The sequence below is a fragment of the Dioscorea cayenensis genome, chromosome 25 (assembly GCF_009730915.1).
Source record: "Dioscorea cayenensis subsp. rotundata cultivar TDr96_F1 chromosome 25, TDr96_F1_v2_PseudoChromosome.rev07_lg8_w22 25.fasta, whole genome shotgun sequence".
NCBI classification, from domain to species: Eukaryota; Viridiplantae; Streptophyta; class Magnoliopsida; order Dioscoreales; family Dioscoreaceae; genus Dioscorea; species Dioscorea cayenensis.
In genome coordinates, this window is record NC_052495.1 from 103,428 (window position 1) to 173,775 (window position 70,348).

A 70,348-nucleotide genomic window follows, 5' to 3' on the forward strand; every position below is an offset into this window, starting at 1 on the left:
CTGTAAACATTAAAAATATAATTAGTGACTATAAATAGTGAATATTAAATGTTATATATAAAAAAATTAAACTGAAATTATCTTATAAAAAAATTGTCTACGTGAGACTACACTTTGCCTTATAAGTTCTGACTTAAAGTTAGACTTCAAACTTTTTTATAGTAATATCTTACTGATAACTTGGCCCCCCCCCTTCGGAAGAAGATCTCTTTCGCTCTCCATCTAAGTTGCACGATATATTTTTTAAAAGTGAGATATATATAAATACAATGTCAATGTGTCGATTGAAAATATTTTAGATCAATGACTAAGAAGTTTCCCCAACCCTAAACCAAAAACTAAAGAGGAAAATAATAAATAAATAAATAAATAAATAAAAATGATAAGTTTGTAATTAAATTGGAGACAAGCTGTGATGCTCCCAATTCACTGAACCAAAAAGGAATTAGATCTAGAAATGCAATTAGGGTTTTGTTGAGATGCAGAGTGGCACACGTACGTACGTGCATGCATGCATGCATGCATACGTGGAGCATGCATGTCTCTTAAAACTCTTGTAATTACATGTTGTATGTTCTATTGGTCTTGGAATCTCATGACAAAATTTGTTTTTCTTTATTCTCAGTGTCTCCTCTTTGATCTTGAATTCCTTTTTATAAAACCTAAATATTTTTCAATTTAGTTAATTAAATTTTTAATTCTTTTAAATGAAAGATTCTTATATAATTATACCACATTACATTATGATAATTAATATATCGATAGTTTGAATCACTTTGTATTATTACATGGCAAGTATTTATAAGCTGTTGTAAAATGTAGAAATAACTCTAATTTATATTAAGTGAATTACAAAGTTATAAGATAAATATGATGGAATGATAAAATTATGTATAAAAATTCATATTTATTTCATTGGTATAAGCTATAATTTCCCCCCCTTACAAAATTTGTAATCAAATTTTCTATTTGATTTTTTAAAATAATTTTCTTCTTCTAAATTTCAACTCATGTTACTCTTATACTCATTTTACAATTATTAATTTTCTAATTAACCAACTGTTCACCTCTCACTCTCTTGGATGTATAAATTATTAGTTATTCTCTGAATAAAATACATTAATGTTTGAGTTTGGTGTTTGGATCTTGTTCCATAAATTAAGGAAGTTGTTGTTCCATAAATTAAGGAAGTTGTTGAACCGAGACTGATTTATTTATTTATTTTTCTTATTCTATTGTTGGTTTGTCCATTATACTTATACATCTTCTTTATATAATAATAAAAAAAGATTAATCAAGGAAATTAAAGTAGCTAATAAGTACTCCCACTTTTGTCATAATTACTAAATATTTTAGTAGAAAGACAACCAAGCTTGATAGAACTTTCTCAACTAGATTTAGCATGTTAACATAATATTAATTATCAAACTATATGCATTAATAATTAAGCTAGAATAAATGATAATTATAAATAATTAAGCGGACTTTAATTTTAGCATGTTAACATTACCTTTATTACTTTCTTTAGACTTATACTCTACTTCTAATTTATGTCAACTGTGATTTTATTTTAATAAGTGGTTTATGACAATCTACTTAACAAAAGTTAAGATTAAAAGAGATTAAACTTGTATATTGGTCATATGGATATATATTTTAATCAAAATCAGAGAGTTACATGCTACCCAACAAAACATGTTGTCATGAATTCGGTGGTCTATGTACCCCACATGTAGGGCATTAATCAACAGTTCCTAGCCCTTACTTTGGTCTCATCCATAGTTGCATGACATGCTTGGTCTAGGAATAATCAAATGGAGAAAAATTAATATAATTAATTCCAAAGATTAGAAGCCAGAAGATCAAAAGGCCTTTTGTTTCATGGTATACTCGCTCCACATTAGTTTAACTCATTAACAAACGGATATTTTTTTTTTCCAAAATAAATTTATTTACATATGTATTACATCCTCTGCAGACATTCTATGAATGTCCACAGAGGGTAGAAAGAGACAAGGAAAGGAATGAATTGAAGTACTGTAATTTTCACTTCTTATTGTATAGCACTATTTGTAAAAGTGATTGTATATCTAATTTTTCACTGTTCATTCAATGAAACTGTTGGATTGAAATCCAACGCTTATGAGATAATGTTCGTAGAATGTTCCTTGATAATCAACCCTTACATATATATATATATATATATATATATATATATATATATATTCCACTAAGCCCAATACATTACTAAGATAATGAGCTCTAAATTATTAATAAATGAAGCTAGAGAGTATAAATTAGATCTAATGTTATGAATATACATTAAAAAACTTTCTTTTTTTTTTAAAGTGAATAAATAACATAGATTAATCAAAAAAGAAACAAAAGAGGTACTCTATTATTGAAATTCAACAATATATAAGCATTCCACATGGTTTTGTTTTTAATTATTAATTGGAAAAAAGGGACATTTGATCCGTTTCTATCACTGTTGACTGTAGATAGTGAACCATTTCAATGTTAATAGCTACAGACGAAGTTTCACATCCATGTGCTTTATTTAAGAGCATGATAATGATATATATATATATATATATATATATATTTCATTTATTAGTATAATGACATGTATTTATCATCCAAACTTTGGCAACAACAATGTTTTGAACAACAAAATTTCTCACCAAATTCAAGAATTATAACAAATAATCAACTTTACAAGGCTCAATAATTATTCAGATTCTGAACAACATAATGTAATTCACACAAACATAAGCATTGCAGATAAGTAAGATGCACAATGAGAGATCGAAAGATCGGCATGACGTACTCGATCGAATGCTATTTTTATCGCTTCCTTCCATTGGCAAAAAAGTAGGAGGAGCTCAAAGTCTTGACGAGCCAACATATTCCAATCACATTTGAGAACTCGATCCGAAATTTCAGTAAGCTCTGAATAAGCTCCGTATACAAATAAAGCACAAGGTCTTCAGGATAGTTCGATGTTTTCTCCATCCTGAGAAATACTTTCCGATCACTACCTTGTAGCTATTTCTGTGCTTCACCAATTGATAATACTCCATTACCTTTGGCCGGCAATTGATGTACTCCTCTTCGAGGTTCAGTAGTGTTATCCTCACCAGCACTGGCACAAACATTGTATCAGCCAGAGTGAACTCGTCACCGGCAATGTATCTTGTCTCCTCCAGTTGCATCTCTGCATCATCGAGAAGCCTGATAAGTTTTTCCTCACTCTCTTGCACGGTGTCAAGGTCCCTCATTTTGTCCTCTGTCTCGTAGGCATCTCGGAGTTTCTCATGATAGTTACTGGCAAGTTCAGGAGATTCGGCCATTCGAGCAATAATCACCCGCCTAATGAATCTGGAGACAAAATTTCGATACTTGTCTGGAATGTGAGAGAGGGTAAACATTTTCGGATTCCAGCCATCAACTTTCTGCATCCATTCGATGACCTTTTCCACACCGGACACATTAACTTCACCGCTTAAAGAGACGGCGAGTCGGTCAATATACCTGCACAAAAGAAAATCTCCTTCTATGAATTTCACAAGTCAAGGAATGAAATTAAAAGATGATGGAGAAAGGGAGTAACTGAATGATGTCGATGGTTCGATAAATAATGTGAGACCCATTTTTGAAGACCGGAATTTTGGCAGATGGATTCATGCGAAAGAATGAAACTTCCATGTTCTTTCCGGTGAGAGGATTGACATGGTATGATGTGTAATCAATGCCCCTCTCTTCCAGTGCTAACCGGACTTTCTGACTGTCCATTGAGTATGGATGGTGGTAGAGCTGCATCTGATTTTAACTGTCACAAATATTGCAAGGAAAAACAAATCAGAAGTCTTGGGGAAAATTTGATGATACAAGCATGGAAGCAAAAATAATTTTGTAAAAATCAAGTGATACATTGAATTTACACCTAATTGCATAAGATGGCACAATCGATAAGCATGAAACTGTATGCGAAATATTTCGGGACTGCTCCACAAGCCCTTCAGCCAACTATTTCAGGACAATAAATCCTTCTGCCAAGAAAGAAACTCTAAATGCCGAAAAACAGAAAAGCAAAACAACTAATTCTAAATAAAAGATCTTACAGTGCATGAATGAATTCCCATATCATCCTTCACATGGATCATAATCACCAGTTGATAACAAAACCACCAAATAGAACTTCTTGTAGCAAAAGGCATACAAGTTAATTAAGTGTTCCATATGCTCAGACATAAGCATATAACTGACCATCACAGAACAAACCTTCTGCATATACCACAAACAAAAGTTACCTGGAAAAAGAAGTTAAAACGAAAGCATTTCAAGTCCAAATCAAACCAAAGTAATAATTCTTGGATCTTATTTCCTAGCCATTGTAAGCACTACGTAATCATCTTCTAATAATTCAATAGTATCATATGCCTTCAAGAAATCGCAACTTTAATCGAAGACACATATTTTATACCTACACATACAGCATCATAGTCCTACTGTTTGCTTGAGTTCAAACAAACACATAACAACTTCCAAACCGAATTTCACCGCATTACTTCCTTTTATTGATTGAGATACTATGTTTATCGATAAATGACACTGGAATTGCTAAAGTTTCCAGACTGTATTCCACCAACACTCTCTCACCATGACAATCCTACATAACACAACAAGAGGCCAAAAAAATTTCTTTTCCCATTCAAGCTAAAGGAGAACACGACAAGCCGAAATCAAACTCAACTACCAATTCCTAGATCTCATTTCCTTGTAAGCACAACACAAGCATCCTCTATTAATACAACACAATCATACACAATATAAAAATTACTACTTTTAGTCAAAGACATAATTTTTCCTAAATTTTCAACATCATAATCTACCACTTGCTTGAATTCAAGCAAACACATAACAGATCCCAATTCATTTCCTTTCACCAGCAAACACTGCACAAGCTTTCCTTTGAATCCAAAAACATCATACACCTTATATAAACCAAACAAGACAATTAAAAACTCAAATTCTCCTCAACTTTCAACACTATGATCCTGCTAGTTGCTCAAATTCAAACAAACACATAATGAAACTCAAAAGATCATATTGAAGGAGGATTACAGCCATAGCAAGAGGATATACACTGACAGAACCCTACAGCATAAATACTTCTATCTTCCTTTTTATTAGCTATACTGTCTTCAAAGATAGAAATGATCACTGGAGCTGTAATAATACTTCCAACACACAAATCTTCCACCAACTCTCTCACACCATAATCATTCAATAAATTAGCATCCTTCTCTAAATAAACAACAAAAGATAGAGGGAAAAAAACAACCTTTTTACCAATCATGAGGGAAACACCACAAACAATTCCTGGATCTCAATTCCTTTCCACTTTAAGCACTAGGCGAGTTCCTAACACCTTATGAAAATAAAAAATTTCAATCAAAGACATAATTTTTCCTAAATTTTCAACATCACAATCAAACCACTTGCTCGAAGTCAAACAAACACAAAACGGATCCGAACTCCACTGAACAATCTTTCCCATGAAAGATTCAACAACATCATACACCACATAAAAACCATAAAATGCAATCAAAAACTCAAATTTTCCTCAAATTTCAACATTACAATCAAACTCCTCGCTTGAATTCATACAGACACAAAATGAAACTCAAAATAAGATTAGACACATACCAGGAGCAGATGCGCACAATGAAACTCAAAAGAATGGATGATTATATTGGAAGACTTCGTACAAAGATTAGACTTTTGGATCTTTTGCTCTTTCTCTCTGGGCTTTGCGTTTCTGTAAAGGCGAGAGTGGAAAGCATGTGGAGCACTACGCATTCACAGCACAAAGGCGACGGTTTGGAGAATGATATGCTTTTTAGCGCTCGAGGCCTAATCCACCGTTGGATTGCCTCGAGATATGGTTTTGATTGATGGTATGGACAAGTTGGTGGATGATGGATGCTGATGTGGCATACACGATGAAGGCCAATTTTTAAAATTTTTTTAATTTAATTTTATTTTTGTCTATTAATTTAATAATTTTGCCTAATTTTGATTTTCAAGGCATTAATTAATTATTAATAAAAATCTTATTTTAGTTCATATTCAGTTTGATACATAATTAACAACAATACAAGTAGCATATGACACTACAAAGAGTTGTGGTACAGCACAACTGATAAATTTATAAATCAAATAAAAAAAAAAAATTGTGTTATATTATATCTCAAAATTTGCGTATCAAACCTATGCATAAAAATTTTGTTTATTATGTTTGGCTGTAACCTCTTCCATGATGCAAAAAAAACTTCCACCAATCTTTTTTATAAGGTTTATTTTTTAAAAAAACATGTTTTATATTTATTTAATAATAATAATTATTACCTCCCATCTGTCGAGGATTTAAATTTTATTGGCTTATATATATATATATATATATATATATATATATATAATAATAATAATAATAATAATAATAATAATAAATCAGAATTTAAATATGGAAATATTTAATTTTATCAGTACTAATTTGATATAATTTTCATTATATATTAATCAGGAAATTACAATATATATATATATATAATTAAATATAAGGATTTTTATTAATGAGAGTTTGAAACGGACTCGATAATATCAAAAGATCTCATAGGTGTGGAAGTTAGGTTGCAAGCAAATCTCTTATGAGAGCACATAAATTGAATGTGCACATGTAAATTGCCCATTTTATGAAGAAAAAATTATTTTAATTCATTAAAAATTGGAGAGATTTTTTGTTTGGCTGTATCATGTTCTATGACACTTAAAAAACAAAATATTTAATTTTATCAGTAATAATTAGATGCAATTATTAGTTATACATATATATATTAATATACAAAAATATTGAATGGGCTGGGGCCCATCTAGCTTTAGGATCCGGGATCAGTCATTAATGGGCTTTCAAGGACAGCACAATAAAACACATTAAAGAGAACGGGCAAGAAAGTCAAGCCCATTAAGGTCCCCTACTGTGAGTTTATGTCACGTCACTATCATGCCTTTTTGATGACACCAAATACTCATATTTTTTACAATTTTTTTCCATGAAAATATTTTATTAAATCATGTATTTCTTTCATAATCAACAATTTTAATGCTTGCTTTTATAAAATAAATCATTTTGCTACATATATATTTTAATCATTGTTTGTTTCTCAATTTTGAATATAGGTTATTACATAATATAAGTGTTTTTTTTTCCCTAGAAGCTCTCACGGCAGCACCGGCCACTTACATAAAGTTGATGTAGAAAATTTTTATTATTTTAAATTTAATTTTTTTTTTTATAATAATTGATGGTTTCGGGTCATTAGTGTGGGCTCAAACTTGTCACCTGAACGGCTGAACCTTACTTCTCTAAGTGAGAATATAGAGTTGGATGTTCATTTTTTGATTTTGTGTACGTCCATAATTACGTGGCTTGTCCACTTTGTAAAATAATAATAATAATAATAATAATAATAATAATAATATTATATACATACATGCAAATCTTCAAATCTTATGTAAATATGAGAATTAAATTTTTTTCTTAAATCTAACAAATTGAAGAAAAATATTCATATTATTATTATTATTATTATTTTATATAAAACGAGAATTTTGTATATATATATATATATATCAAAAAAAGTCTGAACCAAAGAAAACCAACGGTCAGCCGTGACTAATCTGAAAGGGAACAAAGAAAACGAATCTCAAAGCAAGCGTGACGTCGGTTGAAAAGGCGGTGTGATACGCGCGGGAGGAGAAACGGACAAGGCCGTGAGTGACGGTTGTGGCTGGGCGAGCAGCGGGCCCGCGCGCAATCAATGCTCGCTGCTCGATGGCGACTGCGAGGTGCTCTTGTAGGCATTTCGTCGAACGCCTCATCTGCACTCCTGCGTACCCTGAGATATTTCCTCCCCCCACTTCGCCAGATCTCGTCGTCTCTGGCCTTTCCTTCTCATGGAGCCGCCGGGAACCGCCGGCGATTCTGAGGCTTCCTCTCCCCACGTTGTTCTCATCTCAGCCGGCGCTAGCCACTCAGTTGCTCTCCTTTGTAATCTCGCTTAAACTTTTTAATTTGGGTGGTTCTTGTTTTTGTGTTCTTAGTCTGTGTTTAGTGAGGAGTTTGTGGACGCTGCTGATTGGTTTTGATTGACTTCGTTGTTGGACTTCTTGATTTTTGTATTAGAAGTGATGGCAAAAATTTCGGTTTTTTCGTTTAGTGTTTTTGGTTAGGGTTTAGTGTGGAGATTGTCAATGGTATTGATATGAAGTTAAATTTAGCTTATTGGTTTTGATTGATGTTGTCGTTCATAGTTCTTGATTTTGGCTTTAGATTGGGTGGTGGTGATTTTCTCGAAAAACATTTGCTCTACTCCTCGCACAGCCAAATTTCTGGTTTTCTTCATTAATCTATTTGTGTTCTTGGTCAGGGTTTTGTTCGAGGTTTTGACTGATGCTGATATTTGGGGTGAATTAAGCTCACTTCTTTTTATTTATTGTTTGGATTGATGTTGTTGTTAGTAGTTGTTAGAGTAGGTGTGCTTAGCTTTTGTTACTCGTTGGTTTTGATTGACATCACCATTGATAGGTCTTGATTTTCTCCTATATTGGATGATTTTTTCATATGTTAATCTGTAGATTATCTAAAGATCATCCTGTTCCTGTTTTACATGTATAATATTACTGTCAGTGTTGTTGGAGTCTTCTTTCATGAAGTGCTTCTTCACGAAGAAACCTTTTTATCCATATCAAGGATTCCACATAATTGGCTATTTTGAAATGGTTTTACTGGTGTTTGCCAGCTGGGCATATTGTTTGTTCATGGGGAAGGGGGGAAGATGGACAGCTTGGTCATGGGAATGCTGAAGATCGGCTTATTCCAACACTGCTTAGTGCCTTAGACAATGCAAGAATAGTGTCCATTGTTTGTGGTGCTGATCATACTACTGCATATTCTGAGTCTGAATTGCAAGTTTACAGCTGGGGATGGTAGGCTTCTTTTCTGTGGTTTTTCATTGTTTATTTACTGTGTTTTACTGAAATCAATCTGTATCTTTTGGAAAATATGAATCCTTTAGAAGTTTGATCTACACATACATTGCCTAGTTCTTGGATGCTGTGGAATGGGCTAATCAATGAAAATGAATTTGCAAAAGAATAGTTGAAGGGATGAATAAAGAAACTCTTATAAATTGGATGTACATATATGTATATGTTTAAAAGGAAGCTATTTTGTACAAAAAGAAGTTCACAAATCTTATGTTTATGGTTGTAGAAATGTATTATCTTTATGTTAATGGTTATCGAACTACTATGAGTCTATAGATTCTAAAGGGTAAAGAAATGTCAAAATGTTTTCCTTCAATTTTCTACCAGATCTTTTTGTTCACGGTTTATACTCCCGGAGATCTTCTTGTAACTTGTTAACTATTCCATGCTGCTTGTTTTTTTTAATGTGTGGTTTGTTTACCACATTGCTTTGTTGTACTTAGCAATTTGCAAGAAAATCAGTGTTTATGATTGTGTGATATATTTGGCCGTCATATATGGGAATATCTCCAGATAGCTTTTGGTAGTGTACTGATCTACATAGCTGTATGTGTGTATGTTTAATATGATACACATGAGCATTGACTCTCTATGATATTACAGGGGTGACTTTGGAAGGCTGGGACATGGTAATTCTAGTGATGTGTTTACTCCGCAGCCAATAAAAGCATTGCAAGGCATTATAATTAAACAAATTGCCTGTGGGGACAGCCATTGTTTGGCAGTTACCATGGATGGGGAAGTGCAAAGGTTTGGTGTTTGAGTATATCTTTGTCAATAATATTTTCTTATGTCTTTAGGATGTAATCATGTAGTCTATTCTAATAATTTATCCTTCTTGGGAGGAATTTTTCTTATGCTTTTCTTTCTCATTTTTATAAGTATGCCTTGTCCTCTAATCTTATTCTATCTTCTGTGAACTTAATACTCCAGTGAGAGTAATAGGCAAAGCATCTCAGCTCTTGTTCTATTTTCTGTTTCTAATAGTTTATACAGTTTTTTTTTCTTCTTATTATTGATGTTATACTCATTTATATGTCATCTTCTGATTGTTGATAAAGTTGGGGGCGAAATCAAAATGGCCAACTTGGTCTTGGTACCACTGAGGATTCTCTTGTACCACAAAAAATTCAGTCTTTCCAGGTTTGTTGAGTAGTTTCTACTTCACAAAAAGTCATCATTTTACTTTTTTTAATCTAATGTTGTTGCAGCTATCCGATTTTATCATGACTTTAAATATTAAACTTGTTTTGATCCAAGGTACCATATACTTCGTTCTTTAACATGATTTTGGTGTTTTGATACTTAATGCCTTATATTTATTATCTTCTATTCTGAAATTGAGATTGCTCATCTCACTGCAAGAACCACATAAATATTACGAGATTCGTCACTAGTTCTTCCTTAGAGCACAAAAATCAGTTCAAGGTTGAAAAAGTAGAATTTTGATGGTCATTAAATTTAACAGAATAATTATTATCTAAGAATGTATGTCTGAATATAAGATTTTGCTTGTCTAAATAGTCATTTTGCTTGGATTTCTATTAGGGAATTCCTGTCAAAATGATTGCTGCCGGTGCAGAACATACCGCTGCAGTCACAGAAGATGGTGAGCTCTATGGTTGGGGCTGGGGTCGGTATGGTAACTTGGGTTTAGGAGATCGGAATGACCGATTAATACCAGAGAAGGTTTCTTCTGTTGGCGTAAGTTTTTTTGTTTGAATATTGTGTTCTTCTGAGACAGATTGCTATGTTAAAGGGCTGCATATGTGTGTGTATTTATTTGAGTTGCACATGTGATGAATGCTTTACATTCAGTCATTTAAACTTTTCGTCTACTGATGTAGTTGCAGCTTAGTTATCTAGAATTTGTTATCAAATCTAGATAAAGTACAAAATGGAAAGGCCTCATAGTTTCTTTCTTGTTACTTCAAAACCCTTCAACACCTCTTACAATGATTTCTTTGCCCTCACGATTTTCTACTGCATCCTTTTGCTTTTAGGAGCAAAAAATGGTACTTGTCGCTTGTGGATGGAGGCACACAATAACAGTATCTTCCTCTGGTGGCTTATACACTTACGGATGGAGCAAATATGGTCAACTGGGACATGGGGACTTTGAGGATCACCTTGTTCCACACCAGGTGGAGGCTCTACAAAGTAGCCATGTATCACAGGTTCTCTATAATTCACTTTTTTTTTAATTAATTACTCTTTCTGAACAATTATCTGAGACATTTAAGTATCCGTTAGTGTTGTCCGACAGTGTAGGAAATAAATACCAATCATCTTTACATTTGTATATGTTTTTTCTCCAAGTTTTGAAGAGGAGAATAATATTTTATTGGCAACATCTTTATCTTTTTTTTTATTGATGTATTGATCCTTATGCTTGAAAATGGAAATCTAACTAACCTAACCCTTCCTTGGATGGGTTTTTGTGGCAAAAAATCTGTTTAGGCCCTGACGTGGAACTTTATCTGATGTGGTATAGGTGAATATTATAGAATTTGACAAATATTTTGTTGTAATTGCCTTGTAAGGTAATATATTTTGTTAGTCATGAAAAAATGGAATTATAGCCACGGCATTCTTGTTAGGCTGATCTTTCTTGCATGTATCAAATTGGACCCAACATTTCTGTTGTGTGTATGTAGGTGTTGTAACTCAAACTTAATTTTGCATTACTTCTTCCAGATATCTGGTGGTTGGAGACATACTATGGGGCTCACATCTGATGGAAAGCTTTATGGTTGGGGATGGAACAAGGTTTGTTTTATATCCTCATTTAAGCTAGTATGGCCCTTTATGTGCTATGTTCCATATCTGTAACTTGTTAAGTAATGATCATTGTGCAAGTCCTGTTCCCTTATAGCTACTATTTATGAAGCATGCTATTAAGTAGGTTTTAAAATATATTTACTAAAAATTGCTATGATGGACACACAAACCGATGCATGCTCTCACAAGAATGTTTATGTATGTGCTATCACTTGTCATGTACTTCTGTATGTTTCTATGCAAAACCATGTAGGTTTTCTATATTGTCTTACTATTTGTTCCCCAGACCAATTTCGATTTTGTTCTACCTCTAGGTATTGCTCCCAAGTATTTGATTTGATGCTGTTTGAGGGTAGTTTTATGCATTGTGAAAAAAATCTAAAGAGGAATAAAACTGAAAACAACCTCTGATCTTTCTCAGGTGGCAAATTTGCAATTTTCCTTGTTTTATTTTCTCTAGGGCTCTGATCTTTTCCCACATAGTTGTTGTCTCTTATGGTTCTTGTAGGGCTTCATGAATCTTGTTTGGGATTTTGATCCTATCATGGTTAGTTACTAAGTGCCCAAAATTTAATGGACAATCTTACATAGGAGAAAATTGGGGATTAAGTAATGGGTGCATGATCTTAAGCTCTTTAAGTTTACCCCGATGATGTTGATGGACGTGAACAAAAAGATATACTTGAATATTTTGAAGGAATGATGGAATGAATATGGTGTTTGGGGAAGAGTTAAGCAACACCTGACAAGAAGTTTCAAATGTTAGAACCCTAGAAGGCTTTCTATTGATTAAGTATGCAACGGTGAGATGGCTTCTCTCCATTAAATATTCACTATATATGAGGAAAAATAAGAGCTTAGGTAACTTCCATTCTGCTAGATTGTGTTTACACAGGAGTTTTAATGAATTATGCGTTGGTTCGGATAATAACCTAGATTGGATTTGAAATATTCTTCAATGTTATCTATTCTTAGGACCTTTATCTTTGTCTAAAACTGAGTGGAATCATCGTGTTAAATTTTTGGAAAATTTGCTCCACTTTGGATTTCTCTTTCATTAGGAAAACCCGAAGTAAGTCTAGTGTGATCATCTATGAAAGACAAATCAACGAGATAAAATAATAGCCTTTGCCCTAGATGGTCCCTTTACATCAATGTGTATTATTGAAAATGGATGAGATGGCTTGTATTAATGACTAGGATATACATTTTGTATATGTTAAGAGATCTTGAAAATTTGCAATTGAAATTCATTTGGCCTTTAATTGATAAATAAAGAAGAAAACAACTGCTCAAGGTACACGAAATTTGGGTGTCATATTCTATAATGCCATATTATAATATTATCACAGGAAGAAGAAACAAAATTAAAATAGTTATGGGACCTTCTCTAGACATGAAACAATGATCTTGGGTAACCTTATTCTTAATTTTGACCTTATTCTTAACTTTGAGGAGATAATGACCTGAAGACAACTTAGTATTACCAATCATCCCTGGTGAACCGAAGTCTTGAAATTCACAAGAACATTAGGAAAATTTGGTCACACAATTATAATCTTGTGTAAGTTTGCTAATTGACAATAGGTTACAATCAAGACTTGCAACCAGTAGAATAAAGTGAAGAGTCAGGTTTTCTAGAATTTTAGCAGGACCAAATTCATGTTATGTTTGAAAGAGATCCACCCACTATTGTTATTGTCAAATTCTTATAACATAGGCTTAAAGACAAATAATTTTTCATCATCTGTCAGCTGTTTGGGAATCCATAATTAATGAATTTCTCTATTCTTTTCTAACACTAAGAGCATGAAAGCCTTTACCTTTGGGCTAAGGATGTGATTGACACAGAGGGGATGGATGAAGAAAATTAAGGATGGTTGAATATTTTCTAGAGTATGTCCAACTTCCCCTTAGTGAAAGTTAAGGATTTGGTTGTTGTCTGGTTCTCTTTAGTTACTGCCACATTTTCACTACTTTTTTTGTTGCTTGAGTGTCAAGAAAGCTTCCAATCCATAGGTATCCTAAGGATCTTCCAACAATATTCTTAGGTATGGCCATTATGTCTATAATGGACATGCTGGGATGCCTTTTTTTATTGCTATTGAAAGAGTGGGTTACACATGTTGCAATGGCTAAACTTTCTTGTTGAATTATTGGAAGGATTTCGTACTTCCATTATCACTTTTTTTTGCTCTCTTCACGTGAACTTCTAAAAACACCTTTTATGTTTGATAAGGGTTTTTGACCATAATTCTTTGATCTGTATGGGAATAAAAATAACTTGACAATTTTTACACATAATGTAAAATGTAGAAGCTTGAGAATGGACTTTCTTTCTTTACTTTGTAAGTTAGAGGCAAATTTTATTTTATTTTCTCACTTTTCCCCTTCTGCCTTATGATGGCACATCTTTCCCTTATGCACAGGAGGCAAATAGGAATTGGAACATTAAATTTAGCAAAGTTAAATTGCTAATTTATATGACCTATTAACGACAGACGTTTCTTGAGCTATTTATTTTTCTTTGCTGATAACCCCCATCTGTTGAGGAGTCTGAGTTAAGATGGTTTCTCGTCAAGCCTTGGAACTTGAGATCTTACATTTCTCCAGTCAATGATGAGGTCATCTTTTTTCTTTCCATTCATAAAGAAGCTTTTTCCCCTTGTGACGCTTCGAGGCTTCTTTATTGTGAGAGTATAAAATCGTCCTGGATCATTCTTTCACATACTTCGTCCAATTTTTTGTTGGGCTCAATAAAAAACTTGTAATTTCGTATCTTTTTCCATGATCCTTTTATACTTAATTCCATCATCAGAGCAGCTCCATTCAATTTCCTTGTATAACCATTAGCTCCTAAGCGTCATCTCTTACCACTTTATGAGAATGAGATGTTGGCTTTCTTGTTTGCTATCAAGAAGCGAGAGGCTTAACTTAAAATGAGCATCAAAGCTTAAAGCACTTGTTGGAACAACAACTCACTACTCCATTTCAATAAGCTTGGGTTACTACGTCGGTGCAATTTGATTATAAGATACAGTTCAAACAATGGACATAAAATGTAGTAGCAGATGCTTTGTCTTGGATTCTTACAATTTCTTGCCAACCTATAGTTACCATAGTGCTTCCCTCCCCCCTATATGAGGCAATTAAACATACATGGGAGTAGGATGAGAACCTGAAGAAGATTTGTGAAATATTTGGTAAGGTTGTTGAAATATTCAATCACGGGCATACCTCCTTACCTTAAATCATGAAGGAAACTCTTCACTTCAAACAACACCAAATTATTTTCATTGTTCGAATTGGTTTCTCTAATGGTCTCCCTCATTTTTTTCGGTTGCTTTATAGAGAAGGAAATTCTTTCCATTCTCATTGTTCATGGAGTTTATAAGCCATGACATTGCGGTGCTAATGCAACGTCAAAGCTTGGATTAGGCGTGCAATGCATTGTCCTAACACTGGATTCAGTTCCTCCGTGCAAGTTATGTTGGCGTAACTCTGTGTTTTGGGGTTCTCTAACCTGAGGGAAGATGAATCCTTGCTTTAGCATGTTTAGCAAGGATACATGCTCAAGTATCGCCCAAGGAAAAATGAAATAAAGGTGAGAAAGATAAGAAGATGATGCACTAAGGTTTCACAAAAAAAAGGAGATGAGAAGCTGCAGGCTATGAATGCAAGAGAAAAGAAGTATAAACCCTAAAACACACATGAACATATTCACACACACAGATAAGATCATCCAACCGTCATAAATTGATTTGTTGGATGAAGATTAATGGTCAAAATATAGCCATTGCATGGAATAGAGACGAGAAAAGAAAAGATGGCCGGAGGCTGGCTGGCGACCACAACGCTGGCCGGGCACATACATGTGGTGGAAAACCAGTCCATTAATAACCCAAAACACTAATTCAATGGAGCAAGTGTGAAAACATATATAAGTTGATGTGGGACTAAACCATGTACTAGGAGCTCAAAAGCTTAGGTTTGGACGTATAAATGAATGTTGGATTTGGGGCAAGTCTTTGCACTGGGTTTGGGTCGACCCAGATCCAACAGGTCACTTCTATGAGGGGAAACAACAACACCGATAATGAAGTTGTCCTTCTTTTTGCAGCAACTGAACATTATGACTGATTGACTCAAGTATGGATAATTATTCATGTTTAATTTGCAGGCAAGATGAGAAGCAGATTTCTTGTGGAACTACTATTATTGTTTTTACTAACAAGATCTCAGCTGGACGTTAGGAATATGTGGGCAAAGTTCTCTTCGTTGTCATTAAGATCCTCAGAAAATACTAGAATTCGATTTTATAGATAGCTCTAATACCATTAAAAAAAAATAAAGAAGATAAATAAAACTGAAAACAACCCCTTTATTTCTTAATAGAGAATACTAGTGTTTTTATTTTTTAGTTTTTAGATTACTGGGATGTTTCAAATGGTATTAGAGGTTAATCTCTTCTAGTAAATTGAGATGATATGGTAATTTTATTTTCTAGTGTTATCTGTGCATGTTAGTTAGTGGATGAACTACATAGAAACTAATGGGCCTATGATACTCCAGTTTTGATTTTAATTATGATTAGGATTTTGTATAGGGAACAAGCATGTGAGAAAGATCTTGTGCTTATTTGTATGATTTGGACCTGAATATGTGAAGCCCTTTTTATAGCACAATATTGTAAGATCTGGTATTGGATGGGCCAAAGTAGACAATTACTAAGAAGGAAATTGCAAAAGATGAGAGAAGGAAATCCCTTCTTGTAAGTTAGGAAAGTCATCCCAATTGTAACTCAAATCTTTATCAAAGAAATTGCCTTACTCCTAGTTTGAAGGAAGATTCTCAGAATTTCATTCTATCTGGATCACAACACACTATAAGCCCTTCATCGGTGAATTACGAAATATGCTGGAATCTTTCTCCAATTACCAATTTGATGAAAATTAGAGGTGTTGAATACTTGAAGGATTAATCCCTTTGTTTTGGCTATTTAACCAGTGCCTCTGTTATCACACTAATGGTTGCTTTTTGGCAAGTATGTCCACGTTCCAGTTTGAAGTACATGCGCAATCAATTAACATCCTGATAAGGGTTTAATCTTCTCAAAGCAAGTGTTCAGCTTCTTTATATTTTGCATGAGTGTTGTTCCTGCCAAGACTGTCCTTTCACTGCTCTCTACATCTTCTTCAAGTGGAGCTAACTTTTTGCTTTTGAGCATAACCACATCACTTGAATAGCATAGCCTTTGTCATTTATTGCGGAGCATCCATAAGAGTTCATTGAAAAAAATGTTTGTTCCAATCACATGTTTTCCAATCCAAAGCCATTGTCTCACTGAAAGACAACAGCTTTTTATGATCAGAAGTACCTATCTCTTTCATGTCCATAATTAGTGCATAAATTATCGTACATCAGCCCAAAGTCATCTTCATCGGTTTTATTATATATTTGCTTATTGCAGATATTCCTGGTGCTTACTCCTTTGTATTCTTCTCCTTTTCTTTCATCCGTTTACAGTTTGGACAAGTTGGTGTTGGAGATAATGTGGACCACTGCTCGCCAGTCCAAGTTAAATTTCCAAATGAAGAGGTACTATTGTCTTATAACAAAATCTAATTGCCTAACTTTTCATTATGGTGGAACTGGATCCATGGTAACATGCTCTAATTTTTCTGGCTAATCCCTAATTGAATGATTTCTGAGGGCAAGAAGTCTGATTCCAATAATTTGGACCATTGGTTGTGGTTTCTTATCTTTGTTGTTATATATGTTTGATGATAATAGTTTTCCTTTCTAACATTTTTGTGGTACTATTTTCAGAAAGTGGTTCAAATATCTTGTGGATGGAGGCATACTATTGCTGTCACAGAAAGAAAAAACTTGTTTTCTTGGGGTAGGGGTACCTGTGGGCAACTTGGCCATGGGGATATTCTTGACAGGTAAATGCAGTTGCAACTCTCTGCAGTTTTGATTTATTATAGTCGTGAGAAGTTCCTTCCAATTTACTTTGGTGGAAAAAGCATGGAAGATTTTAACAGTATGAATAGTGATTATATTGATTTTAGATTTTGCCTGATAAATCTTGAAGGGATTTGGATTGTGGATACATACATTTCATTTATAGTGGTACATTCCAAAAGAAATTTTTAGCTGAACATGATAGTATGTGACCAGAAATGGCAGTGGTTATGGGGGACAGAGAGTTCTACATCTAAAGTCTTCATCTATGGTTAATGCTCCTCCCATCCCTTTTGAACTACCTGATCTCATGTAGACACTCTCTGCTTTGAAGAACTCAATCACACTGACATTTACTTGTGTTTAAGCTGGATATGCTGTAGCAAGCTTTATGCTAGTGCTGTAAGGCTTCTCATTGCCTCTTTGGTCAACAATGCTCTTTTTCCACTCATTTGGAGCAGAGAACTAAAGATTTAACTTTGTCTGTGTTTCTTTTGGATCATACTGATTTACAATTCTTTTTTCAGCAGCTATTTACTCATTCTCAGGCAGCATCCTATGTTTTATTATTTATGAGCACCACATGATTATGATCCATATGTCTGTTCTAAGATTTTTCTTTGGAAATTGAAGGGATTCTCCTAAGATGATAGAGGTTTTAAGCACGGATGGATCTGGATGCAAGGAAATTGATTCATTAAAAATTGAGTCTGTATCAGGTGATAGCTCTTATTCTCTTTTCGTGATATTTTTCTTCCCACATTTTATAGTTTCTGGCAAGAAGACTTCTTTCTTTGCTTTACTATTTTCTACAGGCAAAGTTTGGATTTCACCATCTGAGAGATATGCAATAGTTCCCGATGAGAAGGTCTTTTTTTCTTCTTCTTCTTCTTCTTCTTCTTCTTCTTCCTCTTTCTTTTTTTCTTCAGACTGGGGATTTTAACACCCTTGTTGAGTGCAGAAACAATTGTTTATTTATGATATTGAATCACTGGATGGTCTTGTTATTTGTCCTTTCAGTTAACTAAAGAACTGGTAGATCCTGTCAAAGGCAATGGCAATGACGCAAGTGTTCCAGACACTGATGTTAAGCGAATTCGGATATAGTCAGTTTTTCTACCAATCCTCTCACTTTCCAATCAGATATATAATATAGTGCTATCTCTCTGTATACAATCAAGGTCGCAGAACATTTTTGGCTGTTATCCATTATCATATATGAAGCTGTTTCAACCAATGGATGATATGTTTCTGATCTGAACGAACATAATTATTTTGAATAATCTGTTTAGATGCATATTCAAAAACTGCATGATGTTATCTTCAGAACTTCTATTCCTGTATGCAATCTGGTTAATTTGCCAAAATACATGCCAAACTCCAGAATGTCATGTTTCATCTGCAGAACCTTAATTTAGTATGCCTGTCAACATTGTATTACAGCTTATTCATCCTTTTGATCTACTCACCACCTTAAGCCCATCTCTTCTCTCTTTTCTCTGAAACTTGTTGTCTGCATGTTGTAAAACTTATGCTTTGAGTTCTCTTTGGACATTGTATCAGAGCTACAATTTTAGAAGTCCTACGTAGACCTTGACTAATATTAGGCAGCATGTCTCTTCTTACCAACTAGGTCAAGGACAAGGTTGTGTTTAGCCATAAAACATTAAAAAGCAACCATGAGATGAACGAGAAAAATAAGTTGCTGTTAGTTTCTTTAGTGTGTCAAGGTGTTTTGAAAAATAAGTCATTCATTTCTTGTGGGACATAAACAAAGTTATCTATCTGACTGCAAGACAAGTCATCAGACATCAATTCTTGGACTATTTTGGAACCACCAGTTTCATTTTCTTTCACTCTCTTGACATATTGTTAATTGTGATTGTGAGACATTGGCTATTTATAATTAATGCAGTGTTGTAGTGTTGCATAGATTCAATGAATTCAGACTGTTGAGCTAAGTACTTACTTTTTATTGTTGGAATAACTTTTTTCACTGTGATTAAAATTTCCTTTTTTATGTCAATATTTTTGCAATTCTTTTGCTAAGTCAGTATACTGAAACTTCATTTCATACAAGGGCATCTTCAGATGGGCTTTTGGAAAATGTCTTCTTTGGGTAGGTAAAGCAGTTCTGCAATAAAACTCTCTCTGAATTACTGTATATATCTGTGAATTTCAGCAAAGGTTATTAGTTTCTTACTTAAATATGAACTCTTGTTATTCATAAACACATCATATTCAGGTTGCTATTGTGTACAAATGAAATATTGTTTTTTTCTGTTTGGGTGCAAACTAACATTGAATATGTTGTGATGCTCTCCGTGTGGAATTTTGAAAGATTAGTCCTTGTCTGGATAAATATCTATTGCACCTTCTGAATTGATGTGTAGATTGTTTTTGGATTTTATCAAGTGGTTGGTCTACCATTAGGATTCTTTCACACTCAATTATTGTTGTTGATTTGATGGTATTTAGGGGAGAAATTGTTCTCTAATTTTTTTTATCTATCTTGTAGGATTATTAGTTCATTTCCTCAATAAAGCAAGTCATGTTTTACAAGTAATTGTAGGGTCTCTTTTGTTGACAAAAGATTGCAAGGTAGTTTGTCTGTCAAAACTTGAAACAATTCTCAAGCACTAGAGTCATGAAGACATGGAGAATATATTTTTGTATGAGATTAGTAATAATCACCATTGTAGTGAAGAAGTCTATAGGCAACTAGTAAACGTGTAAGACTAAAATCTTTTATTATTTCTTTGTTTCTTCCTCACTTTTCTAATTCATAATTATTATAATCCCCTAAGTCAAATCATCATCATTTGTATATGTTGTCCAACCACCTTAAATAATAATAATAATAATAATAATAATAATAATAATAATAATAATAATAATAATAAATCTATCCTTTGTGTTTGGGTGTATCTATCACCAATTTGTATGAATCATTTAGTCAAATGTTGTTTTTTTTCAACATCAACGACCAGGCTGTTTAAAAAAATGGGGTGTGCACAAGCTTCATCAGACTAAGTAAAGTAAGATTTATATATATGTGGGCGTTGTGATTATCCGCACACAATCATTATTCACATTATTAGAAATATATCAACATTTGTAATTTTAATTTTATCACTTGTTAAAAGTTTTAACATAAATCCGGATATTAATACATTATTTGGTCATTTGTGCCAATGGTCGAAAGTTTGATTTCCTTCTAATACATGAGGTGTAATAAAATGTATGTGTGATTTCTTGTCCGCGTAATTTTTTTCATCTACGTAATTAAAAAAAATGATCTCTCAAAAATACAGTGTAAAAAATTACTTATTATTTGCAAGCTCATATAAAAACTAAAAAATTTACAAGTTAAAATAAAATTCCCCAAAATAATATTAAAAAAAATTGATGCCGACTTCACGATAGTCCCACTTAATAATATAAAAAAAAACCCTTCAAATTATAAAAGATCACTTTTTTTTGGGTGAGTTATATGAGTTCATGTGTGTATATATATATATAACAATTCCCTTTTACTTTTCTTTTTATCTCTATTTTTTATTTTTGGAAATTTTTCTTTATAGCCCCATGTTATCAACTTTTAATATTTTTCCCTTGACAGTAAAGCTTGAGTGGGAGGTAAACTACTAATTTTACAAAATTACAATTAATTTAGTTTAAAATTTGAAATTATCTAAAGTTAAAAATTGTTTGGTAATTTAAAAAATACAAATATATATATATATTTATAAAAAAAAAGTATTCCAGAACTTCCAGGAAATATCTTTGAATCCCCAGCAAGTAACAGTAGTAACCACACGTGTAGGACTAAAACCGTAAATAAGCCTCACTTTCTGTCCTAAAAGAACTCATCGAAAACACGTGCCGATCTATTCCAACTCCTTTCGGTGGGTTTGGTCTGGTGGTGGGCCATAATGATTTGTGGGCCCATCAACCCATTATTGGGCCCACTTTTGGTACACGTGCTAACGGGCCACTTTAGATGTGGAAGCATGGGCCCACCAAACCCACTTTGAATGGTCCTCAGCCCAAACATGACCCTTTATAATTGGTCCCCTAAAAATCTTAATAGTTATGGATGGTTCTTATTTAAAGAATATTAATAATTGTCCCTAATCTTTCCTACCATTCAATCCTTTGTTCTTTACCTTCCATTATATATATATATATATATATATTCACATCTCTTAATTATTTTCCAAAAAAGTCATTAATGTCTCAATATATATATATATATATATTTTGTTAATTATGCGAATATTTAGCATTCTTTTGAATATTCAATTTGATATGACATTTTATTCGGTGTTATCTACTGGTTTTGAATGAATCATTTTAAAATTTTATTATTAGCAATTTAACATGAGAGGCATTAAAACAAGTTGAGAGACTATTTAAGTAAATGTAAGTCTTTATCAATCAAGTTAAATCTTTTATCATATTGGGTAATCATATGTACCATATAGGTTATCAAAACTTTTTGTTGTTATCTTCTTATCATTTGACTATTTTTTGTGCTAATGTTTGCATCCACTAAAGTTACCATTAGAGTTTTTATAACCCTTTTTAAGCACATGCAAAAACTAAAGATTGATTTTTTTAGGGTTTAGTGGAATTACTTTTTCCACAGTAAAATGCATGTAACTTTTTTGAGAAGGTGTTCAAAGAATGCATTTTTGTTACTATATTTTCCTTGGCCTTTGGATATGGAGCTTCCCATCTTTTGGGAGAAAATTTTTGGAGTACTAAAATCAAATGCACAACTTATTCAGGGACTTGTCCAAAATTTTATTTAAAAAACACCATAAATTATCTGAAAAATATATATTTATATTAAAAAAAAAAGAATAATTAAAGTGTCAAACATTTCAGCATGGTGACAATGAAAATGGACCTTTTGACTAATGTTGATCTAGTTATGTTCCAAAAAAACACTATTTTTTCTATTTTTTTTCTTAAAAAACAGTGTCCTATATTATTAAAAAACTTTTTTTAAAGGATGCTTTAACAACTACGGCATTCCAAAAAAAAAAAAGAATTTTTAAAAGTTAAATTTACATATAAATCCTTGAAAGTTTTCACATTCATCTATTTTATCTGTTTTTATAGCGGAACATAAGGGTATTTATGTAATTACAAATTTATAAGGATATATGCATGAAAAAGGAACACTGTTCTTTGTGAACATATCCATACGAGATAAGATGCTTTCAAGTTTCAACAAAGAAGAAGCTAACTAAGAATATCATACAACTAAGGCAAATCTTGTAAGCCAAATAGCTCTAGGACCATTTCTACTATTATATTATATTATATATATGCTACTTGGTATTTGTTTATTATTGTCTTTTAATTAGAATCAAAGTGTAAAAACTTTTGATTTTGGACTATCTAATTATATTTTAAATATATATATATATATAGCATATATAAAGATAAGGTGATTATATTAAGTATATAATAATCATGGAGACATCATATTGTTTACCATTTTTGTTCAATATAAAGAGCTAGAAAAGAGTGTAACAAATACGATAGAAAGTGATTGTATGTTTAAAGCCTTTTATAATGTGCAAAGTAAAAGAAAATGAAATCGATTTTTGTTAATTATTTAGTTTTTTTATTAATTTATATAAAAATGAAAATCTCAATGTTTTGTTTGGACATTTATCCTTTAAACTTTCTATAAAAACAAATGTAGATATTGACATTTAAGACTGTTAATTCATCTGAAGTTTACTGCTAATTTCTTTTTTTTTTTTGGATAAATGTTAATTTACTTTTAACGTATTACTTTTCTTTTGTATATTTCAACATTTTAACCTTCTTTAAATCCAAATGATTCTAGATGATTGAAAAACCTCAACAAAAAGTATGATAAACCATATGCATGCTTTACTATAAACTAAGTGTTAATATATAAATTTTCAACTTAAGCAACATCAAATGAGACATGTTGTTAGACATGCAAACCAAACTAGGGTTTCTCACTTGTAGACCAAATCAACTAGGGTTTATATATATATCTATATATATATATGAGGATTGAATGAATTGAATCAAATTGTCAAGTTGTTTGACAATGCAATGAAAACCAAGGGCCCTTCTTTGCAGAGTTGTCCTTGTTGCTCCCTAGAATCCAAATCCTTTGAATAAACAACATGTCACTATTGATCATTGGAATCAAAACTCTACAAAAAAGAAAGAATTTACTTGCCATACTTGCTTGACTTCTGCCAAGAAAAACAAATGCTTGTCTGTAACCGAAACCGATAATTTCAGACAAAATTAATATTACTTTTTGAACGATGTGGACGTTATCGTCATCATCTTTGTGGACTTTACTCATTTCAGATACCCTATAAATTTTTAAAACACACAACTATTCTTTATTTAATTAAGTTTTAGAAGTATTAATTTTAAGACAAATGCATTGCATATATATATATATATATATATATATATATATATGATTTGCAAAGATCATGAGTATTGTTTAATTGAAGACAAATTCCAAAAGAGTTTGATGAGAGCTATCCACTTGTTTTTATTCATATATATATATATATATATATATTGTTTGGTGCAACAGGACAGAATGGCAGTCAACCATATTTATGAAACAATCAACAAATATAGATGTTTGTGATCAAATAATTGAGTTATAAAGGGTCCTCTTCCCAATTATATATCTTTTGGGAAAGAGAGAAAGAGAAGGGATATTTAACTCCTCCTTCATTTCATTCTTAAAAGAGTATGATATATATGGTTAAATAAAAATGTTTAAAGTTTATTTGATTTTATCATGCATGTTCAAAAGCCAACTTTTTTTTGGGTTTCGAATATGGATATGCCGTATTAGATAGATGATAGGGTATTGATAAAATAATTGTTTTTGTTTTATATAAAATTAATATATAATTAATTATATGGTGTTTTACCAGTTATTTACAATTTGCAGCATGACATTGGATAAGCAGCTTTGTATAGCCCAACCCTTGGAACATACTACAGCCCCAGGTGGCGAAGAGCCGACATCGAGGTGCCAAGATAATTTTTTTCTAGATAAATTATGATTTTATAAAATTAAAACAATAGATGGCCAACTTTTTTTTTTTTATAAAATATATGTATATATATATATTTATATAATTAATTTAATAGTTATAGTGCGTGCATGGCTTTAATTGTAACCTTTCTTTTTTTGCATGGAAACCTAATTAAGGCACTCAGAAGGCAATACATAGAATGGTTCTTGAATATAAACTTTGTTCATGATACCAAGGTTTTAGTGCCATCCATTGTGCTCTCTCTTTTATAGCATGATGATGATGATGATGATGATAATGGCGAAGCCATCTAAACCATCAATCAATTACAAAAGAGAAAGTTTTGTGAGTTGGTGCTACACTTAACCCAAATTCATTGGCCATCTTCAAAGATAACTCATGTTCAAGCTTGACCATAAATAATATTCTCCTAGTCTTTCTCATTATGATCATCTATCTTAGTATTCTATTTCTCTAGTATAATACTCTATAGTATAAGTTAGCTAAAAACTATTTTTTATTGTAGCTTTTATTTAGCAAAATTAATAAATAATTTGACGTTTAATTTCGACGGTCGATTTTTAGTTATTTTAAAGAGTCCATTAACAAGTTAATAAGTGGATGGTATTGACTTATAAAGATTAATTTAATGTTTTTATTATATCAGTTAGCATAATTTTAACACAGAATTAAAAAAAGGTTTTTTTATTTTAATTTAAAGAAAAATAATTCAATTGATGAAAATTGGCGGATTTATCAAGCATGGGAATTTCTATTTATGGAAATAAACAATATTAATTTTGTTCATTTAATTGATAATTTATTTTTTTATATATTAAAAAATGGAGTTTTAAATGCAGAGACATATAAATATATGGTCATAACTCACACAGCAATAATTGAATCAATTTAGAAACAAGAAATCATTGCTCACATTAATTAATATAGCTCAGTATGTGGACAATTCTATTCAATAAATCATTTTCATTTAAATAATTATTGAGGCTTTTTCCTAATAAATTATACAATGATTTTTCTTAAATATTTCCCCCCAAAAAAAAAAATCATAATTTCATAATTATATATATAATTTATGATATATAGTTTTCTATTTCTTTGTTAAAATGGTAATATTATTTAAAAAGCACTCAAGAGATGCTTGTACCTTTTTTTCCTTAATAACAATGATATTATTCTCTCTTGGTTTGATGACTTTGAATTTATTTTCTTTCAAAATCGAAAAAATAAAATTTTAAGATATTGATAGACCAATAAATAAACCCAATAATAATGAGATTAATATAAACTCTTAATTATTTAGAGAACAAGAAAAAGAAGCTACAACTCCACTCAGTCCTTTTCATACACATCCTTAAAATAAATAAATAAATAAATAATATTAATTAATTGTATTAATTCGCAATAAAGATGGCATAAATCAACGTGTGGAATAATGTACCGTGAGTGAATATTTAAAATTTATTCTCTCCAATAATAGTTAGCCTATTCAAATAATTGTTGGCCTTTTTTTTAACGTTTTTGTTATGCTATATATTCTTTTGTTTGTCACATTTTGATATTTGTTAACATGTTTTAATTTATTTATGTTATTGATTCTAGACTGGTTGGAATGTCGGGATACGCCATCTTTAATTTATTCTTAAATTTTATTTTAATTTAATAAAAAAAATAATTATCTAGAGTTGGTCCAAATGATATAGTTTTAAGGGTTCTTAGTGCTCCACTCCGACTGATCACTCCTGAAAAGTAGTCTACCAAAAAATTAGAAAATATTATATATATTTTTTTATCTTATCAAAGCCAACAAATACAAAAGGAATACCAAAACCAATGATCTTTTAGCCTATTGATATTAGGTTCCATGCATAAAGTGTTTATGTCTTTACAGAAGAGGCTTGGTGCTAATAACATGGATTACTGTCTCCTAATATCACTCACTTTGAATACAAAAATACTACTCTCTCCGTTCCTTTTTATCTGTCGTGATTAACCGAATCTCACATACCAAGAAACTTAATTATTTTACAAAGTTTTATAAAAATAAGTTATTTTTTCCAAAATTACTCCTGATTTATATCTTCAAATTTTTTTTAATATTTAATTCCAAGAAGGGAATTGAATATAATGTTAAAAGTAATTTTGGAAAAAAAATAATAAATGCTTCTTGATGTTAGAATATGACAGATAAAAAAAAACATGGATTTGTGACAAATAAAAAAGAATGGAGGGAGTACCAAAGTAAACAACTTCTTAGTTTATTAATATTATGTCCCCTATGTAGAATGTTTGTGTCTTTACTGAAAATATAAATTTAAACTTTAGTTCACACATAATGACAGCAGAGAAGAGTTGCTTGTCCTGACGTAATTTATCTATTTTCGTCTAATTAAAAAAAAAAAAAGAAAGTTAAACACCAAAATTTAGGAAGTCGTGTTTCTCATGGTCAATTATATTTTAATGTCTTATGTGTTTACTTATAATACAAACACATAAATTTCACCTTAAAAATAAAAAACGAGAAAAAAAAAGAAGGGATAACATAATCCGTGTGAATATCCATCCCAATCACTGAAATCCAACAAGAAGCCAAACAAGGCACTCCCTCCACCCCATTTCCCTGATTTCCAAATCCGTTTCCTTTCCGCGTAACCCCCACATCTTCACTAATTAATCTTTTTTTTTTTTTCATCTCTTTAACTACATAATAATATTAATATATAAAATCAAATTCATAGTGTTCCAAAGTTGACTAACATTATTAAGATATCCCAAAAAGGCACTCACATTGACCATCACAAACAATCCCAACTTCTCCCTCTACTCTATATATATCACCCAACCACTCCCCCTTTCCTTCCATCCCCTCATTAACCTCTTCATCTCATTCCACTACTCATAATACTCTTCATTCATTCAAACTTCTTTCTTTCTTCTTTCATACACACACAAAACAAACATGGGTGTGGATGTTGGACCTGTGTTCAACTCTTCAATGAATGTTGAAACCTTAGAACATGGTCACTCTCTCCATACTTCTTCTTCTATGTTCTTTGATGATGATGGCAAACCAAAGAGATCAGGTATATTCACACATACATATACACAAATATATATATTTGCACTTACTTATATTTTCATTCTGTATTTACTAACAAGTTTGATTTTGTATTTTTAGGCAATGTATGGACAGCAAGTGCACATATTATCACGGCGGTGATCGGTTCCGGTGTATTGTCACTGGCGTGGGCGATAGCGCAGCTCGGTTGGGTTGCCGGACCGGCCGTGATGTTTTTATTCAGTTTTGTTATATATTACACTTCTACACTCCTCTCCGACTGCTACCGCTCCGGTGACCCTGTCACCGGAAAGCGGAACTATACATACATGGATGCTGTTAGAGCTAATCTTGGTATGTTTTCATTTTTTTTTTAATTCTTTTGGTTCCTCCTTGTTCAATAAATATATAGTTTCAATTAATTAATTATGTGTTTATATGTATAGGTGGTATCAAGGTGAAGATTTGTGGATGGATTCAATACATCAATCTTTTTGGTGTTGCAATTGGATACACTATTGCTGCTTCTATTAGTATGATGTAAGTGAATTGAAATATGTGTGTATATATATATGTATAGACATGTGCATGATGGTTTTAATTTGGATGATACAGGGCAATTGAGAAATCAAATTGTTTCCATAAAAATGGAGATGATAGTCCTTGCCATACTTCAAGCAACATGTACATGATAATCTTCGGTGTGACTGAGATAATTTTCTCGCAAATTCCCGACTTCGATCAGATTTCCTGGCTGTCGATGGTCGCCGCGGTTATGTCTTTTACTTACTCCTCCATCGGTCTTGGTCTTGGAATTTCGCAAGTTGTTTGTAAGTTCATAACTCTTTTTTAAGTAGTAGTAGTACTAGGATGAGTGATTTCCTGAGAGATTCTAATACTCGAACTCCTTTTCCTTCAGCTAATGGAGGCTTTAAGGGTAGCGCAACCGGAGTGAGCATTGGTTCAGTCACTGAGATGCAAAAGATTTGGCGAAGTCTCCAAGCTTTCGGTGACATTGCCTTCGCGTACTCCTACTCAATCATTCTCATCGAAATTCAGGTAGCTTTTTAATTTTAAAATCTTCTTCTCTTAACTTAAAGTTTTTAGGTTGAATCGAGCTCAAATAATATTAAAACTTCATGTAAAATATCATGTAGGACACAATCAGAGCGCCGCCACCCTCTGAGGCAAAGGTGATGAAAAGAGCAACACTACTGAGTGTGGCTGTGACAACCTTCTTCTACCTTCTTTGCGGTTGCATGGGCTATGCTGCTTTCGGAGACGCCTCCAAAGGCAACCTTCTCACTGGCTTCGGCTTCTACAACCCTTATTGGCTCCTTGACATTGCCAACGCCGCCGTCGTTGTCCATCTTGTCGGAGCTTACCAAGTCTATTGCCAACCTCTTTTCGCCTTCATCGAATCATGGGCAATCAAACAGTTCCCCAACTCCGACTTCATCACACGAGAAATTTCGGTGTCTTACTGGCCCTCTAAAACTTACAAGCTCAACGTCTTCCGCTTAGTTTGGCGTACAGCTTTCGTCATTCTTACTACCATAATTTCCATGCTCTTGCCTTTCTTTAACGACGTCGTCGGACTTCTCGGTGCCCTCAGCTTTTGGCCACTCACCGTATATTTTCCGATAGAGATGTACATTGTTCAAAAGAAGGTTCCTAGATGGAGCACAAAATGGGTGTGTCTACAAATGCTAAGCTTAGCTTGCCTTATGATTTCCATCTCCTCCGCCACCGGCTCGATCGCCGGAGTTGTCGGAGACCTTGGGGTCTACAAGCCCTTCAAATCAAACAACTAATCATTGTATCATTGCATGCAATGTTAGCCAATTAGCTCCTACTTCATGCCACCGTAGCATACCAAAGAAGACTTACAATCATGCATGTGTGTACTACTATAATTACCACTACTACTTACGTACTGAGTTTTTGTTTTACCAACTTTGATTTCTTTGCTTGTAATTCCTTGAAGCAAATGGAAATTATTAGTCAAAAGAGCAAAAAGAAGATGTGAAATTGTTGTGCTTGGAATTGGAATGAAGATCTAGAAAAAGAGAGATTCTGTGCACAAACTTTGAAATTTTTGGTATCTTTGTTGGAGTTAAGAAATTAAAGAGTGGTGGTGGGTTGGTGGTTTTTATCTTCCACACATGTTTCAATCAGAAAAACACTTTTAATGGAACCTTTGAAGTATGACCTCCCATTTGTTGCTCCTTTTCTTCGGTGAATTTTTTAATTAGTTTGATCATAACTTTCAAAGATTAATTTATTAAATAATTGAGTTGAGCTTGAGTTGAGGATGAATATGTTCACATGCTTTGTGTGTTACTAGGATTGGAATATGAGATGCTTGTTTAGGATAAGTTCAGTGATGAAGAGATGACAATGAAATTTGATAAGATTCTTTGTTGATGTTCCAAAAGCTAAAGATGATTTGTAATACTTAGAATGCTCTTCTAAATTTTTCTTGAAACTTAAAAGAAATTCACCTAAGATATTGATATATATATAAAGTCCGCATCGGCCCATGATCAAGAACACATGGTTCATCATAAAACATGGCCCAGAATCCAGCTCTACCAACGCATTGAATTATATAAAATGTACAAATTCACAAGAACAGGATCAATCCAATCAATTCATTAATGAAACATATACATCTTTGATTTACTGTATTTTGATCACATATAACACTAGAACATCTGTAAACAAAGAAACACAGAGATTGCTTTATTGAAACACAATACATTCAACCTTAGGACATCAAACTTACAGAAACAGAATCACTAAACAGACATGCTTTCTTTGAAAAGGTTAGCTCAGGCCGGAAAATGGATAGTTATACAGAGAATGATAATGCTCATTGAACACCTTTTTCCGGGAGAACATATCGCTGATGAGCGGAATAATAGGCTTCTTCTTCTTTGCCTTTGCCAACTTCTTCGTCTTCTTTTTATGATCAAAGTTGCCATCCAACTCTCCGAGTCTTAGTACATGAGCTAGAGAAGGCAAATACTCGTAACTTGGTTCCAATTCCATGCTTCTCTCTTCTTCCCATATATCACTCTCGGTTTTTACTTCACTGGTATCTATACTTGTCTTTGCGGCATTCGCTGCACCCACTGCTTCAATCTCTGCAATCTTAGCCATGTTCTTGTGGATCTCGGCATTGAGAGATGCAACAGTCACCTCCCTTTCGGACTCCCTCTCCTTCAGCAACATCAACTCCCGCTTTGTTTCTTCCAATTCAGCTTCCAACTTCTTCAAAGAGTTGAGGATCACGTGATCATCCTCTTGATCTTGCTGCAATTGTGACGACGGAGATGAATAAGAGGGCAGAGAGGAAAATGAAGATCGAGTAGGCCTCGGAGTTATCTCATGACTGATACTCTTGTTGATCTTCTGAGAGTATGCAGTATCACAAGATATAATGCGTTCGCCAAATATAGCAACAGCCTCTTTCACTGAGCGGAATGGTCGGGCGGTGTCGACCTCTGCCCGCTCTGAAACCATTCTTGAAAGAGCAGAAGATGGCTGAGCTTCCATGGCAGCTACTCATGAGAAATAATAGTGGAATGCTAGGTACAATGACAGTGACAGATATTTGATATGATAAGAGTTTGGTTTCTTTGCTTCTACTTCAGTGACAAATACCAGTTAAATACTGCCCTGGTTTGAAGCAAAAGTAAGTTTGAAATGGCAAGAAGGGGACATTCAACCTAAAAGATATTCAAATCTCAACCATATCAAATTAGAGTTTATAAAGAGGGAAATGCTATTAAAAAAATAAACAAGTATTTAACATTGTAAAACTAGTGGATATGCATTTCTTAGGCTTCAAAATCACAGGTTCCTGAATTCAAGAAAAGAAAGAAATGAGAAGGAAACAAGTGGATGACATTTGAGAGCTGCACTGTAACTGAATGAAACTTCAAGGACTCAAATATGTGATATCATCAGAAAGTAGGTAAGGAGAAAGATTTTATATTCTCCTGAAACTCTTCAGGCTTTACTTTGAGGAATAACCACCATCAAATCGAAATAATTGCACAGTGATCTTTTCTATATATATATATATATATTAACTTATCATGAAACTTTATGATATCAAAATTTCAGATTGCTGGTGAAAAAGAATGAAGTTTGTCAGTGGAAATTGAATAAAACAACAAAATAAGTTTTGAGTACACTGCCACAAACACCAAAAATTTCATACAAGTCATAATGTATGATAGAAGAGTTCTAAGAAACATACCTTAATATAAAATAAAATCCATACTCGTGTAAGCAAATTGCTAACAATATATGCATACGAAACTAGGCATTTGTTCTGCTCTAGCTTGCTATCCACTTATTCTTGATGATACCAATGAAATTTGTAGCATGCTTCAAGGATTTCATCTACAATGATATCTTTTTGAGAATCATACAGTCCAAATGGAAGAAAGATTGCACCCGCCAGTGTCACTCAGCATTTCACATTGTGAATTATGTATGCACAACTACAAAATATTTTTTTTTTTAAATTCAAAATATTACATTAGTAGATGTTTGAGCATTTAAGTATGGAATTATCTACGTCTTACTCCAGTCAGCATAATCAAAAACAGTAAATTTTAGGTGAGGGTTTCTTTGACAAAAAATCTATTGTTGGCCTTGGTCTTTCATCAGCATGAGACAAGACGGTCAAGGTCAGTAAGACACCATTCACGCATATTTACACTATTACTTGATTTGCAAGAACAAATATATATATATATATATATATAAACTGCTCCAAAATGCAGCAATATCATTTACTTGTCACTCAAAGTAATTTTCAAGATTCCAAATGTTTCACATCATTACTCATTAGCAAGCAAGTGATGGAAGAAAAAAAAAATTAAACATTTTTCCTGAAACTCTTGAGGTTTACTTTGAAGAATAACCAGCATCAAGTTGAAATATATTATATAAGTTTACTCACCATCAAACTTTATGATGTCAAAATCTAAAACTGAAGGTGATAAATAATGAAATATAACCACAAAAATATTAAGTCTTGGATACACTATCACAGACAGCAAATTTATCTTAGCTTAGTACTGAATGACATAATCGTTCTGAAATGCACCACATAATATTGAATGATGTCAAAATCTAAAATTGCCAGTGATAAATAATGAAATATAACCACAAATAATAAGCCTTACATATGCTATCATCAACACCAAACTTTTCTTAGCTTAATACTGAATGAGAAAAAGTTCTAAAATACATACCATAATATCGAATGATGTCAAAATTTAAAATTGCCAGTGGTAAATAATGAAATAAAAACCACAAAATAATAAGCCTTGCATACACTATCGCAAGCACCAATCTTTTCTTATCTTAGTAATGAATGATATAACAGTTCTAAAATGCACCCCATAATATATTGAATGATGTCAGAATTTAAAATTTCTGGGGATAAAAAATGAAATAAAAACCACAAATAATACGTCTTGAATACACTATCACAGACACCAAACTTTTCTTAGCTTAGCACTGAATGATTAAGAGTTCTAAAATACATACCATAATATTGAATGATGCCAAAATTTAAAATTTCTGGTGATAAATAATGAAATAAAAACCACTATTTATAAGTCTCGCATATATTATCACAGACACAAAGCTTTTCTGAGCTTAATACTGAATGATATAAGAGTTCTAAAATACATACCATGACATTGAATCAGAAGAGCACCCATGTAAGACAATTACCAACAGTTGATCTAGGCATTCCTTCACTGATTTGCTTCCTCATTCTAGATTGCCGCAAGTCCTGCATTTGCTTTCGGTTCACTAATTTATAATGGCTTGATATCTGCTTGTAGGTCCTGATTATGCAGATGAGGTTTGAGGTGACATAATGATATTTGAAGGTTACAATAATATCCTTTAGAGAATCCTAATGGAAGGTAGACAATACACAACAGTAACCGAGAGTGGAGAAGCTTATCAACTCCTTGATCTTCATTTCTAATTCAGTCTATACATGAAAGAATCCTAATGCCATACAAATTAACCTGAGAAATCAGTGTGTATGTGTAGTGAAATGCAGCTACCGAAGGCACACATTAAGCAAGGGAAAAACACTTCCTCAAAGACTACTCATGTTAATTTTAATAACATCAAAAGAAAAGAAAAGAAAAAAGGAACTGTCTTTCCCACTTCAATTAGCTAAAAAATTCACATCAATCACTCAAGTTTCAGGAAAAAAAAAAAAATCAGCAGGCCTTTAGGTTTCCACATCCATCAAATCCTCAATAAACACTAAAATCAACCAATCAAGATGATACACAAGACTCATACACCCAGATAATCAACAAAAGCTCAAAGCTCAATGAATTTTCAAGCAAATAACTGAAATGGGGTCTGCAACATAGATTTAAGACCAAAGACAGAGGAATCACCAAACAATCTATGCAGCAGAAGTACCAATCCAGAGAAACAAAGCAGAAACTTGAACAAATGGGTCAAATTCCCACCTTAAGAGCCAAACCCTACGCAGCGCGCCATTGCAACCAAGCATTCAAGCTCTCTCTCACAAACACCCGATATCAAACAAACCACTTTTCAGCACTACTTCTGCAAATAGTTTTTCTCTCAGGGTTATGGCCACAAAAAATCCCTTATATTTTTTCCCAGGGATATTTTTACAATTTTTTTTTTTAAAAAAAAAAAACCACAAAACCACACAAAAATAAAAAATAAAAACAATTTCCTTAATTAATTATTGTATATATAAAATAATTGAGGACTATTCCGAAATTTAATTTATCATTATTTTGTAGTACTCTTTATTTACGGAAAAGTCCAAAAACAAACAAAAGAAATCCAAATTAGTCCTTTCCTCGTTTCAAGCCTTCTTCGTAACTATCGCCCGCCTTCGATGCTCTCGATGCTCCCAAACTTCACCAAATAACCGTCTTTCTTCTTCTCCTCCGCTCCCAAACCCTCGCCCTTCTCTCCTCCTCGATCCCCATCAATGGCGGCATCACTCCAGCTCGGCACCGCCTTCGTCCCCACCTCCACCTCCTACCTTCGCCGCCGCTCCCCCTCCGTTGCCACTCCCCCTCGCCGTGCCTCCCCCCGTGTCTCCGCTAAGATCCGTGAGATCTTCATGCCGGCTCTCAGCTCTACCATGACTGAAGGAAAGATCGTGTCTTGGGTCAAGGCCGAGGGTGACCAGCTCTCCAAAGGCGACAGTGTTGTCGTTGTTGAGTCTGATAAGGCTGACATGGATGTGGAGACCTTCTATGATGGATACCTCGCTGCCATCATTGTTGATGAGGGTTCCTCCGCTCCGGTTGGGTCCGCCATCGCATTGCTTGCTGAGACGGTTGAGGAGATCGCTCTTGCTAAGTCTCAGGCTTCGTCTTCATCGCCTTCTGCTCCGGCTCCGGCCTCTCCCCCTCCTCCTCCTCCTGAAGCTGTTCCGGAAACCCTAGCTTCGCCTCCGCCACCGAAATCAGCTCCGGTTTCGGCTTCTTCTACGCATCCGGCATCGGAAAGTGGCCAGCGGATTGTGGCAACGCCTTATGCGAGGAAACTCGCCAAGGATCTAAAGGTGGAGCTTGGATCGGTGGTTGGGACTGGGCCAATGGGACGGGTTGTCGCCAAGGACGTCGAAGCTGCTGCTGCTGCTTCTCCGGTTTTGAGCACTCCGGTGAAATCCGTCTCTGATTCAGCTCCTGTGAAGACTCCGGCTATTGAATTGGGGAGTGTTGTGCCATTCACTACAATGCAGAAGGCAGTGAGCCGGAACATGGTTGAAACCCTCTCCGTTCCAACATTCCGGGTTGGGTACACCATCACCACTGATGCACTTGATAATCTTTACAAGAAAGTGAGATGCTTTCCCTCTTCCCTTTCGTTTTCTTGTGATTTTGAGTAGAAAGTAGCAAAATTTGCAAGATTTCTGATTGATTTGTGATGTGAGGATAGATAAAATCAAAAGGAGTGACTATGACTGCATTGTTAGCAAAGGCCACAGCCATGGCTTTGACAAAGCACCCTGTGGTCAATTCATGCTGTAGAGATGGTAAGAGCTTCACTTATAATAGCAGCATAAACATTGCTGTTGCAGTTGCCATGGATGGAGGATTGATCACTCCAGTCCTTCAGGATGCTGACAAGGTTTGATTTTCTTTGTGTCATCTACTCTCTTTTCTGTTTAGTGTCCAATTAAATTGGTGTTGCTTTGTAGTTGGATATTTACTCATTGTCGAGGAAATGGAAGGAGTTGGTTGATAAGGCTCGGGCTAAGCAATTGCAAACTCATGAGTACAGCTTGGGTAATCAAAAAATGTCAAATGTCTTTTTAATTATGATATGGAAGTGGTTATATCTTTCTTGCAGTTGATTGCCTTTCTTCAGTTCGTAGTTGATTTTCACACTGATAAATATTGTTTAGCACGTGACTTTGCTGCATTGTTTTTTTTTTTCATCGGATCTCAAAGATTGCTTTCCAAAACATACTTATGTTTTACTAATTGCTTTGACATTTCTACATGGGCTCTCACTTCCATTCAAGTAGAGCTTATTGCTACCTTCCTAAATAGTCTAATAATATGAGCTGGAGTTTCATCAGAATTATATCTTTTTTTTACTTTTGAATCATGTTGAAGTGCTTAAGAAGCAGTGATGATTAGGGCAATAGATTTATGTGCACTAGGTTCCTCCTAGAATCCCTTTCAACTAAGCCAGACCTAACCTAAAAACCAGGAAATGTAATAATTTGAAACACCAAAGTATAACCAATTTTTTATGCATATGACAACTTGGTTAGGTACAACTTCTATTCCTTCCTAAAATTAGCTAAACATGTCTTCACCCACTTTCAACAGCTCATTGTTATTGTTATTGCAACAAATAAAAAAATCATGCAATCAACATCCTTTGCTGACCAAATATCACCCTTCCATCAGGATGGGGCTTGCTGTAATTTTGGGAGGGTTACTACACAGGAATATCATGTTGTATTGAACATTGATCCTTAGAGGGATAAACAAGTAGGCCAAATAGCTATGAGATAAAACACTGGAAGAATGTGCAGAAAAAGCACTAGATATCCAACCATGTTTGGATTGGAGAGGAGCCATTCCATTTAAACCATGTTTCATTTAGAACTGTTAAAAAAGTGGTAATATTGTTCACCATCTTGCATTCTGTTTTGCGTAGTATGTCACATAATTTACTTCACAGGCACGTTTACTCTATCAAACCTTGGGATGTTTGGTGTTGACCGGTTCGATGCAATTTTGCCTACTGGAACTGTAAGTTAACTTCACCACAATAATCTCAACTATGATATTCCAAGACAATCGTCTGTAAACTATGGCAAGCCTTCCATGAGACAAGATTTTAACGATGAACCTCACCTCAGGGAGCAATCATGGCCGTCGGTGCATCCCAACCAACTGTTGTTGCCACCAAGGATGGTCGGATTGGTATGAAGAATCAGATGCAGGTATCATCTTTTGCCCATTCAATCATTTGTTTCGAACTTCTAAGTTTCACACAATCGACCGTGAATCTTTTCAGGTGAATATCACTGCTGATCATCGTGTTATTTACGGAGCTGATCTTGCAGCCTTCTTGCAAACCCTTGCAAAAATCATTGAGGATCCCAAAGATCTAACTTTCTAATTGCTTCTACAACACCAGTAATTCTTCAAACTCTTAATCTGCCTGCCTTCATGAGATTTTGATGTTGTTGTGCCTAAAGAAATTAGGTTTTTTTCAGTAGAAAATTTGTGTTTGTTGTAACTCCAGTTAGTCACCTGTTTCATGTCAGGCTTAACAACTTGTAGGATATGCAGGCTCTGTTGTTTTCTCTTCCTGTTTTATCTCTTCTCTGATTCTTTGTTTTGGAGAATGTTTTTGTTGTGGCCTTCTTCTGCCAATAAATTTGAACAAGAGAACCTTGTTAATTATAAATTAAAGGATTGATTTTTTATTTTATTTTATTCTTCTTTTGTATTTTTTGCCAACAGTCTTCTTTAAGAAATGAATGAGTTTAAGATGTTTGGTTAAACTTTATCATATATGCTTACACACACACACATAGTCATAACTAAGGACACCAATAACACAGCTTAATGCATCTTTACACAACAAAATAAATCAGATATTTGTTTTAACACCATAATTAAGGCCTAAAACAAAACCCACCAATACACACTGATTCATCTTTATTAATGAAAACAAACATGTATTATTTTTTACTCCTTTAAATTCAAAGACCCTTATCCTTCAAAACTCCCAACATCTCATTCCTTCCTCTAATCACCACATTAAACACTTCATCCACAACAGCATCAAACATTTCTACACTTTCACTAAGCTCAGCAGACTTGCTCCTCAGCAACTCAATGCCACTCTGAAACCTCTCCTTATCCTCAACAACCCCTTGCACCACCTGTTCTTTCAGCTCTCCGACAACCTTATCGACCTTTTCATGTTCAACCAAAACAAGCCTCGAACCGTTCTCCGATGATGACAACGATAGAGAACTCTTCTCCCGGAAACGGGCTACTAATGCCTCGAGCATTTCCATAAACAACTTCAGTTCCGGGAACTTCCTACCAAACGCACAATCACCTTCCATATTAATTGAAACCGGCGATACGATCGCCGATACTAATAACAATGATAAAATTACCATTACACTCTTTGCAGCAAATATGATCATAGAAACACTCTTATCATGCTTTTTACTGCATCCTTTTAATGGCATCATCAAACTACAAACCTTCGTCTTTTCATGCTGCAACACAGTCTTCCTCTTCTGCTGTTGCTGCTGCTGCAATGTTTCTAACCCCTTACATTCAATGATCTTGTTCAGTGTTACCATGCAAGAAGAAAGATCATCGTCTTCCTCGTATCGACTCAAGCTTTCAATAGCAAAACTGACTGTCATTCGATACCTATGAGTTGCGGAGATTGCAGACTTCATTGAATTGCAGAGATCTAGCAAGGTTATGGTTGCATCCATGTAATGATTAAACCAGTCTTGTTCCACTTCACAAAAGATAGGAAGATCAAACCTTTTGAGGAAGGATAGAAGATCAAGCTGCAACTTCTTTAAAACATTCATGGCTTCAATGGACCAGTGAAGGGACACTGAACTCTCAGCCAAGGACTTCTCTAGTTTTTTAAGGCATTCTATAAGAGAAGAACGAAAGGTGGCAGCTTCTTCAGAGAATGGGCATTGAGAACTTGGAGACTTGAGCTTGTATAAAAAAGGATGCATGCATGGAAGGGCTGATCTTCCTCTTCTTCTTCCCATGAAGAAGAACATTCACAAGAATCAAAAACTCTAAATTTTCTTTTGTTTTGAAGGATATGTTAAGGGAATGGCATCATGCTTAGAGATGGATGAAATGCTTGAATACTTTGATATGTTAGCTTCCTTTCCATGTTTCTATAAAAGAAGAGATGTGAAGAAGAGAAAATGGATGGAAATGAATGTTTAATTTGCATCATGAAGAATACGTGGTAATGAAGAACTCATTGGTGAAGTAGCTGGAAAGATTAAGAGTCACGGAATGTTTAATTTGCATCATGAAGAATACGTGGTAATGAAGAACTCATTGGTGAAGTTGAAGGAAAGAATAAGAGTCACGCAATGGACAACCTCTATTATTCAAGTCCGTCCATGAAAAGTGGCCATTTTTTAACTTCTACAAATATATATATATATATGATAATAAAAAAATTAATGTAGTTTATACCAAAATTTCCCATCAACTGGCTAAAGATAATACCAAGTTTGAAGGATTGTGCTCTATTGGTAGTCGGGTCCCCATTAGAAATCTTCACAAGTGGTGAGAATACGAATCATGGTGAGGGCACATTTCTGGGAGTGTGAGTAGTGGTTGTGTATGGATGATCCCAGCGCCCATATATGCGCAGACCCCGTCCCCACTTGCTCTGTCGATGCTTGTGCACGCCCCTGCTTTTTTTAGCAGCTTAGCCGCTCATCTTGACAAAAAAAAAATTGAAAGATTACATGGTCGATTATAATATATTCATATAAATTTTAATAGTCAGTCAATCTACAAACAATAGATCTACAAATATATATATTTAACATAATCTGAGTCGTCTTTAGAATTTATGATATTTAGTTTAATTAATATTGATTAAAAATAAAAAGAAAAAAGAAAAGAAAAGGGGAGGAAAGAAGGGTCAATTGTCCATGTACTTGTTTGAGAATGGCAAGAAGAGTATATTGCTCTTGCTTGTAATCCAACATTATGAATGTGAAGGAGCATGACATAAAAAAAAATAAAAATAAAAAAAATAAAAAAAATCCTTAAATTGAAGTGAGAAATGCTTGGGGATGAAGAGTTGTTAGGTGAAACAAAATGTCAACATGTATGATTTTTTTAAAGTAAACGAACTTAAAAGAGTTAGACCGGCCAATGCAACCAATTTCGGCACAAATTTCTTCAATTCCGTCTTCTTGATTAAAAACCGAAAATAAATGTACTAGATATTGATGTATCCCTTCTTCAATATGGTCCCAACAACATCAAGCAATTTTTTTTAAATAATACACTCTATTTATATCTCAATCATACATTGAAAAATAATCGGAGCTCGACCTCAACCTCGATCAACCTCCCGCAAAGGCGTCAAACACTCAACCCTGAACCATTTGCAGCATTGGCAACAACAACAACAAGCATACTGTTGTGCTTTAAGCAAACCATATGCTCTATTCTTAATTTGTTGTGCTTTAAACTACAGTAACTAGTGTACTTTTCTATTTGCATGTTCTTCAAGTGAGTGACGTTTGTTGCCTATTTGTCAATAATAATAATAACAACAAGCATACTGTTCACCGATGATAAAAATCTGTTTTACTTTAGTGCATGTGAAGGCAAAAGTTCATACAAGAGAGATTTGCAAAGTCCACAAACATTAAGTTTGAAATCAACAAAATCATCACAACTTTTATGTAATGATGAGAAAAGTGTGCAAAGGTATCCTCACCCTTGCTCATTCCACTGATCCTGTGGTCGCGAAAGACCTTGGTGATTTTGCCATGTTCCTTGCCCACGTCTACCCCTTGTACCCTTCCCACCTCGCTGATTTCCTTGTGAGCTTATTGATTTGCTTCGTTCTGATACTGGTTCGCTGCCTTTGTCTCTTCGGTGTCTTGTGCAGGCTCTCATTCTTCTCGTCAATAGAAAGGTATGTTTCTTGGGTGAATAGAAAATATGAGCTTTCTTTTGAATTACCTTTGTTTGTTTTGGTAGAACGGAGATTTTTTTAATAGTTTTTATTTTTTATTCAAGGTTTTCGTATTGTGTTTATTTGTTGTGGGATTTAGCAATTGGTGTTTTATAGTTGGAAATTTGCTTTGATGTGTGTAGATTAAGTGGAATAGTTGTGAATTAGGATTGAGATGGTTAATTTTGTTTTGGGAGTTTTAGACTTTAAGATTTGAAATAAATCAGAAGTTTGTTGCTTGCTATGAAAAATTTGGTTGGTAATTATTTTTATGAGTTCTATCTAAATTTTTGAAGAGCCTTTGTTATTTGTCTGTTAATTGTGGCTTTAATTCTTCTTTTAGTTGTACCTGAGTGTTGTATTTACTGACTTGTAAAATTGTTGAAAGAATGTGGAAACTATTGAATTAAATTATGTGGCCACCATTTGCATCCTTTAGTAGTTGTTGGTTTTTCCCCCATACAAGAGTTTTTTAGATCCGTAAAAAGTAGAGAATGTGTTGTTCCTTAATTAATGCCATTGTGTTCTATATTTTAAAAATGTATATATGTTTCAGCATTTCATGAAAATGAGGGTAGGCAAAATTTTAGAGTTCTTAAGTATTATAAATGTCTTGCGTTTCATTTCACCTTGATAAGTAATCAAACTTTCTACACTTGTTTATAACCCTATTGACTCACTTTTTGATTCTTATGAACATTTGTTTGTTGATGATTATGATAATTGCTGAACTGAGTAAGATGAAATGAGGATATTGTCTTGGGCCTATAGATTTCAATTTGGTGTTATGTGAAAAAATAGGTGTGCCATGCCGTTAAGAGAGATAAATAAAAATGTTTTTTAATTAATTATGTGCTAAATATCATGGAGCTCTTGCTTGGAGTGACACCTTGTTTCTTGTTTTGATATTTGTTCCAAAAAATTTTCATGTGTGCTCAATTGTGTTAATACAGGGACCCCTAACTTCTTCATAACTCGAGTTACAAGGAAGGTTTGGTAGGGATATATAAGGCTAGGGAGATTGGCTCTCACAGACGATGTGGAACTATGGACCTGAGCCACTATGTCCCTAACACTCCCTAAGCCCACAGCGGATATGAGACCCAAGATCCTAGTCACGGCCGATCATAACCATACAGCTCTGATACCATGTTAATACAGGGACCCACCACCCTAACTTCTGCATAACTTGAGTTATAGAGAAGGTTTGGCAGGGACATATAAGGCTAGGGAGATTGGCTCTCACAAGCGATGTGGGACTATGGACCTGAGCCACTACATCCCTAACAAATTGATTGTTATTCTCAAGTTTATTAATTCATATTACAATTGGCAGGTTAACATTGAATCAAACTTGTTAATTTTGGATATCATTTTGTTATATATTTTTAAAAAACTCTAATACGCTTTTTAACTGTTTGCCTCCAATTTTGTCTGTTTTTATATTCATGCAGTTAGTTGGTATTGAAGAAACTCTTGAACTGTTATGGACCTTCAAATTCTTGGTGATCGAACTATGCGGAAATTGGCTTTTGCCCATGTTGTTCATAGCATCCGAAGAATGAAGCAGAAACATAAAAATGAAGCCAACAATCGGAAACTGCAAAACATCTTATTTTTTATGCTACAGGTCTCCAGTGTTATGAGTATTTCATTATAGTCCCTTTTGTATTAGATTTTAAGATTTAGGAGCAGTGCATCTTCTTTGTGTCTCTAATTTTGCTTATTCCTGATTTGGGGCCCTTTTGTATTAGATTTTAAGATTTAGGAGCAGTGCATCTTCTTTGTGTCTCTAATTTTGCTTATTCCTGATTTGGGGGCGGAAATTGGCTTTTGTCCATGTTGTTCATAGCATCCGAAGAATGAAGCAGAAACATAAAACTGAAGCCAACAATCGGAAACTGCAAAACATCTTATTTTTGATGCTACTGTGTCTCCAAAGTGTTATGAGTATTTCATTATAGTCCCGTTTGTATTAGATTTTAAGATTTAGGAGCAGTGCATCTTCTTTGTGTCTCTAATTTTGCTTATTCCCCGTGGGGGGTTTATTGGCATATATTTATCAACTCACCGTGCCACCCATTGATAGTTTGATTAATCTCTGAAAGTTTTTTATTTTTTAGAAGGAGGATGAAGCAAGGGCTAAAAGGGCTCTTGTTGTTCTTTCTGATCTTCACCGATGCAGGGTGTGGTTTGATGATCGGACATCCAATGCCATTTGCACTGCATGTTTTCACTCATCGTCTAGGTTTTTATTGTGTCTAGTTTTGCATGTCAATTAACTGTGGTTTTGTACTCATTCAAGTTTCTGTAATCAGGATTTTGATATCTGCTCTTTCATTCTTATGAACAAGTTGAAGAAGAAGAGGATGACAGTGATAATTCCAGAAGTGAGGATGACACAACTAATCAAAATGCCCAGATTATTCTTAGTAGAGAAGCTGTTTACAAGGTCTTAAAATTCTATTCCTCTTATTTTTTTTTAATAAACAATTGCATCACCGGACATTTCATGTATATTTTTCGTTGAATTCCTGTGTCTCTGCATTATAGCCCAATGTGTGGAAAAGTTTCATAAGTCTGATCTTCTTTCTTGTGAAAATTCCATTTGCTAAAATTGCTTAAGGGCATTCTTGTGTGAAGATGGCAGGTGTTTGTTCTTACTAAAATGACCATCTATCATTTAGCTTGCATCCAAGATATATTAACTAGAGGAGTAGTGCTAATTTTGCTTTGATCAGAAGATGTGAAATTTCTTCAAAGGCTTATTTTGACTGAATAGGAACTATAATATTTTAATCCATTTTGGCAACTAATAGCTTGGGATCAAGTTTTTTTGGGCAGTAAGAAAATCATGGTTCATGCTTGATAAATGGATGAGGCTTGCTCATCTGGAATCCAAAATCATTGTACTTAAAGGACCTTGAAAATGGATTATTTGTTGGATATGTTAGCATGTAAAATACATTTTTCAGGAAGATCAAAGGTACAACGATGCTGGAAATGTAAAAAGATGTAAAAATTCTGAGGGAAAAATGTGATTGTAAATGTGGAAATGTTTTATTTTTGTTTTGGCCTTCAATGGGAATTGTAGGCAAGGATAATCCATGACAGTCATGTCTTGTGAGTTTGGATAAAAAAAGGAATCACGCGTATGTTACCAGGTTCAAATAGGTTAAATATGGTTAACAGTACCAACATGTATATAGTATTTTTATTTCTGGATCATATATTGAATAAATTATCCTTTAATATATTTTAATGCAGATGTATATGCTTAGAATTCTTGCATGCGTGATTGCTCTCTTATTCAAGGTTTTTTGAAGATTGTGGCATTATGTTTTTGTAGACATCTTGGCAGTTATCACTTGGTAACTGCCTATGGAATTTTGCCTTGACAACAAGAGGTTAAACCATGAAGTTCTTTCTCTGGAATTTCTGTTGAAGATGGTGTGCGAATTAAAAAAAAATTAATTACTGCATTTTTTAGGGTGCCCTTTTTTTTTTCTTCCAAGACATGAGTTTTTCTATTGTACCCCTTATCTACTTTATGACTGAAATTCAAGCACATCGCAAAGGCACTACTTCCAGCAAGAAAAAGAAGAAGGCGAAGTTGCAGCGTGTTGCTCGTAACATGAAAAAGTAGCAACGCATTTCATCAGAGAATAACAATTCAAATTAGTATTCACCACTTGCTCATCTATAGGATGCACAAGTTAGTGGATTATTATATTTGAATTCTTAGCTTTGATTCAGCTTGCTGATTGGCCATATAAATGTTAATTTTCTTCTAGGGTTTTGTAGAGAAATTGTTCTCTCGTCTTCAGAAATGCAATGAACGGTTTGAGGTATTAGTCTTGATTTTATAAAATGATTTTTAAATTGAAGATTAGTAAATGATGTGGCACTATACTCACTAATCAAATTGTTGACTACGTTGAAAATCACATCAAAAGTTTGTTTTGCTCTAGGAAGATATGGTTTATAAAAGCTCACTATTTTACTGCTTAATGAAATTCAAACTTAAGTATGAATGCCTTTTTTTTCTTCTTGTTTTGATACCTCCCTAAAAATTATTCTACTGCAATTTCACACATGACTTTGAGATATTCAATAAGACTCCTTCGCTTAGTATTCTTTTTGAAGGTCTCTTAATCCTTTTTCAATTTGTTATTTATTTTTTTATGTATCACAAAGTTTAAGTTAATGGGGTTTGTGTAGTGTATAATGTTTGTTTGTGTATAGTGTGCGCATGAATGTCCTCCACTTAGTACCCTGAGTATCGTAACAATCCTACGCTGAAAAATATTTTATATTATTTTCCTTCTCTGAAAGAGGAAGTTTTCATTTTTGTTAGAATCTGTGAATGTTGCTTATGTTCAAATATCAGTATTTCATTATGTGGTTTCATTTCGATATGGTGTAAAAGCAATAATGATTATCTATTGTATAGAACCCCAAAGAATTTGTGAGGCACAATATACTTCAAGTCAATCCATAATTTTGGCATAAATAATTTTATGGAAGCATGTCAATTAGGAATTTATTTCATCAGTTATGAATCATGAAAGCCTGTTGATATGGAAGCCTTTTACTATCTATAGTGACAGGACTTGCTAAAATCTTTTTGGCCAATAATACTCTTCACATTATGCTTTTGCAATACTGATATGTAATTTTATGGAATTACCTATTGTTTTTTGCCTAATGCTTGATAAAAGAATATATGCATTTTGGTGTTTATGATTATATGTTAACATGTCTATCAGTGTTTGATTCATTTACTTCAAAATTTTTATCAGGCCCTCGCTTTTTTTAAATATTCTTTCGAACAATTGAACTGTTGCATCAAGTTGTAGGATGTTTCTCCAATCAGTTGGTTAGCTCTCCTATTTGGACACATATGCTTCTATCAAAAGTCGGACTCATTTTTAGTTGTAATTTTTTTCATGTTTGATACAAATAGTCATTCTGCTTTCGAAGAAAATTTGTTTACATTTTAGGTTAAGATGATGATGTTTGAAAGTAATCGCTAGAACTGTGGGGATGCATCGATTAATCCTACTAAATTTCTACCCATTTCTTCAAAAATACATTAAGGTAGGGTAGGCTACCAATGGCCTTCTCAATTCTGGTTTATAAAGCTTCAGCTCATGATATTATTTATATTTTTCCGTGCTCATCAACGTGATGTCACAACTCGCTTGCTGCAGCGAGTGCAGAGCTTTGCCATGATATGGTTTTCTTCAATCATCTTCTAATTTGGAATCTTTTTCATAATAATGTACATATATTTGTAGTATTAATTTTTTTTTATGATTAGGTGCCTCCTGATGCGGTTGAACCATTGTTCAGACAAAAAGTAGATCAATTTGTTCATAATCGTTCTCGTACAGAGGTCTTGCACAAAATCCACTAGCCCTGTTATGGTTGTTCGGGACGTAGTGGCTCCGGACCATAGTCACACATCGCCTGTAGGAGCCAATCTCTCTAGTCTTATATATCCTTACCCAACCTTCCCTATAACTCGAGTTATGGAGAAGTTAGGATGGTGGGTCCTTATATTAATATGGTATCAGAGCTATATGGTTGTGATTGGCCAGTTCTAGGATCTTAGGTCCCTCATCCGCTATGGGCGCGGGGGTGTTCGGGACGTAGTGGCTCAGGACCATAGTCCCACATTGCCTGTGGGAGACAATCCCTTTGGTCTTATATACTCTTACCAAACCTTCCCTATAACTTGAGTTATGGAGAAGTTAGGGTGGTGGGTTCCTGTATTAACAATGGTTGCTACCATTTGATTGTCAGTGGTTTTGAAATTTTATATGACATTAGTGCGCAAGTGATATTGTTTTTTTTCCTCTTTTCTCATGCAATTGCTGTTGGACTGAATGTTGTAAGGGAGATCTGCCTGCGAATGCCTTTGGTGTGTCTTCATTTTATATTCTAGCTTTATAGTTTGAATATCGCTATTGTGCACATTGATTCGCATAACATGCATAATTTGTATCATGAGTACTTTATAGGTATAATACCCGAATTGGTCCCTCTACTTTTCTCTCTCTCTTCTCTTTTGGTCCCTCTACTCAGAAATGCGCCCCACTAATCCCTCTATTTTTGAAAATAACCCAATTTAGTCCATCTACCCTTAATTGTTTCTCATCTAGTCCCTCTACTCTTAAAAATACACCCAATAATTAACCTATTTTAGAGTAGAAGGGACTAAGTAGAACCATTTTCAAGAGTAGAGGGACTATTTGAGAGTATTTCAGAATAGAGAGACCAAAAGGAAAGAGAGAGAAAAGTAGAGGGATCAATTCGAGTATTATACCTACTTTATAACAATTTTAGGTTGTTACCTCATCTTTAATTGTCTTGAAGTGTATTACCTTGTTTTGGTTTTCTCTCTTTAGTAATCAAGTGTGAAATAGGGCATCGTGAAGGATGTGGTCAATGAAAAATTTGTCTGCAGGCAGAAAAAATGTGTAAACATCAATGACATCATTTATTCTACGAACCTTCTGTTTCATATGATTTTTACTTTTCTGTCCTTTCAGTTAATGAATGAAGACCTTCTTCAAGATCTTGTCCAGTACAAGAAGTCGCATGAAAAAGCAATTTCAACCGCTTCTCGCTCCTTGATCATGCTATTCAGAGAGGCTTTATTGGCACATTTATAGTTCATTTATTACATGGAGATATTATGATCTTTATATGAAGAAAATGCTTTTTAATTGAATGCAGATCTGTCCTTCTCTATTGGTTAAAAAAGACAGGGGCCGGCCTACTAACCCAAAAGCAAAGCCAAAAGCATTTGGAGAAGTCAACACCAACAACTCCAATTCATCAACCCCTATTGGTTCTACTAGATCGGCTCCATCACTTCACGTGCTCCTCACTGCTCGATCACATCATCTTCAGCTGATTCAAATCATAATGAACAAGTGCAAAACCAAAATAATAGTGCCAGATTAGAGAACGTTCCCGTAATTACTGAAGCAGAAAATTTAAATGCAGGTTCGTTTCATATCTTCAATCTTAATCATAATTTATTATATTTGCCTTAATGTTCTTATTTTCTACTAATATGTAGTTGATAGAAATGGGCAACAAAAAAAAAGAGGTCGAACTACTTTGAAAGACTTGTGGTCATTACCACCAGAAGAGAGGATTGTGGTGAGTGCAAATCATTTGGGACAACCAATTGGGCCCGAAGCACAACTACAGGCTGGATTTCTCGGCATGCTTGCTCGAATTGGTCAACAAATTGGCATCCATTATCAGAGTTGGCATAAAGTGCCAAAAACATTAAAGGATGAATTGTTCAAATTTATTGAGGTAAACCCACATAATTGAATTGTTCAAATGTTATTTCTATAAATATACAAACATCAAGGTACATTAATAAACAAAATTGTTTATAATGTCTTCAACTAATTACGATTTGCTCTTGAGATTTCAAAAGAGTATGTGCTCAAGTCTCTGGGGAAGAAATGGAGAGATTACAAGCATGATTTAAAAAAGCGTCATTTCAAACGAGAATATGGTTTGCAAGTGAACAAAGATAAACATCCAAATGCAACCATTAGATGGCAATGGGAACAATTAGTCAATTATTGGTATTCAAATAAAGGAGAGGTATGAATATGTATTTTACTTATTTTACTAAAATTATCATATCTTTCTTATTTCTAAGTTACTATACATGTCATTATGTAGGATTCAAAAAGACTTGGGGTTGCTAGCAGAAAACAACAAAAATATACTCATACCTCTGGATCAAAAAGCTTTTCTAGAAAGGAAAAGGAAATGGTAAGCAAATATATATTACGAATGAAATTGTTAGTGTGAGTTAAAAATGTTGTGTTTTTTTTTACTTTCGTTTGCATTTTAATGATGTCTTCAAGTTTATCTCTTGATGTTTGTGATTCAAACAATTTTTTTGTTTAAACACTTGTAGGAGGTTCACATTGGAAGAAAAGTAGGGCGTCTCAAATTTTCTAAAGCAACTCATACCAAAAAGGATGGTTCTCACATGAATGTGGAAACTAAACAAATTATGGTCATAATTATGTCTTAAGTATTCCTTATTTCGTAATTTGGTGCGAAATATATGACTACCTTAAAATATTTTTTTCATTATATACAGGTTAAAGCAAATGAGAAGTTAGCTGAATGTGAAATAGTAGATGAGGATATGCAAATTGTTGAAACTGAAATTCTAACACAAGTTATTGGAAAAGAACGATGTGGGCAAGTAAGAGTGCTTGGATTGGGTCCAACACTCAAAACTTATTATGGGGGTACGACTAGCAGAACTTCTACTACCTCAAGCGCCCAATCAAGTGAGTTTGTTGAGCGGTTTAATCAAATGGAACAACAAATGCAACAATTGAAAGAGGAGCGAGAGCAAGAACGTGCACAACGTGAGGAAGAACGTGCACAAGAATGTGCTCGATATAATGCTCTTCTTGGGTTTTTACAAACTCGATAACCTGGAGTTATTATCCCTGAGTTGACACAGCTGGCTCAACTTCTCAGTCACAGGTATATCGAAAGTGGCAATGTTACTATGTTTGTATCTATTTGTTATAATTTTAAAAACATTATGGAATCTTTTCTTATTAATTTTTTTTTAATTGCAGAATCAGCCTTCTGGAGATGAGTAGTGGCATTCATCAAGCTATGGAGGATTTTTATTTATCTTTGTTTTCTTTTGTATTATTTGGAGGAACACAAGAATCACAAACCCAATTATGTGCTAATTAATATCGAAGACTTTTGTAACTTCTAATTGGTTTGAAATTATTAAATATCAACTATTGTGTTTTGGTGCATAGATAACTATGTGACTATTCTTATCTTGAATGTTAATTGCATTGTCTTTGTAGTACCATTGTTTTTTGTAAAAAAGCGCATAAATAAAAGTGCAGAATCGAGGAACTATATTCAAAATAAATTTAGCGGCGTTTCAACTCAAAACGACGGGAAACACATCATTTTACTAGTGTTTATTCAGGAAAACGCCGTTATATAGTGGCATTTTATTACATAAACTCCGGTAAAAATAATTAACATTATTTAGAAGATGGAAACGTTACTGGCATTTATCCTTAAAATGCCGGTAATATAGTGCCATTTCTTAAATAACGCCTCCGAATAGCGGCGATTATATAAATAAACACCACTAACTTAGTGCCGTTTAACATTAAAAACGGCAGTAACTTAGTGGCATTTATTTATATAAACGCCGCTAATTTACATTTTTTAAAATTTACAAACCACACTTTCGCACGGTGTTCATTCTAATGATCGCCACTATAATAGCGGCGTTTATTTTCAAAACGTCATTATTTTGATGCTCATTTATGTATACTTTGCTTCCAATTTTGCCGGTATTTTATAAATAAACGCCGCTAACATGACGGTGTTTATTTTGTAGAATGCCGCTAAAATACCGACGTTCTCTTTAGCGGCACTACTCGCGGCGTTTATTATAAACACCGGCCATTAATTTAGGGCATTTATAAATGCCGTGAAAAGCCGATAACAATGCCACTGAAAGCCCCATATGGTGTAGTGTGGTTTCCATCTAATCATGTTGAATTAAGAGAAAATAAGTATCTTATCCAAAACTTCATTATTATCATGATAGAATTAAATGGGAAATGATGGAGAGAATGAGGTACACCATTAAATCAATCTTTATTTGTGGGATTAAGGGAATCTATATATATTATATAACATTATTAGTCTTATCAATCAATCTCTTTAAACAATGAATCCTTGAAAAATCTCTCTCAATGCATATCAATTATATATATGGAAAACTAGTAAGCATACATAAAAAGAAGCTAAAGAATGAAAAGGACGCCACCTTGATTAGCATCAGTGTCTTCTTGTGAGAATCTATCCTTGAAACAGAAAACTCTTTTTTCAGTGAAGGATAGATTTCTTTGAAGGTACTTCTTCAGTTGTTATCTATCTATATATATCATATGTGTATACCTATTAATATTATTGCATTTAAGTATCTTTAGTGGTGTTCCCTTTAGGTCATATCAAATGGGGGCCTCTCCTCAAAACCCGGATTATTAAAATAAGCACTACATGTTATATTTTGCTCATTTACATTGTGCATTATGTCATTAATATTTTAATGATATAATATCAATTAAAATTTTGGATCATGGCACCAAAAATAAATTACTGATTTTTTTCTGCTTAAAATAACAGAATGTATATGATGCACATCACACAATATATATATATATATATATATATATAACGAATTAAGCCATTAAAACTTGTTTTAAAGGATCGCAAGTAAAATAAAAATATAATGAAAATCAAAATAAAAAGGGGAAGCCAAAATAGTTTAATCTAATGGGGAGTTTATTTATTTATATAATTTATTGATAAAGAAGGCATGTCACGCATTCCGCATTCCGGGCTAGTGCAAGAAAAAATTAATTAGATTTTAGAAGTCATCTCATCTGTTTCAAGAATATTCTCTGGTCTTTCCCTATCATAATCTGACACGTGTCTTCAGATTAGTACTAACTACAACATAAACAAATAACATCATAATATGAAGACACGTGTTAGGATGTGATAGGGAAGGACCAAAGAATACCTTGTTTCTAGAATCATGAGAGATCTCACCGTGTGTGAGTTAAGGTTCAAACTTGTCTCATTAGCAAAAGACACAAACACCTTATATAAGCGACCCAATATCAATAGGCAAAGCAACTATTGGCATAACGAGTTTATAATAAATGTTTATTTTAGGTTTTCTAGTCCACTGGTTTCTCACCATAGATTTTAAACAAGTTTAGTGTGAGACTACTATAAAAGGGTAGACTGTATCAGCTGATAAAAAGATAAATCCTTTTCATGTTTGTTTAATTTTTGCACTCAAATCTTTATTATTTTCATCGAGTCTCTGTTATAATTATATTTGTCTTTTAACTTAGGATTAACGGTATAAATATAGAAATTAATTAGTGTTTGGATGCAATTTTTAGAAAGTAATCATTATCCTGTGGGGGACACCATTAACCCCCATAGGGTAATGAACCATTCCCCCCAACCATATTGGGGGAATGAACCATTTCCTCTACAAAATTACTATTATACCCTTATGAAACATGAAAATTACCATTACGCCCTTGTGCAATACAAAATTACTATTATACCCTTGTTAAACATTAATTAATAATAATGAAATATATATTTATGATTTCATTATTTTATAAATAGTAATTATTTAAAATAAAGATTGTTAGAAATTAATTAAAAATTCTAAGTACGGAATGTAAAAAAGTTATTTGAGATAATTACTAATTTAAAATTAATTAATAATAATAAATTAAATATTTATGTTTTAATTATTTTAGAAATGATAATTATTTCAATTAAATATTATTTGAAATTAATTAAAAAAATTTAGTTATGGAATGAAATTAATTATTTAAAATTAATTTCTAATTAAACATTAATTAATAATAATAAAATAAATATTTGTGTTTGATTATTTTATAAATAATAATTACTTATAAAAAATATCATTTTTTATACAAGGGGTAAAAATGTAATCTTAGCATAACCCCACTTTTTTCTTTTCCCATTCTCAATGAATTATTTCTCCAACCAAACATTTTTTTTCATTACCATCTCCTACCCATTCTTTTCCTCCCTCCTTCATGACTTTATTCCTCCTTATTCCATTACTGTCATCCAAACGTTATCTTATGCTTTACTTTTGTTTATTATTATTTATTATTATTTTAAATTTATTATAATAACTGTAAAAACCATTTTATTCACCCAATAATAACCCTTTATTTGTCTTATCAAATATCAGGGTAGCATAAAATGCTGAGTGGACACTATAAGGAGTTGTTTGGATGGGCTTATCTTAAACCCAGAAGTGATTTTTTATAAGTTAAGCACTTATTGGTTTTAAAAAACATGTTTGTTTGGGCTTTTGGGTAGAAGCAAAAGCTGTGAAAAAAGCTAAAAAGCTGAAATTCAGCTTTTTTTTCATAAGCTGGCCACCAGGTGCTTCTCAGAAAAGCACTTCTGAGAAGCTATTTTTGGGGGTGTAAAATTACAAAATTAGGCTTGACAAATGAATAATTCCCTCATTATTTCTCTCTCTCAACATATATTAGATAAATCTCATCCAAATTAATCGAATATATGTGAATATGTGGAATGGTTAGAGCTTGAGTGACATGCTAGTTTTTTTTTAATTTATATTTCATAAAGTGCAGCGAATAACTGGAAAGTAATAACCATAAACTATTATAAATAACCAGAAACTGCAGCGAATAACCGGAAACTGCAGCCCATTTTAGTAATTTGTCATTTCCAAAAGTGATTTTACAATTCTACATCCAAACAACTTCACACATATAAAAGCACTTCTGCATTAACCTATCCAAACATAAAATATAGAAAAACATTTATACTAAAAGCATTTTTTTTAAAAGTACTTCTATAAAACTTAAAAAAAGCACTTATACTAAAAGCCAATCCAAACAAGGCCTAAGTTGATTCAACCACTCAGTTCATCGGCTGTGAATTCTGTTAAAATAATCTTTGGGTATGTTTTTTAGCCAGGTTTATTTTAACTAAATTTATCTTATATTTAAAAATTTATATATTTTTTAAAGTTATTATTGTCATTATTTTTAAAAGGCATCATCTATTTTTAAAATGATTGTTTTTGTATTTTATAACAATTTATTATAAAAAAAAATTAAAACCTATTTAGGCATAAAAAAAGCAATCTCATTCCACTTAAAACCATAATTCTGATCACAATTGAATTTTATGCGCACACATAACCATTCTTAAATTGAATTTAGTAGTAGTAATAATAATAACAATTATTATTTAACATTGTATAAAGAAAAAAAAAGTTCATATATAAATATAAAAGTTATATATTTATTTTTTACATATTATATATATATATATATAACAGCTAAAATAATATTTATATATATGAGAAAAAAATATTTTTTTTTATGTTTTAACGTTTTCTTCATTAAATTATTTATAAATTAAACCAAAAATAACTAATTAGTTAATTTGGTTTACAAAAATCTTGTTATTAATAACAATAACAATAACAACAACAATAATAATAATAATTTCAAAATAAATAAACTTAAAAATTAAAATCCAATAGGTGTCTAAAAAGCAATAAAAGTTGATTAAAAATTTCTTGGGTTGAAGAAAAAGACCCCAAGATGTTATTTTGTGCCACTGAATGAGCATTTGACTAGATAATTCAAATATCATTTTGGTGAATAAACTTACTTTGTGACCATTGTGATTAATTTAATGAAAAACCAAGTTGATCATAAATCTTTTAATTTTATATTATAATTTATGGTAATTTGCATATACCATGTTACTGAGGATGGTAAAAAGTTGAGCATATATAAGTTTACTCAATGTTCGGGGAAAAACTATAAAATGCTGCATCATGATTCATGTGAGAAGACATAAAATTGAGATGGGAGAAAAGAAAATGTTGTTATTTTTACAAAATACATTAATTGTGATGTTTATGTTATCTAGAACAATATATATATATATATATATATATATATATATAACACATTCAAAATTAATTTGATGCTATAATTAAAAGTTTGGCTTATTTTTAAATAATTTGAGTGGAACTCAGATATTCCATTTATATTTTTATTAGGCAACAAGGGCACTTTAGCGCACTTTATTTAAGAGATTGTCAAAAAGACATACAAGTACGGAGGTGCACAAGTTACGGTGGCTTACGAACATCTTAAAAAAAATTTCCATGCTCTCCAACTTTGGAGGGGTGAAACCACTATTTCTCTAATAGGGGACCCGCATTCATGCCTGTGAACAGTATTGCCCCGAGGTGTATATTGGATGAACAGTATATGAACAGCGCCAAGTGAATGATTCAAATCCTTGCTTCCCCCTTAGTATTTTTGTATCATACGATTAGGCTATCCAATGGTTGACGATATTTCATTTATACACTATCATATATTATACTTCTAGTTTTATATTTTTTTAATATTTGATAGTTAGAATTTAGTATGATTAATGATGATTAGGATCAACTTAAGTTAAAGGTCTTTTTTATGGAAAATATGAAATTTAAATAGAAACATATATTTATTTAATTATTCTTAATTTTTTTTTTTTAGATTTTCAATCTCTTGAATTGATATTGGAAAGTAATCCATTCAAGCTTGCGATGTATCCACCAACATCACTTCAGTTCCCATCCCATCTGAGTCTGCCAAAAAAAAGTCCCCAAGCATTTCGGAAATTAAGAGATTAGTTGGTTAAGTACAATTTTGATCCTTAAACCTTAATTAATTAACTTTTTTTTTATTATTTTTTATTGTAACAAAAAACTAGAGTTTGTTTATAACGATTGTTGAGTAAGTTTTAACTAAAGAAGTGGTTTTCTAATTATTAATTTAGAAATGATTATAATAGCCTCTACATTGATAATATTTAAATATCACTCACAATTTAGAGACAGCTACATTAGCAATATCTAAACCCTACTCATACTTTTAGAGATAGTTATTATTGAATCTATATCTCAAGGGGGTAAATATTTTATTTTGGTAATATTATTTTATGTTTTTTAAATTTAGGATTGTAAGTTCCATCAGTGTGGTTTGTGGGTTTTAGGGAACTCAAGCACTCATAGTTCTCACACAAACCATCAAAGAAGGTTCGCACAAACAAAACAAGAAGGAGACACACAAGATTGGTAACCCAGTTCGGCGTTCACTCGCCTACATCTGGGGGGTCAAGCCCGGAGATAAACAATCCACTAAAAGAGGTAAAAATACATGAGTACAAACACTTGTCACTCACACTCTCAAACAATGAAAATCACTATCCTTTCTAGATTGTTTAGTACTCGCCCACTCTCCTACAAGAGTCACACCTACAATCTATGAGCAAGGTAGCTTATATAGACGTCTCAACGTCCAAAATATAGCACATACCTCTTTTAGAATCTCCGCGGCTACTAATTTAAAAACCTTCCGAAATTAGCTGTTGCAACTCCTGTTATAACATAAGTTGCAACATGGCCCTAACTACTGATTTGACTGAGTTCTGGTTACGTTGCGGACGACCTCAAAACCCATCAACCTCCCGGTCATGCTTAGTCCGAGTCGATGCAGCCAAATCTCCTGATCCCGACTGCCGGCAACTAACCTACCTCCTCAGTTCCTCATCACGCAGTCCCCTTGCAAGGGGTGCATGTCCTTGTGCATCTTCATGAAACTTGCCAAACTTCGTCTTCAATCTTCCAAGTTTGGTCTTCAAAGATTCTCCAAACTTGATCATGAATAGATATTTCTTCAATTAAGCTCCACCATATTTAGTTTTCAATCAAATCACCTAAATATGGTCTTGATATGATCTTGTCTTCATGTTTCCAATAATAATTCCACCAAGATCTTCAAGATAATATCCTCCATGTTATAGACTTACTAAAAATAATTCCACCAAGATCTCCAAGATGTTTAGCCTTGCAAGCTAAGTCTCCATGCCATGTCACCATGCTTTCCATGTCATCAATTATGCCTTGTCACCATGGTTGCCACGTCATCTTACCTTGGTGTCAAATCATGCCAATTTAAATAGTGCGGTTACACTAACAAGGATAACCAACATGGAAAGCACAAGAGACCTCAAACATAAACTTCATTATATAATATTTGAGATTTAAAGGGTATTTTGTTAATATTAACACAAACACATATCTTTCTCTACCTTCAATCAAAACACAAAAAGTTACTTAACTTTTTTTTTTATTTTACTTTTACCCCAAGCAAGATATAACCTTTATCTACTCTTCTTTTACCTTACTTTATGAACCCTCGTTATATTCTATTCAAGCAAAGCCTTAATAGGTTTTTTTTTTCTTTTCAAAATAATATTTATTTTTTTAATTAATTATCGAAATACGCATTTCCGTAACTATTTACAGAAATGCGCATGTTTATTTTTTTAATAATTTTTTTTAAAAGTTATGGATCTCACTCACTTTTTAATATTAAATTTTTAATTTTTTTAAATCCCGGGTCCCATTTTTTTTTAATATTAAACTTTTGTTTTTTAAAAACCACAATCCCCATTAATATTTAAATTAAAAAAATTTACATTCAAACCCTTATATTTTCATAATATTTTCTTATAACTTGTTTTATCCCAGTTTTACTCTCTTATTTGTACTCTAACTAATTTTAGTTTAACTATTAATAATTTAAATAATTTAATATTAAACATCTAAATATTTTAGCAGTCAAAATTTTAACATGTAAAAAATTAATCCTATAAATAAATAAATCAGAATATATATTATCAAAAGATTCAATAGTAGAATATTTAAGTTATATTACGACATATGACTTGGACCAGTGGCATTCGGATAATTTAAACGAGTGTGTCTTTCATTGCGATATAAATCACAACGTTGTGGCTAATCGCTTTTTCTTATATCCATCTCATCAAGACATAGACATAGATCATTATAGGGTTCTAATACCTCTCATTTGACATTGATTGAAACTCTTTATGGTATGCATTAAAAATTATTTCAAACATATAAATAGTAGAATATTAATATTAAACTAAAATTAGTTAAAGTAGAAATAAGAGAGTAGAAATGGAAATAAAACAAATTATAAAAAAATATTAAATATAAGGGTTTGAATGTAATTTTTTTTTTAATTTAAAATATTAATGGGTCCTCGGTTTTAAAAAACAAACGTTTAATATTAAAAAACAATGGGACCCGTGATTTTGAAAAATAAAAATAAAAACTTAATATTAAAAAGTAAGTGGGACTTATAACTTTTAAAAAAATATTAAAAAAATTAAATATACGTATTTCCATAAATACATATTTTGATAATTAATTAAAAAATAAATAATATTTTGAAAAAAAAAAACACATTCGAGCTATTAAAACGGGCCTAATCCGTTTGACCGACGCGCCCCACCCGACATCAATAGCGGATTAGATTGGTTTTTTGTAGGCCCGTTTGGAAGTGAGCCCAAACGGATCACCCTGTTTGGGGTGGGGTGGGGCGGGCTAGCCCAGTTCTTTAATTTATTAAATTTTAAAAAAAAAATTAATGAATTGAAATTCAGTCGGCCAATCTCACCCTAGCTGATCCCTTCTTTGGACCCGTCTCCTTCTTTTTTCTGTTCCTCTCTTTCTTCTCTTGTGCTCGTCGCCTCGGACCGGCCGGCCGCCTCCGTCGCCGCCGCCGACGAGCTCTTGCTTTGGGCTTCCACCGACTTCCCGTTCGCGTTTCGCCTCTGTTCTCGCTGAGCTCCGACCGCAGTGAGCTGCGGTCGTGAATCTTATCCGAACTTGAGCGCTTAGTTGTCGAGTTGGATAAGGACGGTCGGATCCCTTCAACTTCCTGTTGAATATCTCTCTGAGGTATGATTTGGCGTTCGTTGATTTGATTTCTATTCAATTGCGATTGGTATTGTGTTAGGGTTTTGGTTTTGCTGGTTTTGATTTATTTTGTGAATTTGGTGTTCGATCGTCTGGTTTGAGCTGATTTGGCTGTAATTGGGGTTCTTTTTTAATGTGAAATCTTTGGTTGTGAGGCCCGTATTGACAGGTCTAAACATAATGTAGGGGCATATTTACAAAAAATAATGAATAAATTTACATGATAAAACTTAAACAGGACGCGGGTTTCTCTTCTTCCTTGTGAATCTAAAACCCTAACACAATGCCGGCGCCACCGTCGTCGGTGCAGCTTCTCACGCCCGAGACGCTGCTGGCTTCCGGCAAGGGTTCCGAGCGACTGAGCCTGCCGGCGCTGCAATCAAAGATGAAGTGCGACCCCGAAGGCTATGAATCCGAGCTTGTCCTTCTCCATCGCCACTTCGGCTCCTCTCTCCAGCTTTTCCGACAGCAATCGGCCCTTGCTCCTTCCACTGATCCCGCGGTCGTGAAAGACCTTGGTGATTTTGCTATGTTCCTTGCCCACGTCTCCCCCTTGTACCCTTCCCACCTCGCTGATTTCCCTGGTGAGCTTATTGATTTGCTTCGTTCTGATGCTGGTTCGCTGCCTTCGTCTCTTCGGTGTCATCTTGTGCAGGCTCTCATTCTTCTCGTCAATAGAAAGGTATGTTTCTTGGGTGAATAGAAAATATGAGCTTTCTTTCGAATTACCTTTGTTTTGGTAGAACGGAGTTTTTTTTAATAATTTTTATTTTTTATTCAAGGTTTTTGTATTGTGTTTATTTGTTGTGGGATTTAGTAATTGGTGTTTTAAAGTTGGAAATTTGCTTTGATGTGTGTAGATTAAGTGGAATAGTTGTGAATTAGGATTGAGATGGTTAATTTTGTCTTGGGAGTTTTAGACTTTAACATTTGAAATAAATCATTAGTTTGTTGCTTGCTATGAAAAATTTGGTTGGTAATTATTTTTATGAGTTCAATCTGAATTTTTGAAGAGTCTTTGTTATTTGTCTGTAAATTGTGGCTTTAATTCTTCTTTTAGTTGTACCCGAGTGTTGTATTTACTGACTTGTAAAATTGTTGAAGGAATGTGGAAACTATTGAAGTAAATTATGTGGCCACCATTTTCATCCTTTAGTAGTTGTTGGTTTTTTCCCCATGAGTGAGTGATAATAGTATCATCCAATGGTTATAATTCGGCTAATCATTCATTCGTAGCTATTAAGTAATATGGAAAGTTAATGATAGAATGGGAATAAGGATTTGCACTTTGAGAAAATACAAGAGTTTTTGAGATCCGTAAAAGGTAGAGAATGTGTTGTTCCTGAATTAATGCCATTGTGTTCTATATTTTAAGAATGTATATATGTTTCAGCATTTCATGAAAATGAGGGTAGGCAAAATTTTAGAGTTCTTAAGTAGGTTAAATGTTCTGCATTTCATTTCACCTTGATAAGTAATCAAACTTTCTACACTTGTTTATAACCTCATTGACTCACTTTCTGATTCTTATGAACATTTATTTGTTGATGATTATGATAATTGCTGAACTGAGTAAGATGAAATGAGAATATTGTCTTGGCCCTATAGATTTCAATTTGGTGTTATGTGAAAAAATAGGCGTGCCATGCCGTTAAGATAAATAAAAATGTTTTTTCATTAATTATGTGCTAAATATCATGGAGCTCTTGCTTGGAGTGACACCTTGTTTCTTGTTTTGATATTTGTTCCAAAAATTTTTCATGTGTGCTCAATTGATTGTTGCTCTCAAGTTTATTAATTCATATTACAATTGGCAGGTTAACATTGAATCAAACTTATTAATTTTGGATATCATTTTGTTATATATTTCTGAAAAACTCTCATACGCTTTAACTGTTTGCCTCCAATTTTGTCTGTTTTTCTATTCACGCAGTTAGTTGGTATTGAAGAAACTCTTGAACTGTTTATGGACCTTCAAATTCTTGGTGATCGAACTATGCGGAAACTGGCTTTTGCCCATGTTGTTCATAGCATCCGAAGAATGAACCAGAAACATAAAAATGAAGCCAACAATCGGAAACTGCAAAACATCTTATTTTTTATGCTACAGGTCTCCAGTGTTATGAGTATTTCATTACAGTCCCTTTTGTATCAGATTTTAAGATTCAGGAGCAGTGTATCTTCTTTGTGTCTCTAATTTTGCTTATTCCTAATTTTGGAGAGGCTTTATTCGCATATATTTATCAACTCACCGTGCCACCCATTGATAGCTTGATTAATCTCTAAAAGTTTTTGATTTTTTAGGAGGAGGATGAAGCAAGGGCTAAAAGGGCTCTTGTTGTTCTTTCTGATCTTCACCGACGCAGGGTGTGGTTTGATGATCGGACAGCTAATGCCATTTGCACCGCATGTTTTCACTCATCATCTAGGTATTTATTGTCTGTCCAGTTTTGCATGTCAATTAACTATGGTTTTGTACTCATTCAAGTTTCTGTAATCAGGATTTTGATATCTGCTCTTTCATTCTTGCTTGGTTATGAACAAGTTGAAGAAGAAGAGGATGACAGTGATAATTCCAGTAGTGAAGATGACACAACTAATCAAACTGCCCAGATTATTCTCAGTAGAGAAGCTGTTTACAAGGTCTTAAAATTCTATTCCTCTTACTATTTAATAAACAATTGCATCACCGGACATTTCATGTATATTTTTCATTGAATTCCTGTGTCTCTGCATTATAGCCCCGTGTGTGGAAAAGTTTCATAAGTCTGATCTTCTTCCTTGTGAAAATTCCATTTGCTAAAATTGCTTAAGGGCATTCTTGTGTGAAGATGGCAGGTGTCTGTTCTTACTAAAATGACCATCTATCATTTAGCTTGCATCCAAGATATATTAACTAGAGGAGTAGTGGTAATTTTGCTTTGATCAGAAGATGTGAAATTTCTTCACAGGCTTATTTTGATTGAATAGGAACTATAATATTTTAATCCATTCTGGCAACTAATAGCTTGGGATCAAGTTTTTTTGGGCGGTAAGAAAACCATGGTTCATGCTTGATAAATGGGTGAGGCTTGCTCATCTGGAATTCGAAATCATTGTACTTAAAGGACCTTGAAAATGGATTATTTGTTGGATATGTTAGCATGTAAAATATATTTTCAGGAAAAAAAATGAAAGGTATAACGATGCTGGAAATGTAAAAAGATGTAAAAATTTTGAGGAAAAAATGTGATTGTAAATGTGGAAATGTTTTATTTTGGCTTTGGCCTTCAATGGGAATTGTAGGCAAGGATAAACCATGACAATAATGTGTTGCGAGTTTGGATAAAAAAGGAATCACACGTATAGTGCCAGGTTCAAATAGGTTAATAGTACCAACATGTATATAGTTTTTTATTTCTGGATCATATATTGAACAAATTATCCTTTAATATATTATAATGCAAATGTATATGCTTAGAATTCTTGTATGCGTGATTGCTCTCTTATTCAAGGTTTTTTGAAGATTGTGGCATTATGTTTTTGTAGACATCTTGACAGTTAGCACTTGGTAACTGCCTATAGATTTTTGCCTTGACAACATGAGGTTAAACCATGAAGTTCTTTCTCTGGAATTTCTGTTGAAGATGGTGTGCGAATTAAAAAATTCATTACTGCATTTTTGAGGGTGCATTTTTTTTTTCTTCCAAGACATGAGTTTTTCTATTGTACCCCTTATCTATTTTCTGACTGAAATGCAGGCACATCGCAAAGGCACTACTTCCAGCAAGAAAAAGAAGAAGGCGAAGTTGCAGCGTGTTGCTCGCAGCATGAAAAAGCAGCAACGCATTTCATCAGAGAATAACAATTCAAATTGGTATTCTCCACTTGCTCATCTACAGGATGCACAGGTTAGTGGATTATTATATTTGAATTCTTAGCTTTGATTCAGCTTGCTGATTGGCCATATAAATGTTAATTTTCTTCTAGGGTTTTGTAGAGAAATTGTTCTCTCGTCTTCAGAAATGCAATGAACGGTTTGAGGTATTACTCTTGATTTTATAAAATGATTTTGAAATTGAAGGTTAGTAAATGATGTGGAACTGTACCTGCACTAATCAAATTGTTGACTATGTTGAAAATCACTTTGGAAGTTTGTTTTGCTCTAGGAAGATATGGTTTGTAAAAGCTCACTATTTTACTGCTCAATGCAATTCAAACTTAAGTATGAATGTCTTTTTTTTCTTCTTGTTTTTATACCTCCCTAAAAATTATTCTACTGCAATTTCACATGACTTTGAGATATTCAATAAGACTCCTTCACTTAGTATTCCTTTTGAAGGTTTCTTAATCCTTTTACAATTTGTTATTTATTTTTTTTCTTGTATCACAAAGTTTAAGTTAATGGGGTTTGTGTAGTGTATAATGTTTGTTTGTGTATAGTGTGTGCATGAATGTCCTTCACTTGGTGTCCTTAGTATCGTAACAGTCCTACGCTGCAAAATATTTTATATTCTTTTCCTTCTCTGAAAGAGGAAGTTTTCATTTTTGTTAGAATTTGTGAATGTTGCTTATGTTCAAGGATCAGTATTTCATTATGTGGTTTCATTTCGATATGGTGTAAAAGCAATAATGATTATCTGATGTATAGAACCCCAAAGAATTTGTGAGGCACAATATACTTCAAGTCAATCCATAATTTTGGCATAAATAATTTTATGGAAGCATGTCAATTAGAAATTTATTTCATCAGTTATGAATCATGAAAGCCTGTTGATATAGAAGCCTTTTACTATCTATAGTGACAGGACTTGCTAAAATCTTTTTGGCCAATAATACTCTTCACATTATGCTTTTGCAATACTGATATGTAATTTTATGGAATTACCTATTGTTTTTTGCCTAATGCTTAATAAAAGAAGATATGCATTTTGGTGTTTATGATTATATGTTAACATGTCTATCAGTGTTTGATTCATTTACTTCAAAATTTTTATCAGGCCTGCTTTTTAAATATTCTTTCGAACAATTGAACTGTTGCATCAAGTTGTAGGATGTTTCTCCAATCAGTTGGTTAGCTCTCCTATTTGGACACATATGCTTCTATCAAAGCTGGACTCATTTTAGTTGCAATTTTTTCATGTTTGATACAAATAGTCATTCTGTTTCTGAAGAAAATTTGTTTACATTTTAGGTTAAGATGATGATGTTTGAAAGTAATCGCTAGAACTGTGGGGATGCATCGATTAATCCTACTAAATTTCTACCCATTTCTTCAAAAATACATTAAGGTAGGGTAGGCTACCAATGGCCTTCTCAATTCTGGTTTATAAAGCTTCAGTTCATGATATTATTTATATTTTCCAGGCTCATCAACGTGATGTCACAACTCTGCTTGCTGCAGCAGTGCAGGCTTGCCATGATATGGTTTTCTTCAATCTTCTTCTAATTTGGAATCTTTTTCATAATAACGTACATATATTTGTAGTATTAAATTTTTTTTATGATTAGGTGCCTCCTGATGCGGTTGAACCATTGTTCAGACAAATAGTAGATCAATTTGTTCATGATCGTTCTCGTTCAGAGGTCTTGCATGAAATCCACTAGCCCTATTATGGTTACTACCATTTGATTGCCAGTAGTTCTGAAATTTTATGACAGTAGTGCGCAAGTGATTTTGTTTTTTTTTTCCTCTTTATCAGGCAATTGCTGTTGGACTGAATGTTGTAAGGGAGATCTGCCTGCGAATGCCTTTGGTGTGTCTTCATTTTATACTCTAGCTTCATAGTTTGAATATCGCTATTGTGCACATTGATTCACATAACATGCATAATTTGTATCATGAGTACTTTATAATAATTTTAGGTTGTTACCTCATCTTTAATTGTCTTGAAGTGCAGTATCTTGTTTTGGTTTTCTTTCTTTAGTAATCAAGTGTGAAATAGGGCATCGTGAAGGATGTGGTCAATGAAAAATTTGTCTACAGACAGAAAAAATGTGTAAACATCAATGACATCATTTATTCTATGAACCTTCTGTTTCATATGATTTTTACTTTTCTGCCCTTTCAGTTAATGAATGAAGACCTTCTTCAAGATCTTGTCCTGTACAAGAAGTCGCATGAAAAAGCAATTTCAACCGCTGCTCGCTCCTTGATCATGCTATTCAGAGAGGTTTTATTGGCACATTTATAGTTCATTTATTACATGGAGATATTATGATCTTTATATGAAGAAAATGCTTTTTAATTGAATGCAGATCTGTCCTTCTCTATTGGTTAAAAAAGACAGGGGCCGGCCTACTAACCCAAAAGCAAAGCCAAAAGCATTTGGAGAAGTCAACATAGAAACCAGTGTCCCTGGTCTTGAGTTGCTACAAAATGATGGTAACTCGATGCCTGAAAGTTCAGATGATGAACTTAATAGTTATGATGATGAAGATGACCTGCCACAGTCAAATCTTGATTCTGGTCATGATAATGAGGCTTTCTATGAGTCAAAAGAAGATAGTTGTAGGAGTGAAGATGATGAGGAAGACCAAGCTGCAGTTTCAGATGAAGAAGAAGATGATGATGACACAGATACCCTAGGGGACAGCTGTAAGGGTTTGGGACCACGAGGCTGTGACAACAGCCATGGTATTATTAGTGATGACAGTGACAGTGATGATGACATGGATGATGATGATTCTGATGAGGATGAGGATGATGAGGACACTGATGAAGAAGAATCAGCTCAAAAATCACTTGCAGAAACGGCAGACGTTGAGGAAGATGTTGAAGAAGCAGCAAATGGCGAGGATGAGAATGACATGAAGAAGGCTAAAACACTGAAAAGGAAGTTTGTTGATTATGCTGGGAAACCAAATGAGACCAGTCTTCGGGCTTTGAAGAGATTGGCAGGATCCAACATGTCACCAATTCCTTCAGTAGATGACAAAGAAATTCTTTCTAATGAAGACTTTCAACGGATTAAAGAGTTAAAGGTATCAATATTGGAAGTCATCTTCCTTAGCATACGGCATTTTAGTCTTAATTCATTGTTCTTATGTTTAGTTTTGGCTGTTTTATATTTGTAAGGGAACTGTTAAATCATTCTCTTGTTTGAATGTATGTGGTTGTGCAATGTCTAACCTATCAAGTCAATCCTTTCAGGCGAAGAAAGAAGCAAAGCTTGCTTTGTCTCGACAAGGTCTTCTGCGGAAGGGGTCAGACCCAAAGCTATCTGCTCTCAAGCTTCCATCAGCTGAACAACTGAGTTTAAAGCGGGTGGATCCAGCTAAGCTTGAGGTGTGCTTTGTTTTCTTTCTGTATTTATTTCATGTTATGTTTTCATATTATTCAGCTCAATCGTCTGGTCATGAACTGTGGAAGCATATTTAGTGCATATATGGCATTGTTAACCTGTCCTTACAGAAGGTGATGATGAAGAAAATAGTTGATATGTTCTATATTGGGTTGCATTTGGTGTTTAGAAAAATAATCTCTACGTCTGGTTTCTCTATGACCCTCCCGATGTTTTCTTCGGGACATTTATATGCCAATTTTTCAGAGCAGAAAGACTTCATGATATAGACATTTAGGGCAAACTCAGTGTTCCAGCCATTTTTCCACTTTTGCTCAGCCCTTCGTCAGGCCATTTGTTCTATCTGACTAAATTTCTAACTGCTTTTATTGCTAGTCATGTCGCCCTAAGTTGCTTTCCCTCAAAAGATCTGCAAGTAGTTTTATATTTTTATATCTTGGAGTAATTATGCTGTAGCATATAATCTTGTTTCTGTCTAGATTCATGTAAAAAGAAAACTTAGCAAGGAGGAGAGACTTGCATTAGTTAAAGCCGGAAGGGAAGATAGAGTGAAGTACCAGGCCCGAACTGCAACTAAGCAAAATAAGGTATGTTTTGTTCGTTTTGCTTCTTAATATTGATTTTAATTTGTTGTAGTTGGTTGTAGTTGTTCTCTTTGTTTATTTTGCTAATACACTTAGAATGCAGTTTTGCACAAGGAGTTTGGTTTAAGTTAAACTTCTGCATATATGTGTGTGTGTGTGTGTTCCAGAAGGCTTAAGTGATTGATACCTGTTGCTGATGATGTCAACCTGTTTTGCTAAAATGTATTCAAATAATAGAATAGAGGGAATATGTGAAAGAGAAAAATGATAAACAAGTGACTAAATTCCAAAGTATTTCCTTTCTTAATGTATCATAAGGAGAGGCATTTCTTTAGTGATTGCTACAGCATCAAAGTGCTCCATTGTTAAGATTCTTAATTTTTATACTTGCTGAACATGTACCTTGAAATAAGAATGTGATGAATTTAGGTTTTAGTCATGTGTCATTTTCATATTTGTTTTATCAAAATATATTATCAGCTTCATTGATTGATTCTACAAAAATATTCAATTTGCAAATTTATCAGATAGGCCTTCCTTTGTTTCTATGGTTGGATAGAGTTTGAATATGGTTTATAAAAGAGGTCCAATGGATGGATGCTCAAAAAAATACGTTGTAATATTATGCAGGTTAGAACCACTTGGTTTCAATGGATATTGTCAATTTGGTTATCAACAACCATATGACCCATGTGCTGTCCTGCACTCATTAGTTTGAAACTAGTTCGAGAAAGTTTTTGAACTTATTAAACCATAAAATGTGGAGTAATTTTGCACCGTTTTAAAGTTTCCTGATATTTGATATGTTAATTTAGAATAACAGTCTATGATGCTTGAGAATTGTTGAAACATTTGGGAAAATTATGAACAGTTGAATAATTCAATGACCCAAAAAGAAAAATAAATCATGATCCGGTAGAAAACAGAAGAGGATCTATGCCGTAAAGTGTGTATAAGATTAGTATGCAAATGAATTACCTGAATAGTGTTCTATCATGACGAATACAAGTATCTGTGTCTTTTGGTTGTGTTTCTGATCACCTTGTGAAACTTTGTTGGTAGACGGGTGGACTTAGCAATCGTCAGAAGGAACACAAAAAGGCGATGCCTCTCGCTGCCAAACGAGCAAAGGTTGCTCGTTCTCGCCATGAGAAGAGGAAGAAGCAAAATAGATCCGGCAAACAGTTCCGGGGAAAGAAAGCCTGGAAGTGAGACAACTACAACAATGTTGTTTTCACCAAGTTTTGAAGAGGCTAATTTTGTTTTTCCTAAAATGTTTTTTTGCGTTGTTGTTTGAACCCACATGGCTGTAATCCATATGTAATTTTTACTGTTGTTATTATTAGTGAATAGCATTATATTATGAAAGAATTACTACTCAATACGTGGATTGTTACAAACTAATGAAAGACAATGTTTTGATATGTCAAGATGAATTAGGTATACAAGCATGGAAATCTTAGAAGCATCCATAGTTTGTGGCTGATTTATTGTTAGACTGATGGGGCAAATTTCCATTAATATTTTCAATTTGCTTTAGTTTCATTTTGCTGGTTGCCTTTGTGGTGTTCATGTGGGATTCTTTTGTCATGAGCCGAGTGAAATGCTACAGCTCGCTATATATAAAATCTTTTAGTTTACTCAAAACCTTTTATTTAAACACATACTTTTTTTTTTTTGAAAGAGGGAAGTTTTTCATAGATTTAATAGTCAGTCAATTGACAAACAATAGATCTTTAAATTTATATTTTGACATAATCTGAGTCTTTTGTGCATTTTACTCAAGATTATTCGCCACCGATATTTTTATAGCTAGAAACTTTAATTATTTAAATAACAGTGTTAAACAATTAATTAAACAATTTAAAATTTATGATATTTGGTTTAATTAATATTGATTAAATACTTTTAAAAAAAAAAGAAAAGGGAAAGAAAGAAGAGTCAATTGCCCATGTACTTGTTTGAGAATGGCAAGAAGAGTATTTTGCTCTTGTAATTCAACATTGTGAATGTGAAGGAGCATGACATGAAAAAAAAAACGGAAACCATAAATTGAAGTGAGAAATGCTTGGGGATGAAGAGTTGTTAGGTGAAACAAAATATCAACATAAATGATTGCTTAAAGTAAAGGAACTTAAAAGAGTTAGACCGACCAATGCAACCAATTTCGGCACAAATTTCTTCAATTCATTCTTCTTGATTAAAAACCGAAAATAGTTGTACTAATATTGATGTATCCCTTCTATCAATGGTCCCAACAACATCAAGCATTTTTTTTAATAATACACACTCTATTTATATCTCAATCATGTATTGAAAAACAGTCGAATTTCGAAACATCAAATATTTTTTAAAATAATACATATTTTATTTATATCTCAATCATGCATAAAAAAATAGTCTACATCCTGCAAAAAAAATCAAACAGAACCACTTGCAACAATGACATCAACAAACGTATTGTATACTATATATTTTATTGTATTTTAAACCATAGTAATTATATTGTTGTGCTTTAAGCAAATTGTATATTTTATTGTACTTTAAGCCACAGTGATTTGTGTACTTTTTTTTAAGTTGTATGTCCTTGAAGTTGGTGGACTATTTATTTGTCAATAATAATAACAAGCATACTGTTCACCAGTGATGAAGATCTGTTTTACTTTAGAGCATGTGAAGACAAAAAAGTTCATACAAGAGATCTACAAAGTCCACAAACATGAAGTCTGAAATCAACAAAATCATCACAACTTTTATGTAATGATGAGAAAAGTGTGCAAAGGTATCTGCTCTAATAACAAAAAATATCACGTTATCTATCAATTTGAGTTCACAAGGTAAAAGCTGAAGAACTACAACCAGGATGTAAAAACACTAAATAAGTAGCAAGAGAACTTTATTGATATCTAATGGGAATACATGGACTAAAAAAAAATTTAAAAGATGTATCTAGCCAAGAGCCAAGAGCCAAGAGCCAAGTGCAAACCCCATGTCCTCTTATTCTGTTCGCCAACCATCGCTGAATGATTAATTAACAGAAAAAAAAAAGGTAAAAAAAGAAGAGAAAGTTAAACTCCTAATCCTTGCATCATCAACAAAAACTAACTTATATATTTTGCAGAGAAACTTGAGAGAAACCAAAACACCAAATTAGAAGAAGGAATAACATAAATCTTAATCATCAATACTTCGCAAGCAAAGTGTGGGATTTCAGCAAAGATTGTGTGAAAAATATAAAGCACTAGTTTAATCTAGAACAAAATCTGAGTATGGATGATATATTTTTAACTAAAGCTTTCCAAACAAGAGCCGTTAATCGATAAACCAATCACAGAAAAGTGTTGCCTCAGGTTTTGTAGGGGCCAAGAAAAGCACAAGCATAAACAAAGAAACAAGCATGAACCAAAGATGAGTAAAGGACAACACCTTTATTATAGTTCATCCTTTCCAGTGTTGGATTGGACTGGAGTGTCCTTGTCCGTGTCCCTGTTTTTCTGAATAAAATTAATGATGTCTCCGGCTGTCCTATCTCCGTCATACTGCACAATCTTGTTGCTGGCTGAGGAAAAGAAGACAGTTGGGTAACCCCGCACTTCAAACTCATTTGGAACATCATTTGCAGTGGCATCCTGTTAAGGGTTGAAAATTAGAATAAATATTTAAGACATCAAAGAATC

The 70,348-nt window shown here is 33.4% G+C and overlaps 8 protein-coding genes and 1 long non-coding RNA gene across 26 annotated transcripts in view; 5 read left to right on the forward strand and 4 right to left on the reverse strand.

Annotated features, from left to right (window-relative positions):
• Positions 1–2,626: 2,626 nt before the first annotated feature.
• LOC120252986 (glutathione S-transferase TCHQD) lies at positions 2,627–5,878 on the reverse strand. 8 transcript variants are annotated; one of them, XM_039261214.1, is made up of 5 exons: positions 5,713–5,878; positions 4,125–4,200; positions 3,947–4,052; positions 3,614–3,832; positions 2,627–3,534 (listed from the first exon to the last, which is right to left on the reverse strand). In XM_039261214.1, the coding sequence occupies exons 4-5, from the start codon at positions 3,820–3,822 to the stop codon at positions 2,943–2,945; spliced, it is 801 nt and encodes a 266-aa protein (XP_039117148.1). In that variant the 5' UTR covers positions 3,823–3,832; positions 3,947–4,052; positions 4,125–4,200; positions 5,713–5,878; the 3' UTR covers positions 2,627–2,942. The 8 variants fall into 8 exon arrangements, with proteins under 8 accessions (XP_039117148.1, XP_039117146.1, XP_039117145.1 ...); XM_039261212.1 differs by having other exon boundaries at positions 4,125–4,287; XM_039261211.1 differs by having other exon boundaries at positions 4,125–4,313.
• A 2,037-nt stretch (positions 5,879–7,915) lies between these two features.
• LOC120252935 (ultraviolet-B receptor UVR8-like) lies at positions 7,916–20,140 on the forward strand. 3 transcript variants are annotated; one of them, XM_039261133.1, is made up of 13 exons: positions 7,916–8,113; positions 8,865–9,051; positions 9,715–9,861; positions 10,173–10,254; positions 10,660–10,815; positions 11,115–11,288; positions 11,809–11,880; positions 17,419–17,490; positions 17,722–17,840; positions 18,493–18,578; positions 18,675–18,727; positions 18,880–18,965; positions 19,940–20,140. In XM_039261133.1, coding segments are annotated over exons 1-13 (1,329 nt in total). In that variant the 5' UTR covers positions 7,916–8,019; the 3' UTR covers positions 19,941–20,140. The 3 variants fall into 3 exon arrangements, with proteins under 3 accessions (XP_039117067.1, XP_039117068.1, XP_039117066.1); XM_039261134.1 differs by having other exon boundaries at positions 19,951–20,140; XM_039261132.1 differs by lacking the exon at positions 19,940–20,140 and having other exon boundaries at positions 7,917–8,113; positions 18,880–19,228.
• Positions 20,141–27,804: 7,664 nt separating this feature from the next.
• LOC120252989 (amino acid permease 3-like) lies at positions 27,805–30,213 on the forward strand. The gene is made up of 6 exons (XM_039261217.1): positions 27,805–28,030; positions 28,126–28,359; positions 28,452–28,545; positions 28,621–28,835; positions 28,925–29,064; positions 29,163–30,213. Exons 1-6 carry the CDS (start codon positions 27,907–27,909, stop codon positions 29,817–29,819), a joined length of 1,464 nt encoding a protein of 487 aa, XP_039117151.1. The 5' UTR covers positions 27,805–27,906; the 3' UTR covers positions 29,820–30,213.
• A 432-nt stretch (positions 30,214–30,645) lies between these two features.
• On the reverse strand, positions 30,646–34,637 carry LOC120252954 (WEB family protein At1g75720-like). Of its 8 annotated transcripts, none has more exons than XM_039261170.1 (3): positions 34,536–34,637; positions 33,728–33,829; positions 30,646–32,522 (listed from the first exon to the last, which is right to left on the reverse strand). In XM_039261170.1, exon 3 carries the CDS (start codon positions 31,564–31,566, stop codon positions 30,835–30,837), a length of 732 nt encoding a protein of 243 aa, XP_039117104.1. In that variant the 5' UTR covers positions 31,567–32,522; positions 33,728–33,829; positions 34,536–34,637; the 3' UTR covers positions 30,646–30,834. The 8 variants fall into 8 exon arrangements, with proteins under 8 accessions (XP_039117104.1, XP_039117103.1, XP_039117102.1 ...); XM_039261169.1 differs by having other exon boundaries at positions 30,646–31,684; positions 33,728–33,884; XM_039261168.1 differs by having other exon boundaries at positions 30,646–31,689; positions 33,728–33,884.
• Positions 34,638–34,834: 197 nt separating this feature from the next.
• LOC120252990 (dihydrolipoyllysine-residue acetyltransferase component 5 of pyruvate dehydrogenase complex, chloroplastic) lies at positions 34,835–38,013 on the forward strand. The gene is made up of 6 exons (XM_039261218.1): positions 34,835–35,896; positions 35,995–36,186; positions 36,257–36,344; positions 37,255–37,325; positions 37,436–37,519; positions 37,594–38,013. Exons 1-6 carry the CDS (start codon positions 35,036–35,038, stop codon positions 37,696–37,698), a joined length of 1,401 nt encoding a protein of 466 aa, XP_039117152.1. The 5' UTR covers positions 34,835–35,035; the 3' UTR covers positions 37,699–38,013.
• Positions 38,014–38,086: 73 nt separating this feature from the next.
• LOC120252922 (protein BPS1, chloroplastic-like) lies at positions 38,087–39,568 on the reverse strand. Its single transcript, XM_039261119.1, has one exon. The coding sequence runs from the start codon at positions 39,350–39,352 to the stop codon at positions 38,288–38,290; it is 1,065 nt and encodes a 354-aa protein (XP_039117053.1). The 5' UTR covers positions 39,353–39,568; the 3' UTR covers positions 38,087–38,287.
• A 9,734-nt stretch (positions 39,569–49,302) lies between these two features.
• On the forward strand, positions 49,303–50,026 carry LOC120252942. The gene is made up of 3 exons (XR_005534179.1): positions 49,303–49,354; positions 49,442–49,839; positions 49,938–50,026. It is a non-coding gene; the product is annotated as an uncharacterized LOC120252942 (long non-coding RNA).
• An 8,477-nt stretch (positions 50,027–58,503) lies between these two features.
• Positions 58,504–67,932, forward strand: LOC120252941 (protein SDA1 homolog). Its single transcript, XM_039261146.1, is given in 17 exon segments — positions 58,504–58,786; positions 59,043–59,486; positions 60,738–60,914; positions 61,109–61,233; positions 61,306–61,447; positions 62,545–62,694; positions 62,774–62,827; positions 63,978–63,992; positions 63,994–64,074; positions 64,151–64,210; positions 64,295–64,369; positions 64,486–64,539; positions 64,855–64,956; positions 65,042–65,767; positions 65,937–66,071; positions 66,567–66,674; positions 67,734–67,932. Coding segments are annotated over 16 exon segments (2,553 nt in total). The 5' UTR covers positions 58,504–58,786; positions 59,043–59,087; the 3' UTR covers positions 67,884–67,932.
• A 1,526-nt stretch (positions 67,933–69,458) lies between these two features.
• Positions 69,459–70,348, reverse strand: part of LOC120252967 (protein disulfide-isomerase-like) — a 4,961-nt gene continuing 4,071 nt past the window's right edge. Inside the window, exons 10-11 of one of the 2 annotated variants that reach the window (XM_039261186.1) lie at positions 70,098–70,300; positions 69,459–69,673 (exon numbers count right to left, since the gene is read on the reverse strand). In XM_039261186.1, coding sequence (XP_039117120.1) covers positions 70,103–70,300 — 198 coding nt within the window. In that variant the 3' untranslated portion in view covers positions 69,459–69,673; positions 70,098–70,102. Of the gene's footprint in view, positions 69,691–70,097; positions 70,301–70,348 lie in introns of both variants that reach the window. The other variant, XM_039261185.1, reaches the window with a different exon arrangement.

Excerpts from the sequence above, each read along its gene's own strand:
- LOC120252986 (XM_039261213.1), bottom strand. The coding sequence starts at position 3,822 with ATGCAGCTCTACCACCATCCATACTCAATGGACAGTCAGAAAGTCCGG. Across the intron at positions 3,535-3,613 it reads CGAACCATCGACATCATTCA|GTATATTGACCGACTCGCCG; the intron begins GTTACTCCCTTT and ends TCTTTTGTGCAG.
- LOC120252989 (XM_039261217.1), top strand. The coding sequence starts at position 27,907 with ATGGGTGTGGATGTTGGACCTGTGTTCAACTCTTCAATGAATGTTGAA. Across the intron at positions 28,360-28,451 it reads TGCTGTTAGAGCTAATCTTG|GTGGTATCAAGGTGAAGATT; the intron begins GTATGTTTTCAT and ends TTATATGTATAG. Across the intron at positions 28,836-28,924 it reads TGGAATTTCGCAAGTTGTTT|CTAATGGAGGCTTTAAGGGT; the intron begins GTAAGTTCATAA and ends CTTTTCCTTCAG.
- LOC120252935 (XM_039261133.1), top strand. The coding sequence starts at position 8,020 with ATGGAGCCGCCGGGAACCGCCGGCGATTCTGAGGCTTCCTCTCCCCAC. Across the intron at positions 8,114-8,864 it reads CCACTCAGTTGCTCTCCTTT|CTGGGCATATTGTTTGTTCA; the intron begins GTAATCTCGCTT and ends GGTGTTTGCCAG. Across the intron at positions 9,052-9,714 it reads CAAGTTTACAGCTGGGGATG|GGGTGACTTTGGAAGGCTGG; the intron begins GTAGGCTTCTTT and ends ATGATATTACAG.
- LOC120252990 (XM_039261218.1), top strand. The coding sequence starts at position 35,036 with ATGGCGGCATCACTCCAGCTCGGCACCGCCTTCGTCCCCACCTCCACC. Across the intron at positions 36,187-36,256 it reads TCCTTCAGGATGCTGACAAG|TTGGATATTTACTCATTGTC; the intron begins GTTTGATTTTCT and ends GTTGCTTTGTAG. Across the intron at positions 37,520-37,593 it reads GTATGAAGAATCAGATGCAG|GTGAATATCACTGCTGATCA; the intron begins GTATCATCTTTT and ends GAATCTTTTCAG.
- LOC120252922 (XM_039261119.1), bottom strand. The coding sequence starts at position 39,352 with ATGTTCTTCTTCATGGGAAGAAGAAGAGGAAGATCAGCCCTTCCATGC.
- LOC120252954 (XM_039261170.1), bottom strand. The coding sequence starts at position 31,566 with ATGGAAGCTCAGCCATCTTCTGCTCTTTCAAGAATGGTTTCAGAGCGG.